Genomic DNA, 72,089 nt, shown 5'->3' on the forward strand with positions numbered 1-72,089 from the left:
ACTTCTGTTTACATAACATCACTCTAAAATATGTGTGGCTGGAAAAAAAGATACATGTAAGATATGTAACCAACAAAGGTATTGTGTTGGATCTCTAAATCCATTCTACAAAACAATATGAAAAAAATATGGGAAGAAGAGACAAAAAATATGAAGAGTCTTTTTTTTTTTCTCAGAAGAGGAAACAATAAATGAGAATAAAAATATATACAAAGTTTACTCTCTTTGGTAATGAAATATATGGAAATTAAAACCATAAAGAGACCTCATTTTACACATGTTTTAAATTTATTCAACATTTATTCACTGAGTATTCATTAAATACAAAGCATTGTATTAAAACTCCAGGGGCTTTAAAGTTGGAGAATACAAAGCAGGTTAACTGCCATCGCCAAGTTTACAAAATGGTAGAGGAGAAATAATTTCTATGGAGATAGGTTAAGAAAATAGTATCCCAGTTTGAGGGAACAATAAGCTATTAAGAAAATAAAATGACATATGGAAAAGAGATGCACTACTTAAATAATTTACAGAAAACTAACAGTATGTGCAAACATTCCCCAACTAAAAATGCAAATCTAACTAAAATATTTCTTATTTTTTGGTTGTTTGAAACAGCATTAATTGTTCCCTCTATATACAGTAGTGAACTAGTGTTTATCATCTAAAAATTAGTGCTACATATGTGTGTGCTTCTCTCAATACATGTTAAAAATTTTAAGAACAGCAATACTGCTTTTTCATTTTGGACAGACAGAATTCATCACTGTATCTGTCCCATGACAAATTTTGGTTACATGAATAAAATGTAAAAAACTGTTTATTCAATGTGACAGAAGTTGAAACCCAGGCAAAAAAATCTCTACTGTCTTTGGTAGACAATGACAAAATCAGTAAAGTTGGAGTGAGATGATCAAAACCATATATATATATATATATTTTTATACAGCAGGTTCTTATTAGTCATCAGTTTTATACACATCAGTGTATACATGTCAATCCCAATCGCTCAATTCATCACACCACCACCCCCACCACCCCGCCGCTTTCCCCCCATGGTGTCCATATGTTTGTTCTCTACATCTGTGTCTCAATTTCTGCCCTGCAAACTGGTTCGTCTGTACCATTTTTCTAGGTTCCACATATATGTGTTAATATACGATATTTGTTTTTCTCTTTCTGACTTACTTCACTCTGTATGACAGTCTGTAGATGCATCCACGTCTCCACAAATGACCCAATTTCATTCCTTTTTATGGCTGAGTAATATTCCATTGTATATATGTACCACAACTTCTTTATCCATTCGTCTGTCGATGGGCATTTAGGTTGCTTCCATGACCTGGCTATTGTAGATAGTGCTGCAATGAATATTGGGGTGCATGCGTCTTTTTGAATTATGGTTTTCTCTGGGTATATGCCCACTAGTGGGATTGCTGGATCATATGGTAACTCTATTTTTAGTTTTTTAAGGAACCTCCATACTGTTCTCCATAGTGGCTGTATCAATTTACATTCCCACCAACAGTGCAAGATGGTTCCCTTTTCTCCACACTCTCTCCAGCATTTGTTGCTTGTAGATTTTCTGATGATGCCCATTCTAACTGGTGTGAGGTGATACCTCATTGTAGTTTTGATTTGCATTTCTCTAATAATTAGTGATGTTGAGCAGCTTTTCATGTGCTTCTTGGCCATCTGTATGTCTTCTTTGGAGAAATGTCTATTTAAGTCTTCTACCCATTTTTGGATTGGGTTGTTTGTTTTTTTAATATTGAGCTGCATAAGCTGTTTATATATTTTGGAGATTAATCGTTTGTCCGTTGCTTTGTTTGCAAATATTTTCTCCCATTCTGAGGGTTGTCTTTTCATATTGTTTATGGTTTTCTTTGCTGTGCAAAAGCTTTTAAGTTTCATTAGGTCCCATTTGTTTATTTTTGTTTATTTCCATTACTCTAGGAGGTGGATCAAAAAAGATCTTGCTGTGATTTATGTCAAAGAGTGATCTTCCTATGTTTTCCTCTAAGAGTTTTATAGTGTCCGGTCTTATGTTTAGGTCTCTAATCCATTTTGAGTTTATTTTTGTGAATGGTGTTAGGGAGTGTTCTAATTTCATTCTTTTACATGTAGCTGTTCAGTTTTCCCAGCACCACTTATTGAAGAGACTGTCTTTTCTTCATTGTATATCCTTGCCTCCTTTTTCATAGATTAGTTGACCATAGGTGCGTGGGTTTATCTCTGGACTTTCTATCTTGTTCCATTGATCTATGTTTCTGTTTTTGTGCCAGTACCATATTGTCTTCATTATTGTAGCTTTATAGTATAGTCTGAAGTCAGGGAGTCTGATTCCTCCAGCTCCGTTTTTTTCCCTCAAGATTGCTTTGGCTATTTAGGGTCTTTTGTGTCTCCATACAAATTTTAAGATTTTTTGTTCTAGTTCTGTAAAAAATGCCATTGGTAATTTGATAGGGATTGCACTGAATCTGTAGATTGCTTTGGGTAGTATAGTCATTTTCACAATATTGATTCTTCCAATCCAAGAACATGGGATATCTCTCCATCTGTTTGTGTCATCTTTGATTTCTTTCAACTGTGTCTTATAGTTTTCTGCATACAGGTCTTTTGTCTCTGTAGGCAGGTTTATTCCTAGGTATTTGATTCTATTTGTTGCAATGGCAAATGGGAGTGTTTCCTTAATTTCTCTTTCAGATGTTTCATCATTAGTGTATAGGAATGCAAGAGATTTCTGTGCATTAATTTTGTATCCTGCAACTTTGCCAAATTCATTGATTAGCTCTAGTAGTTTTCTGGTGGCATCTTTCGGATTCTCTATGTATAGTATCATGTCATCTGCAAACCGTGACAGTTTTACTTCTTCTTTTCAAATTTGTGTTCCTTTTATTTCTTTTTCTTCTCTGATTGCCGTGGCTAGGACTTCCAAAACTATGTTGAATAATAGTGGTGAGAGTGGACAACCTTGTCTTGTTTCTGATCTTAGAGGAAATGTTTTCAGTTTTTCACCATTGAGAATGATGTTTGCTATGGGTTTGTCGTATATGGCCTTTATTATGTTGAGATAGGTTCCCTCTATGCCCACTTTCTGGAGAGGTTTTATCACAAATCGGTGTTGAATTTTGTCAAAAGCTTTTTCTGCATCTACTGAGATGATCATATGGTTTTTCTTCTTCAATTTGTTAATATGATGTATCACATTGATTTGCGTATATTGAAGAATCCTTGCATCCTTGGGATAAATCCCACTTGATCATGGTGTATGATCCTTTTAATGTGTTGTTGGATTCTGTTTGCTAGTATTTTGTTGAGGATTTTTGCATCTATATTCATCAGTGATATTGGTCTGTAATTTTCTTTTTTTGTAGTACCTTTGTCTGCTTTTGGTATCAGGGTGATGGTGGCCTCATCGAATGAGTTTGGGAGTGTTCCTTCCTCTGCAATTTTTTGGAAGAGTTTGAGAAGGATGGGTGTTAGCTCTTCTCTAAATGTTTGGTACAATTCACCTGTGAAGCCATCTGGTCCTGGACTTTTGTTTGTTGGAAGATTTTTAATCACAGTGTCAACTTCATTACTTGTGATTGGTCTGTTTATATTTTCCATTTCTTCCTGGTTCAGTCTTGGAAGGTTATACCTTTCTAAGAATTTATCCATTTCTTCCTGGTTGTCCATTTTATTGGTATAGAGTTGCCTGTAGTAGTCTCTTAGAATGCTTTGTATTTCTGCAGTGTCTGTTGTAACTTCTCCTTTTTCATTTCTAATTTTATTGATTTGAGTCCTCTCCCTCTTTTTCTTGATGAGTCTGGCTGATGGTTTATCAATTTTGTTTATCTTCTCAAAGAACCAGCTTTTAGTTTTATTGATCTTTGCTATTGTTCTCTTTGTTTTTATATCATTTATTTCTGTTATGATGTTTATGATTTATTTCCTTCTGCTAACTTTGTGTTTTGTTTGTTCTTCTTTCTCTAGTTCCTTTAGGTGTAAGGTTAGATTGTTTACTTGAGATTTTTCTTGTTTCCTGAGGTAGGCTTGTATAGCTATAAACTTCCCTCCTAGAACTGCTTTTGCTGCATCCCATATGTTCTGGGTTGTCTTGTTTTCATTGTCATTTGTCTCTAGGTATTTTTTGATTTCCTCCTTGATTTCTGTAGTGATCTCTTGGTTATTTAGTAACGTATTGTTTAACCTCCATGTGTTTGTGTTTTTTACGTTTTTTTCCCTGTAATTGATTTCTAATCTCATAGCGTTGTGGTCAGAAAAGATGCTTGATATGATTTCAATTTTCTTAAATTTACTGAGGTTTAATTTGTAACCCAAGATGTGATCTATCCTGGAGAATGTTCCGTGCACACTTGAGAAGAAAATGTAATCTGCTGTTGTTGGATGGAATGGCCTATAAATATCAATTAAATCTATCTCGTCTATTGTGTCATTTAAAGCTTGTGTTTCCTTATTTATTTTCATTTTTGATGATCTGTCCATTGGTGTAAATGAGGTGTTAAAGTCCCCCACCATTATTGTGTTACTGTTGATTTCCTCTTAGAGCTGTTAGCAGTTGCCTTATGTATTGAGGTGCCCCTATGTTGGGTGCATATATATTTATAATTGTTATATCTTCTTCTTGGATTGATCCCCTGATCATTATGTAGTGTCCTTTCTTGTCTCTTGTAACATTCTTTATTTTAAAGTGTATTTATTTGATATGACTATAGCTACTCGAGCTTTCTTTTGATTTCCATTTGCATGGAATATCTTTTTCCATCCCCTCACTTTCAGTCTGAATGTGTCCCTAGATCTGAAGTGGGTCTCTTGTAGACAGCATATATATGGGTCTTGTTTTTGTATCCATTCAGCGAGCCTGTGTCTTTTGGTGGGAGCATTTAATCCATTCACGTTTAAGGTAATTATCAATATGTACGTTCCTATGACCATGTTCTTAATTGTTTTTGGTTTGTTTTTGTAGGTCCTTTTCTTCTCTTGTGTTTCCCACTTAGAGAAGTTTCTTTAGCATTTGTTGTAGAGCTGGTTTTGTAGTGCTGAATTCTCTTAGCTCTTGCTTGTCTGTAAAGCTTTTGATTTCTCCATTGCATCTGAATGAGATCCTTGCCAGGGAGAGTAATCTTGGTTGTAGGTTCTTCCCTTTCATCACTTTATGTATATCATGCCACTCCCTTCTGGCTTGTAGAGTTTCTGCTGAGAAATCGCTGTTAACCTTATGGGAGTCCCTTGTATGTTATTTTTCGTTTTTCCCTTGCTGTTTTCAATAATTTTTCTTTGTCTTTAATTTTTGCCAATTTGATTACTATGTGTCTTGGCATGTTTCTCCTTGGGTTTATCCTGTATAGGACTCTCTGTGCTTCCTGGACTTGGGTGGCTATTTCCTTTCCCATATTAGGGAAGTTTTCAACTATAATCTCTTCAAATGTTTTCTCTGGTGTTTTCTCTCTCTCTTCTCCCTCTGGGACCCCTATAATGCGAATGTTGTTGCATTTAATGTTGTCCCAGAGGTCTCTTAGGCTGTCTTCATTTCTTTTCATTCTTTTTTCTTTAGTCTGTTCTGCAGCAGTGAATTCCACCATTCTGTCTTCCAGGTCACTTATCCGTTCTTCTGCCTAAGTTATTCTGCTATTGATTCCTTCTAGTGTAGTTTTCATTTCAGTTATTGTATTGTTGATCTCTGTTTGTTTGTTCTTTAATTCTTCTAGGTCTTTGTTAAACATTTCTTGCATCTTCTTGATCTTTGCCTCCATTCTTTTTCCGAGGTCCTGGATCATCTTCACTATCATTATTCTGAATTCTTTTTCTGGAAGGTTGCCTATCTCCACTTCATTTAGTTTTTTTTCTGGGGTTTTATCTTGTTCCTTCATCTGGTATATAGCCCTCTGCCTTTTCATCTTGCCTATCTTTCTGTGAATGTGGTTTTTGTTCCACAGGCTGCAAGATTGTAGTTTTCTTGCTTCTCCTGTCTGCCCTCTGGTGGTTGAGGCTATCTAAGAGGCTTGATGGGGCCTCTGGAGGTGGGTAGAGTTGACTGTTGCTGTGGTGGTCAGAGCTCAGTAAAACTTTAATCCACTTGACTGTTGATGAGTGGGGCTGGGTTCCCTCCCTGTTGGTTGTTTTGCCTGAGGCAACCCAACACTGGAGCCTACCTGGGCTCTTTGGTGGGGCTAATGACAGACTCTGGGAGGGCTCACACCAAAGAGTACTTCCCAGAACTTCTGCTGCCAGTGTCCTTGTCCCCACGGTGAAACAAAGCCACTTTCTGCCTCTGCAGGAGACCTTCCAACACTAGCAGGTAGGTCTGGTTCAGTCTCCCCCAGGGTCACTGCTCCTTGCCCTGGGTCCTGATGCGCATACTCTTTTGTGTGTGCCCTCCAAGAGTGGGGTCTCTGTTTCCCCCAGTCCTGTCTAACTCCTGCAATCAATTCCCACTAGGCTTCAAAGTCTGATTCTCTATGAATTCCTCCTCCCGTTTCCGGACCCCCAGGTTGGGAAGCCTGATGTGGGGCTCTGAACCCTCACTCCAGTGGGTGGACTTCTGTGGTATAAGTGTTCGCCGGTCTGTGAGTCACCCACCCAGTAGTTATGGGATTTGATTTTACTCTGATTGCGCCCCTCCTACTGTCTCATTGTGGCTTCTCCTTTGTCTTTGGATGTGGGGTATCTTTTTTGGTGGGTTCCAGTGTCTTCCTGTCGATGGTTGTCCAGCAGCTAGTTGTGATTCTGGTGTTCTCGCAAGAGAGAGTGAGAGCATGTCCTTCTACTCTGCCATCTTGGTTCCTCCAGCTCTATATATAGTTTTTATACCACTCTTTTAAATTATTTATATTAGTTTCTTAGTTGATTCACTTAGATCTTCCAAATTTAAAAATAATATCATTTGATAATTTAGATTATTTTATTTGTTCCTCACACATTTTTATGGTTCTAATTTATTTCTTGTATCTAATTATTTTCACAATTACTTCTAAAATGCTTATTTTACTTATGTATATATATGAACTGAGATTATTTTATGGTTAAAGAAGTATAAATCTACTATATAGCCTTTTAAAACTAAAAAATAAAAATGGATATTAAACATATTTAAGATGTTTAATTGTCTTCTAAGCACTGATAGGAACTTTCATGTAATATTTTTCCTTATATTTATTGGTAGACTGGCATATTAAGTGATTTACCAATTTTGAACCATCCTTACTTTCCTAGAATAAATATAACTTTGATTTTGTTACTTTTTAATGTGTTTCTAGCTTCTTTAGTTAATGTTTCATTAATAATTATCTTATTGATAATTGAAAGTGAATTAATGAATTTTAAATTATATGGTCATTAATTTTTTGATAAAATTTCATCATAAAGTTTTTGTGCCCTGGTACATTTTTTTTTTTTTTTTGAGGAAGGGTGAACTGATTGTGCTTCTTTATTTCTGACTTCTATGGGAATTCGGTATGTTTTCATTTGTGTTTTTTTAAGGCAGTTTTGATCGATGTTATTTTTTTTCCTAGAAATCCACCTATCATCAAAATTGTTAAATGTCCTCTTATGACAAAATAAAGTGGATAATTCATCTTTTGATGAGTTGTTTTAAAGAATCAAAATGTGAATTTATTTATTACTTCTATAGGTTTGTTGTATGTTTTAAATCTTTTTTCTCTTTGCTATCTTAATCCCTTCATTCTTCTTTCCTTAAGTTTATTTTAAATATTACTATGGAGAATTCTGAGGCTACATGGATCTCCCACTCCTGTTTTGAAAGATTTTCATCTCTTTGTCTTTTTTTCTTTAACTCCTAAGATTTGTTCTATTCTGTTGTTTTGCTTTCTCCTTGAAGATTCCATGTATGTGCATATATGTGGGTTATTATTTTCCTGTCTTCTATATCCATAAGCTTCTCTTTGATTCAATTAATCTTCTTTTTACCCATGTTTTTAGGATATCGGTATCTTGGGACACCTTACTTTGTTTCCTGTGACATCTGTTTTTACTTATTTTCCTATTAATGTCATATTTATTTGTGGGAAATATTTCTACCACCTACTTTTATTCTGAGAAAAAAATACACTATTTTATCTCCTTGTGTTTGCCGTTTGTTCTGAGGGGTTGCTTTCCTGTTTTTTTTTTTTTTTTAATGTTATCATTTAACTATATTCGATTGCAATTTGTAAAATTTGTATTTATTTTATTGCACCATTTATTCTCAAATAATTTATATCACTTACTTCTTATTTTATTTTTCTTTTTTCATTTGCTTGTATTATCTTTGCATAGATTCTGTGTTGGTTCATTTTAAATAATAAGCACCAAGTAACTGGGATTTAGTAAACCATGCTACTTGGGGTAATTTGGTGGTAGTGAAGTATCAGGGTCATGTTTCACGCTGGAATATTTCTTGGGGTACAGTTATGTGTTTTGGTTCTTACTGGGCTTCTCCCCATCCAAAGAAAAAAAGACTTGTTGGGTATTTCACAGTGGAAAGATTTTTTTCTCTGATGCTACAGAAGCACAGTGAATCTGGAAGTATTTTTTTTGGTGAGATTCTTTATTTATACTCACCCCCTCTGCCTTTTGGAAACCAACCAGATCCATGGTGACACAAGGAACTACTATTCAGGCAGCAGCCAACATGGATATAAAGTTTGTTCCACACCTTGAGAAATGTAAATTTTGCTACACAAAACCATTAAGTCTTTTGGATGCTGAGTTATCTTTCCAACTTCTCTTTGTTCTACTTTTCCTGCACAGACACTGTTGCTGTTATATCTTTGCAGCTTTTAGAAGCCTTACCATCATTTTGTCCCATCAATTTGTAAATATTTCACTGTTTTCTAGTTTCCAGTGTTGTTGATGAGATACATACCTGAATCTTTTCTTTCGCAATCAAATTGTATTGGAATTGTGAGCAATTTCTCTCTCTCTCTCTCTCTCTCTCTCTCTCTCTGTGTCTCACTCTCTTGCTCTGTCTGTCTCTTTCTTTCTCTCTGTCTTTCAAGATTGGATTTGAACAGATTAGTCATCTAACAGTTTTTTCTTAATTGCTGTATAAAAGTTTGACTATTCTCTCTACATAAATTCTTACTTTTTTCATATGTCACTCTTCATTCTGTTTAGTGAGACTTAAAATTCATCTTTAGTATTATTAAATATTGCCTCTGCTTCTTTCTCTTTATTTACATTTGTCTAGTGTATCTTTATTCAACTTCTATTTATAAGCTTACTTTATCCTTTTCTTCAGAGTTTTCTTTTAATAGTATAGAGCTAGTTTTCAATTTTTTACTGAAAGTCTGTTCATTAGAGAATATAGTCTATTTATTATACTGCAATGATTGTTATATTTAACTTTTCCATTTTATTTTACTCTTTATTGTCTTGATTCTTTCCTTTCTCTTTTCCCATATCACCTAATCCCTCACGAAGAATACCTTTGTCCTCATTGTTTCCCTATGTTCATTCTAATAGGTTGTAACTTTTACTTTTACTTGCCCCTTCTCTAGCCATTTAAGTTTCTCATTTTATTATAATAATTTTTGAATTTTAGTTTCAGAACACACTAAATTTCCTCGAATTATGGCTCTTCTATATCAAGAATCCTTATTAAGCTATTTTTTTTACATATGCCATTTCACTTTTTCACTACTTATTTAGATTTCAAACATTTTACCAAATTACTAATATTTTATATATTCCAAGTGATTTTATAATTACCTAGATTTATTTATATTTTTTTACGAAGTCCATGATCACATTAATTTTTTCTCTTTTCCTATTTTCCCATAATTAGTTTCTTCTGGTATATTTATTTTTTGGTTAAACTCTTAGATATTGCTCTTAGAGAGAGTGCAGGTTGATACTGTCTCTCCTTCCTTACATATCTGAAAACATTTACATTTCCACTATATAATAGTTGAATGATATCCTGACTAGGTATAGAATTATTGGGAATTAACATTCTTTCCCAATAATTTTATAAGTGCTATTACTTATGCTGTATCTGTTTAAAGTTGTTGATTCCTATTATTTAAAAGATGATTCTTCTCCTATCTGGCAACTTGTCAGAATCCCTGTTTATATTTTCAAGATTTACTTAGGGCTATATCATTTTATAATCTTCCATGTCATAAATTTGATAAAACTTTCAATCAGAAAACTTCAATATTTCATTATTACTTATTTAATTATTTCCTAATTTTTCTCTGTTCTGTTTTCCCCCTCCTGGTAACTTTATGCCAATTCAGTGGTACTTTGAATTCTGCTCTTCTTTTCTGATCCATTTGATATTACTTATTTTTAGAGTCATAAAATAACTCCATGGTAATATTTAAAAGTTGTTTTTAGTGGGAGAGACAAGGCAGAGTATATTTACTCCATCTATCCCAGATCAGGAAATTCCATAGTGTTTGAAATGCCAAAGGGGGGGGGGGGAAAGCTAGTTTAAACAGTAGAGTAATCAAAGATTAAAAAAGAATTGGTAGACTTAAAGATATACCTAAAAATTACTCCCTATATAACAGAGATACACATGGAGATGAAAAATACAAAAGGCATGTTCAGAATCAAGGAGAATAAAATGAAGTACAATGTATATTAAATGAGAATTCCAGAATTAATGGTAAAGAGAATGAGGGAGAGCAAATATTCAAAAAGATAATAGCTGTGAAATTTATAAAACAAATAAAAATCATTCTAGAATGAATAAATATTATTGATAAACATAACTTCTGTTTACATAACATCACTCTAAAATATGTGTGGCTGGAAAAAAAGATACATGTAAGATATGTAACCAACAAAGGTATTGTGTTGGATCTCTAAATCCATTCTACAAAACAATATGAAAAAAATATGGGAAGAAGAGACAAAAAATATGAAGAGTCTTTTTTTTTTTCTCAGAAGAGGAAACAATAAATGAGAATAAAAATATATACAAAGTTTACTCTCTTTGGTAATGAAATATATGGAAATTAAAACCATAAAGAGACCTCATTTTACACATGTTTTAAATTTATTCAACATTTATTCACTGAGTATTCATTAAATACAAAGCATTGTATTAAAACTCCAGGGGCTTTAAAGTTGGAGAATACAAAGCAGGTTAACTGCCATCGCCAAGTTTACAAAATGGTAGAGGAGAAATAATTTCTATGGAGATAGGTTAAGAAAATAGTATCCCAGTTTGAGGGAACAATAAGCTATTAAGAAAATAAAATGACATATGGAAAAGAGATGCACTACTTAAATAATTTACAGAAAACTAACAGTATGTGCAAACATTCCCCAACTAAAAATGCAAATCTAACTAAAATATTTCTTATTTTTTGGTTGTTTGAAACAGCATTAATTGTTCCCTCTATATACAGTAGTGAACTAGTGTTTATCATCTAAAAATTAGTGCTACATATGTGTGTGCTTCTCTCAATACATGTTAAAAATTTTAAGAACAGCAATACTGCTTTTTCATTTTGGACAGACAGAATTCATCACTGTATCTGTCCCATGACAAATTTTGGTTACATGAATAAAATGTAAAAAACTGTTTATTCAATGTGACAGAAGTTGAAACCCAGGCAAAAAAATCTCTACTGTCTTTGGTAGACAATGACAAAATCAGTAAAGTTGGAGTGAGATGATCAAAACCATATATATATATATATATTTTTATACAGCAGGTTCTTATTAGTCATCAGTTTTATACACATCAGTGTATACATGTCAATCCCAATCGCTCAATTCATCACACCACCACCCCCACCACCCCGCCGCTTTCCCCCCATGGTGTCCATATGTTTGTTCTCTACATCTGTGTCTCAATTTCTGCCCTGCAAACTGGTTCGTCTGTACCATTTTTCTAGGTTCCACATATATGTGTTAATATACGATATTTGTTTTTCTCTTTCTGACTTACTTCACTCTGTATGACAGTCTGTAGATGCATCCACGTCTCCACAAATGACCCAATTTCATTCCTTTTTATGGCTGAGTAATATTCCATTGTATATATGTACCACAACTTCTTTATCCATTCGTCTGTCGATGGGCATTTAGGTTGCTTCCATGACCTGGCTATTGTAGATAGTGCTGCAATGAATATTGGGGTGCATGCGTCTTTTTGAATTATGGTTTTCTCTGGGTATATGCCCACTAGTGGGATTGCTGGATCATATGGTAACTCTATTTTTAGTTTTTTAAGGAACCTCCATACTGTTCTCCATAGTGGCTGTATCAATTTACATTCCCACCAACAGTGCAAGATGGTTCCCTTTTCTCCACACTCTCTCCAGCATTTGTTGCTTGTAGATTTTCTGATGATGCCCATTCTAACTGGTGTGAGGTGATACCTCATTGTAGTTTTGATTTGCATTTCTCTAATAATTAGTGATGTTGAGCAGCTTTTCATGTGCTTCTTGGCCATCTGTATGTCTTCTTTGGAGAAATGTCTATTTAAGTCTTCTACCCATTTTTGGATTGGGTTGTTTGTTTTTTTAATATTGAGCTGCATAAGCTGTTTATATATTTTGGAGATTAATCGTTTGTCCGTTGCTTTGTTTGCAAATATTTTCTCCCATTCTGAGGGTTGTCTTTTCATATTGTTTATGGTTTTCTTTGCTGTGCAAAAGCTTTTAAGTTTCATTAGGTCCCATTTGTTTATTTTTGTTTATTTCCATTACTCTAGGAGGTGGATCAAAAAAGATCTTGCTGTGATTTATGTCAAAGAGTGATCTTCCTATGTTTTCCTCTAAGAGTTTTATAGTGTCCGGTCTTATGTTTAGGTCTCTAATCCATTTTGAGTTTATTTTTGTGAATGGTGTTAGGGAGTGTTCTAATTTCATTCTTTTACATGTAGCTGTTCAGTTTTCCCAGCACCACTTATTGAAGAGACTGTCTTTTCTTCATTGTATATCCTTGCCTCCTTTTTCATAGATTAGTTGACCATAGGTGCGTGGGTTTATCTCTGGACTTTCTATCTTGTTCCATTGATCTATGTTTCTGTTTTTGTGCCAGTACCATATTGTCTTCATTATTGTAGCTTTATAGTATAGTCTGAAGTCAGGGAGTCTGATTCCTCCAGCTCCGTTTTTTTCCCTCAAGATTGCTTTGGCTATTTAGGGTCTTTTGTGTCTCCATACAAATTTTAAGATTTTTTGTTCTAGTTCTGTAAAAAATGCCATTGGTAATTTGATAGGGATTGCACTGAATCTGTAGATTGCTTTGGGTAGTATAGTCATTTTCACAATATTGATTCTTCCAATCCAAGAACATGGGATATCTCTCCATCTGTTTGTGTCATCTTTGATTTCTTTCAACTGTGTCTTATAGTTTTCTGCATACAGGTCTTTTGTCTCTGTAGGCAGGTTTATTCCTAGGTATTTGATTCTATTTGTTGCAATGGCAAATGGGAGTGTTTCCTTAATTTCTCTTTCAGATGTTTCATCATTAGTGTATAGGAATGCAAGAGATTTCTGTGCATTAATTTTGTATCCTGCAACTTTGCCAAATTCATTGATTAGCTCTAGTAGTTTTCTGGTGGCATCTTTCGGATTCTCTATGTATAGTATCATGTCATCTGCAAACCGTGACAGTTTTACTTCTTCTTTTCAAATTTGTGTTCCTTTTATTTCTTTTTCTTCTCTGATTGCCGTGGCTAGGACTTCCAAAACTATGTTGAATAATAGTGGTGAGAGTGGACAACCTTGTCTTGTTTCTGATCTTAGAGGAAATGTTTTCAGTTTTTCACCATTGAGAATGATGTTTGCTATGGGTTTGTCGTATATGGCCTTTATTATGTTGAGATAGGTTCCCTCTATGCCCACTTTCTGGAGAGGTTTTATCACAAATCGGTGTTGAATTTTGTCAAAAGCTTTTTCTGCATCTACTGAGATGATCATATGGTTTTTCTTCTTCAATTTGTTAATATGATGTATCACATTGATTTGCGTATATTGAAGAATCCTTGCATCCTTGGGATAAATCCCACTTGATCATGGTGTATGATCCTTTTAATGTGTTGTTGGATTCTGTTTGCTAGTATTTTGTTGAGGATTTTTGCATCTATATTCATCAGTGATATTGGTCTGTAATTTTCTTTTTTTGTAGTACCTTTGTCTGCTTTTGGTATCAGGGTGATGGTGGCCTCATCGAATGAGTTTGGGAGTGTTCCTTCCTCTGCAATTTTTTGGAAGAGTTTGAGAAGGATGGGTGTTAGCTCTTCTCTAAATGTTTGGTACAATTCACCTGTGAAGCCATCTGGTCCTGGACTTTTGTTTGTTGGAAGATTTTTAATCACAGTGTCAACTTCATTACTTGTGATTGGTCTGTTTATATTTTCCATTTCTTCCTGGTTCAGTCTTGGAAGGTTATACCTTTCTAAGAATTTATCCATTTCTTCCTGGTTGTCCATTTTATTGGTATAGAGTTGCCTGTAGTAGTCTCTTAGAATGCTTTGTATTTCTGCAGTGTCTGTTGTAACTTCTCCTTTTTCATTTCTAATTTTATTGATTTGAGTCCTCTCCCTCTTTTTCTTGATGAGTCTGGCTGATGGTTTATCAATTTTGTTTATCTTCTCAAAGAACCAGCTTTTAGTTTTATTGATCTTTGCTATTGTTCTCTTTGTTTTTATATCATTTATTTCTGTTATGATGTTTATGATTTATTTCCTTCTGCTAACTTTGTGTTTTGTTTGTTCTTCTTTCTCTAGTTCCTTTAGGTGTAAGGTTAGATTGTTTACTTGAGATTTTTCTTGTTTCCTGAGGTAGGCTTGTATAGCTATAAACTTCCCTCCTAGAACTGCTTTTGCTGCATCCCATATGTTCTGGGTTGTCTTGTTTTCATTGTCATTTGTCTCTAGGTATTTTTTGATTTCCTCCTTGATTTCTGTAGTGATCTCTTGGTTATTTAGTAACGTATTGTTTAACCTCCATGTGTTTGTGTTTTTTACGTTTTTTTCCCTGTAATTGATTTCTAATCTCATAGCGTTGTGGTCAGAAAAGATGCTTGATATGATTTCAATTTTCTTAAATTTACTGAGGTTTAATTTGTAACCCAAGATGTGATCTATCCTGGAGAATGTTCCGTGCACACTTGAGAAGAAAATGTAATCTGCTGTTGTTGGATGGAATGGCCTATAAATATCAATTAAATCTATCTCGTCTATTGTGTCATTTAAAGCTTGTGTTTCCTTATTTATTTTCATTTTTGATGATCTGTCCATTGGTGTAAATGAGGTGTTAAAGTCCCCCACCATTATTGTGTTACTGTTGATTTCCTCTTAGAGCTGTTAGCAGTTGCCTTATGTATTGAGGTGCCCCTATGTTGGGTGCATATATATTTATAATTGTTATATCTTCTTCTTGGATTGATCCCCTGATCATTATGTAGTGTCCTTTCTTGTCTCTTGTAACATTCTTTATTTTAAAGTGTATTTATTTGATATGACTATAGCTACTCGAGCTTTCTTTTGATTTCCATTTGCATGGAATATCTTTTTCCATCCCCTCACTTTCAGTCTGAATGTGTCCCTAGATCTGAAGTGGGTCTCTTGTAGACAGCATATATATGGGTCTTGTTTTTGTATCCATTCAGCGAGCCTGTGTCTTTTGGTGGGAGCATTTAATCCATTCACGTTTAAGGTAATTATCAATATGTACGTTCCTATGACCATGTTCTTAATTGTTTTTGGTTTGTTTTTGTAGGTCCTTTTCTTCTCTTGTGTTTCCCACTTAGAGAAGTTTCTTTAGCATTTGTTGTAGAGCTGGTTTTGTAGTGCTGAATTCTCTTAGCTCTTGCTTGTCTGTAAAGCTTTTGATTTCTCCATTGCATCTGAATGAGATCCTTGCCAGGGAGAGTAATCTTGGTTGTAGGTTCTTCCCTTTCATCACTTTATGTATATCATGCCACTCCCTTCTGGCTTGTAGAGTTTCTGCTGAGAAATCGCTGTTAACCTTATGGGAGTCCCTTGTATGTTATTTTTCGTTTTTCCCTTGCTGTTTTCAATAATTTTTCTTTGTCTTTAATTTTTGCCAATTTGATTACTATGTGTCTTGGCATGTTTCTCCTTGGGTTTATCCTGTATAGGACTCTCTGTGCTTCCTGGACTTGGGTGGCTATTTCCTTTCCCATATTAGGGAAGTTTTCAACTATAATCTCTTCAAATGTTTTCTCTGGTGTTTTCTCTCTCTCTTCTCCCTCTGGGACCCCTATAATGCGAATGTTGTTGCATTTAATGTTGTCCCAGAGGTCTCTTAGGCTGTCTTCATTTCTTTTCATTCTTTTTTCTTTAGTCTGTTCTGCAGCAGTGAATTCCACCATTCTGTCTTCCAGGTCACTTATCCGTTCTTCTGCCTAAGTTATTCTGCTATTGATTCCTTCTAGTGTAGTTTTCATTTCAGTTATTGTATTGTTGATCTCTGTTTGTTTGTTCTTTAATTCTTCTAGGTCTTTGTTAAACATTTCTTGCATCTTCTTGATCTTTGCCTCCATTCTTTTTCCGAGGTCCTGGATCATCTTCACTATCATTATTCTGAATTCTTTTTCTGGAAGGTTGCCTATCTCCACTTCAGTTTTTTTTCTGGGGTTTTATCTTGTTCCTTCATCTGGTATATAGCCCTCTGCCTTTTCATCTTGCCTATCTTTCTGTGAATGTGGTTTTTGTTCCACAGGCTGCAAGATTGTAGTTTTCTTGCTTCTGCTGTCTGCCCTCTCCAAAACCATATTTTAAGAAGATTAATTTACCTGCCCTGTACTTGATATACTGGGGAAGGGAAAAGACTGAGTTACAAGGCAATTAGAGTCCATTGTGAGAGAATCAGCGTGTGAACAAAGGTAGCAGCAGATGAGTAAAAATGATGGGACCATTCAGCAGGCAAATTGAATATTAAATGAACAGGATTTAATAGCCCATAAGGAGGATACTGATGGCTAGGAGAAAACAAAGGAGGAAAGGATAAAGGATATTTGTTCAGAATGAAACTTCTCTATAGTGTGTTGAGCAGACCATTCCAACTGCATGTTAGAAGATGAAATTAATCTAGTAAACCAGTTAAAGAGAAGCAAACACCATCTTAATTGAGTTGTGTGCCAATGATATCTAGGGCAGCTCAGAATTTAAAAAGTAAAAAGAAAATGTTGATTGTCCATGAAATATGCAAATTATTCTGTGTGGAAATTATTTCTGGGAGAAGATGAATATTGTAAAGGATTATATTAACAAAAGAGTAAATAGAATTGGAAAACAGGAGTAGCAGATGTTATCTTTTGTTTCCTACTTGTCAGAGCCAACAAGTCCTGCATTCTCAACATTATGAGTTAAATTGCTGTTGCCCACCCTCCACTAGGCCTCAGGTGTTTGAGCTTAATCTCAATACTTGATAGGAAACCTTCAAACAAAAAGTGATACTGTACTCTGGTAACACTGCTATCGAAGTTTTAAAAATATAAGCCAGTATTATCAATTTCTTCATATATGATTGGTCAGTATGAATCAGGATGTTTGTATTATGCTTTAAACCTTAAAGAATTTTAAAGTTCTTTACCTTCATTGTCGATCTGTCTACACATACATAACCTATGCTCCACTCTTTTCTATATCAGACATATAAATATATATTGAAATTAGACTGAGTTATTCGTGAACACTCACAACTATATTCAAGAATCAGAAATTAATTTTCAAATGCTATTTTAAATTTTCTAACATGGATAATACTTGCTTTATACATAGGTAGGAACCGATATGACGTCATTTTGGAAATCTAAATCTACTCTCCAGCTTGGATACAGTTTCTATTTAAAGAGCTCCTTTTTTTATGTTTACTTTTATATTGCAGATGTGTCCTATTTCAAACTAAAATTGAACAAACTATGTTGGTGAATTATCATGCTGTAAGATGAAATCACCTGTATATGTTTAACAATTTTAATTCGTAATGTATTTCCATAGATTTTACCAGAAAAAAATGATTTAAAGTCAGAAGAACTAATTTTTGTTAAAATATTATTTGATTTAACATCTTTGCCATTCAGTTTCTCTCTTGCTAATGTACGAGAGTGAGGTTTGCTTATCACTACTTCAAAAGGAGAGCTAGTTGATGATTGGTACTTTTAAGAGGACTTCTCATTCTTTGGAAGATTCACCAGTGTAGTACTTCTAGGATCATAAAAATTGATTAGTACTTAAATATTTTTGTTTTTGATAGCTTGGATATAAAATTATCTCTTTAGTCTTACTCTATATTTATAATCACCACTGAGATGAAAGTTGATTTCTCCATCAGCCGGCTCTGGTCTCAGTTATTCCTGACCACATCTATTCTTGTCACTTTTTGAATCACACTTTTCCCCTCACCAGAATTAATATTTTCCTCTTTTAAATACCAAAACTTTCTTCTTTTAAATAACACCACAATGATATTATTGAACCAAGTACATAGCAATGAATTTTTTTCTAGACACTCCAAAAATAATTGCATTTTTTTCTGTTATCTGGCATGATGAGACAATCAGATTCTCTAGGGAATTAAGTATTCCTATTAATAGCTTTATCATAATCATAATCTATATATGAAATATCAGTTTCCAACAAATAAAAAAAATTATAAAAAAGTTCTAACACTAAACACACACACAATTCATATATATGTTTTCATAATTCATAAATTACTCCAAAACCTTGCAATACCTTGAGGTCATCAATTGTAACTTTATTAACTATTTTATAGTAAAAAACTTTCATCTTTCATCTTTTTTCCTTTCTGTCAATCACATACAATTGTTTTATTATAATTTTTAGTAGGAAATATAATCTGCAAGTTATTTTAGATGTTATATGGCATAGAAAAGTTGACTTTACTTGCTCCCTCTCCCAAGAAAATATAAGTTAATCTTTTGGTCACTCAAATATTTCATTCTTATTTCCACAATCCCCATGTTGTATTCTAATAGCAGGAATAGATCAGTTTTTTAACCCATATACCTTTCTAACCTGTGTATAAGAATAACTAATAATATAAAATTTTCAGAAATGTGCTTTGTTCCAACTAAAACAAATTGGATAAAATGTATCTTCCAATAATTTTTATCAGACAGAAAATAAGCAGAAACCAAACGTGTCATCCAACATACATAAACGTCATTTATGTTAATGATCATGGTGAAACATATATGTGAATATTCTTATTTCATGGTTATTTTGTGTGATTGGGGCCAAAAAAAAAAATAATTTGTATCATTGAAACTTTTGAGTATTACTTTAAAAATCAAAGAAAAACATGTATTTAAAATACATGAAAATTACTTTTATTGCAATCTTATATTTGGAGTAACCTACAATCAAAAAATTGGATCATGAGGGAGCTTCAAGATGGCAGAAGAGTAAGACATGGAGATCACCTTCCTCTCCACAAATACATCAGAAATACATCTACATGTGGAACAGCTCCTACAGAACACCTACTGAACGCTGGCAGAAGACCTCAGACCTCTCAAAAGGCAAGAAACTCCCCACACACTTGGGTAGGGCAAAAGAAAAAAGAAAAAACAGAGACAAAAGAATAGGGATGGAACCTGCACCTGTGGGAGGGAGCTATGAAGGAGGAAAGGTTTCCACACACTAGGAAGCCCCTTCGTGGGCGGAGACTGCGGGTGGCAGAGGGGGGAGCTTCAGAGCCACGGAGGAGAGTGCAGCAACAGGGGTGTGGAGGGCGAAGCAGAGAGATTCCCGCACAGAGGATCGCTGCTGAGCAGCACTCACCAGCCCAAGAGGCTTGTCTGCTCACCCTCTGGGACCAGTGTGGACTGGGAGCTGAGGCTCCGGCTTCGTTGGTCGGATCCCAGGGAGAGGACTGGGGTTGGCTGCATAAACACAGCCTGAAGGGGGCTAGTGTGCCACAGCTAGCTGAGAGGGAGTCCGGGAAAAAGTCTGGAACTGCTGAAGAGGCAAGAGACTTTTTCTTGCCCCTTTGCTTCCTGGTGTGCGAGGAGAGGGGATTAACAGTGCGGCTTAAAGGAGCTCCAGAGACGGGCGTGAGCCACGGCTATCAGCGCGGACCCCAGAGATGGGCATGGGACGCTAAGGCTGCTGCTACAGCCACCAAGAAGCCTGTGTGCAAGCACAGGTCACTATCCACACCTCCCCTCCCAGGAACCTGTGCAGCCCGCCACTGCCAGGGTCCCGTGATCCAGGGACAACTTCCCCAGGAGAACACATGGCATGTCTCAGGCTGTTGCAACGTCATGCTGGCCTCTGCTGCCGCAGGCTCACCCCACATCCGTACCCCTCCCTCCCCACAGCCTGAGTGAGCTAGAGCCCCCGAATCAGCTGCTCCTTTAACCCCGTCCTGTCTGAGCGAAGAACAGACGCCCTCAGGCAACCTACACACAGAGGCGGGTCCAAATCCAAAGCTGAACCCTGAGAGCTGTGAAAACAAAGAAGAGAAAGGGAAATTTCTCCCAGCAGCCTCAGGAGCAGCGGATTAAATATCCACAATCAACTTGATGTACCCTGCATCTGCGGAATACCTGAATAGACAACGAATGATCCCAACTTGAGGAGGTGGACTTTGGGAGCAAAGATATATATATTTATTTCCCTTTTTCTCTTTTTGTGAGTGTGTATGTGTATGCTTTGTGTATCTGTGTGTGATTTTTGTCTGTATAGATTTGCTTTCACCATTTGTCCTAGGGTTCTGTCTGTCCTTTTTTTTTTTTTACTTTTCTAAATTTTTTTCTTAATAATTATTTTTTATTTTAATAAATTCATTTTATTTTATTTTACTTTATTTTATCTTCTTTCTTTCTTTCTTTCTTTCTTTCTTTCTTTCTTTCTTTCTTTCTTTCTTTCTTTCTTTCTTTCTTTCTTTCTATTTTTTCTTCCTTTTATTCTGATCCGTGTGGACGAAAGGCTCTTGGTGCTCCAGCCAGGCATCAGGGCTGTGCCTCTGAGGTGGGAGAGCCAAGTTCAGGACACTGATCCACAAGAGACCTCCCAGCTCCATGTAATATCAAATGGCAAAAATCTCCCAGAGATCTCCATCTCAACGCCAACACCCAGCTTCACTCAATGACCAGCAAGCTACAGTGCTGGACACCCTTTGCCAGACAACTAGCATGACAGGAACACAACCCCATCCATTAGCAGAGAGGCTGCCTAAAATCATAGTAAGTCCACAGACACACCAAAACACACCACCAGACGTGGACCTGCCCACCAGAAAGGAAAGATCCAGCCTCAACCACCAGAACACAGGCACTAGTTGCCTCCACCAGGAAGCCTACACAACCCACTGAACCAACCTTAGCCACTGGGGACAGACACTAAAAACAACAGGAACTATGAACCTGCAGCCTGTGAAAAGGAGACCCCAAACAAAGTAAGTTAAGCAAAATGAGAAGACAGAGAAACACACAGCAGATGAAAGAGCAAGGCAAAAACCCACCAGACCTAACAAATAAAGAGGAAATAGGCAGTCTACCCAAAAAAGAATTCAGAATAATGATAGTAAAGAGGATCCAAAATCTTGGAAATAGAATAGAGAAAATACAAGAAGTAATTAATAAGGACCTAGAAGAATGAAAGAGGAAACAAACAGTGATGAACAACACAATAAATGAAATTAAAAATTCTCTAGAAGGGATCAGTAGCAGAATAACTGAGGCAGAAGAAAGGATAAGTGACCTGGAAGATAAAATAGTGGAAATAACTACTGCAGAGCAGAATAAAGAAAAAAGAATGAAAAGAATTGAGGACAGTCTCAGGGACACTGGGACAACATTAAACGCACCAACATTCGAATTATAGGGGTCCGAGAAGAAGAATTGAAAAAGAAAGGGACTGAGAAAATATTTGAGGAGATTATAGTTGAAAACTTCCCTAATATGGGAAAGGAAATAGTTAATCAAGTCCAGGAAGATCAGAGAGTCCCATACAGGATAAATCCAAGGAGAAACACAGGAAGACACATATTAATCAAACTATCAAAAATTAAATACAAAGAAAAAATATTACAAGCAGCAAGGGAAAAACAACGAGTAACACACCAGGGAATCCCCATAAGATTAACAGCTTATCTTTCAGCAGAAACTCTGCAAGCCAGAAGGGAGTGACAGGACATATTTAAAGTGATGAAGGAGAAAAACCTACAACCAAGATTACTCTACCCAGCAAGGATCTCATTCAGATTCGATGGAGAAATTAAAACCTTTACAGACAAGCAAAACCTAAGAGAAATCAGCACCACCAAACCACCTTTACAGCAAATGCTAAAGGAACTTCTCTAGGCAGGAAACACAAGAGAAGGAAAAGACCTACAATAACAAACCCAAAACAATTAAGAAAATGGTAATAGGAACATACATATTGATAATTACCTTAAATGTAAATGGATTAAATGCTCCAACCAAAAGACATAGACTGGCTGAAAGGGTACAAAAACAAGACCCATATATATGCTGTCTACAAGAAACCCACTTCAGACCTAGGGACACATACAGACTGAAAGTGAGGGGATGGAAAAAGGTATTCCATGCAAGTGGAAATCAAAAGAAAGCTGGAGTAGCAATTCTCATATCAGATAAAATAGGCTTTAAAATAAACACTATTACAAGAGACAAAGAAGGACACTACATAATGATAAAGGGATCGATCCAAAAAGAAGATATAACAATTGTAAATATTTATGCATCTAAAATAGGAGCACCTCAATAAATAAGGCAAATACTAACAGCCATAAAAGGGGAAATCAACAGTAAAACAATCATAGTAGGGTAATTTAACACCCCACTCTCAACAATGGACAGATCATCCAAAATGAAAATAAGTAAGGAAACACAAGCTTTAAATGATACATTAAACAAGATGGACTTAATTGATATTTATAAGACATTCCATCCAAAAACAGCAGAATACACATTCTTCTCAAGTGCTCATGGAACATTCTCCAGGACAGATAATATCTTAGGTCACAAATCAAGCCTTGATAAATTTAAGAAAATTGAAATCGTATCAAGTATCTTTTCTGTCCACAATGCTATGAGACTAGATATCAATTACAGGAAGAAATCTGTGAAAAATACAAACACATGGAGGCTAAACAATTACTACTTAATAACCAACAGATCACTGAAGAAATGAAAGAGGAAATCAAAAAATACCTAGAAACAAATGACAATGAAAACACGACGACCCAAAACCTATGTGATGCAGCAAAAGCAGTTCTAAGAGGGAAGTTTATAGCAATACAATCCAACCTTAAGAAACAAGAAACATCTCAAATAAACAACCTAACCTTATGCCTAAAGCAATTAGAGAAAGAAGAAGAAAAACCCCCAAAGTTAGCAGAAGGAATGAAATCATAAAGATCAGATCAGAAATAAATGAAAAAGAAATGAAGGAAACGATAGCAAAGATCAATAAAACTAAAAGCTGGTTCTTTGAGAAGATAAACAAAATTGATAAACCATTAGCCAGACTCATCAAGATAAAAAGGGAGAAGACTCAAACTAATAGAATTAGAAATGAAAAAGGAGAAGTAACAACTGACAATGCAGAAATACATAGGATCATGAGAGATTACTACAGGCAACTCTATGCCAATAAAATGGACAACCTGGAAGAAATGGACAAATTCTTAGAAATGCACAACCTGCCGAGACTGAACCAGGAAGAAATAGAAAATATGAACAGACCAATCACAAGCACTGAAATTGAAACTATGATTAAAAATCTTCCAACAAACAAAAGCCCAGGACCAGATGGCTTCACAGGCAAATTCTATCAAACATTTAGAGAAGAGCTAACACCTATCCTTCTCAAACTCTTCCAAAATATAGCAGAGGGAGGATCACTCTGAAACTCATTCTACGAGGCCACCATCACCCTGATACCAAAACCAGACAAAGATGTCACAAAGAAAGAAGACTACAGGCCAGTATCCCTGATGAACCCAGAGGCAAAACTCCTCAACAAAATACGAGGAAACAGAATCCAACAGCACATTAAAAGGATCATACACCATGATCTAGTGGGGTTTATCCCAGGAATGCAAGGATTCTTCAATATACACAAATCAATGTGATACACCATATTAACAAATTGAAGAAGAAAAACCATATGATCATCTCAATAGATGCAGAGAAAGCTTTCATCAAAATTCAACACCCATTTATGATAAAAACCCTCCAGAAACTAGGCACAGAGGGACCTTACCTCAACATAATAAAAGCCATATATGACAAACCCACAGCCAACATTGTCCTCAATGGTGAAAAACAGAAACCATTTCCACTAAGATCAGGAACAAGACAAGGTTGCTCACTCTCACCACTATTATTCAACATAGTTTTGGAATTTTTAGCCACAGCAATCAGAGAAGAAAAAGAAATAAAAGGAATCCAAATCAGAAAAGAAGAAGTAAAGCTGTCACTGTTTGCAGATGACATGATACTATACATAAAGAATCCTAAATATGCTACCAGAAAACTACTAGAGCCAATCAATGAATTTTGTAAAGTAGCAGGATACAAAATTAATGCACAGAAATCTCTAGCATTCCTATACACTAATGATGAAAAATCTGAAAGTGAAATTAAGAAAACACTCCCATTTACCATTGCAACAAAAAGAATAAAATACCTAGGAATAAACCTACCTAAGGAGACAAAAGACCTGTATGCAGAAAACTATAAGGCACTCATGAAAGAAATTAAAGATGATACAAATAGATGGAGAAATATACCATGTTCTTGGATTGGAAGAATCAACATTGTGAAAATAACTCTACTACCCAAAGGAATCTACAGATTCAGTGCAATCCCTATCAAACTACTACTGGCATTTTTCACAGAACTAGAGCAAAAAATTTCACAATCTGTATGGAAACACAAAAGACCCCGAATAGCCAAAGCAATCTTGAGAAAGAAAAACGGAGCTGGAGGAATCAGGCTTCCTGACTTCAGAGTATACTACAAAGCTACAGTAATCAAGACAGTATGGTACTGGCACAAAAACAGAAATATAGATCAATGGAACAGGATAGAAAGCCCAGAGATAAACCCACGCACATATGGTTACCTTATCTTTGATAAAGGAGGCAAGAATATACAGTGGAAAAAAGACAGCCTCTTCAATAAGTGGTGCTGGGAAAACTGGACAGGTACATGTAAACATATGAAATTAGAACACTCCCTAACACCATACACAAAAATAAACTCAAAATGGATTAAAGACCTAAATGTAAGGCCAAACGCTATCAAACCCTTGGAAGAAAACATAGCAGAACACTCTATGACATAAATCACAGCAAGATCCTTTTTGACCCACCTCCTAGAGAATGGAAATAAAAACAAAAATAAATAAATGGGACCTAATGAAACTTAAAAGCTTTTGTATAACAAAGGAAACCATAAACAAGATGAAAAGACAACCCTCAGAATGGGAGAAAATATTTGCAAATGAAGCAACTGACAAAGGTTTAATCTCTAAAATTTATAAGCAGCTCATGTAGCTCAATATCAAAAAAACAAACAACCCAATCCAAAAATGGGCAGAAGACCTAAATAGACATTTCTCCGAAGAAGATGTACAGATTGCCAAGAAACACATGAAAGAATGCTCAACATCATTAATTATTAGAGAAATGCAAATCAAAACTACAATGAATTATCATCTCACACCAGTCAGAATGGCCGTCATCAAAAAATCTACAAACAATAAATGCTGGAGAGGGCATGGAGGAAAGGGAACCCTCTTGCACTGTTGGTAGGAATGTAAATTGATACAGCCACTATGGAGAACAGTATGGAGGTTCCTTAAAAAACTAAAAATAGTACTACCATACGACCCAGCAATCCCACTACTGAGTATCCCCGAGAAAACCATAATTCAAAAAGAGTCATGTACCAAAATGTTCATTGCAGCTCTATTTACAATAGCCAGGACATGGTATCAACCTAAGTGTCCATCAACAGATGAATAGATAAAGAAGATGTGGCACATATATACAATGGAATATTACTCAGCCATAAAAAGAAACAAAATTGAATTATTTGTAGTGAGGTGGATAGACCTACAGTCTGTCATACAGAGTGAAGTAAGTCAGAAAGATAAAAACAAAACCGTATGCTAACATATATATATGGAATCTAAGAAAAAAAAAATGGTCATGAAGAACGTAGGGGCAAGATGGAAATAAAGAAACATACCTCCTAGAGAATGGACTTGAGGATATGGGGCGGGGGAAAGGTAAGCTGTGACAAAGTGAGAGAGTGGCATGGACATATATACATTACCAAACGTAAAATAGATAGCTAGTGGGAAGCAGCCACATAGCACAGGGAGATCAGCTCGGTGCTTTGTGACCACCTAGAGGTGTGGGATAGGGAGGGTGGGAGGGGGGGACATGCAAGAGGGAAGAGATATGGTAACATGTATATGTATAACTGATTCACTTTGTTATATAGCAGAAACTAACACACCATTGTAAAGCAATTATACTCCAATAAAGATTTAAAAAAAAAAAAATTGGATCATGATCACAACTAAAGACCACAAAAGAAATAAATTGTGGTCATTCCCAGTATAATGGTCTTTGGTCTTTCTACTTATGAAATATTTACCAAATTTTTAAAGAATTTTGACTGCATTAGAACTTGGAATGAGCTAAGGCTTAAGTACCATGTTTAATACCCACTCATCATTCTGTAAATTACATAAAATATCTTAGGGCATTTTAAATAACAATTAAACTGTTCATACATCATTTGACAATTGTCTATTAGTGGTTTAACATTCTCAGTGTTCGTAGTGATTCAGTGTGATCAGGGACCACTGCTGAAGAGAAAGGTGGAAGGACCAAGTGCGGAAGGCCTGAAAACCATGGTATAATTAGCTTGATTAGTTTCTCTACACGTTTAGAGGGTTTTTTAAAATTAAATATACATTGATGAATTTTTATGAATCAGAAAAACAACATTTTTATACTAGCCATTACTTATTATTATTTTTATATATGAAAGGATTTTTATGAGGCATGATTTTAAAAATTAAAAATATTTTTTTAATTAAAGTAATGTGAGGCCTATTTGCTTTGTCAGTAAACCCATAATTTCATTTGCAATTTTCTTTTTACAATGGCATAATGTTCTATGTAATTCCATTTTTTTACATTATTACATATAGCTTATAATACAAGATTATTTAAGTTTCCCATATTCTCTGTAATATGTTTTTAGGCAAATTAATGTTTTTATTATACAGTTATCCTTGAACTACATCGGTTTGAACTATGTGGATCCACTTAAATGCAGATTTTTTCAATAGTAAATACTGCAGTACTACGCGATACGTGGTTTGTTGAATCCACAATGCAGCCAGAGGGCTTTCTGTAAGTTATATGTGGATTTTTGACAGCATAGAATCAGTGCTCCTAACCCCTGCATTGTTCAAGGTTCAAATGTAGTGATATATTTATTATAACAATATGTTTTAAAATAAATATAGAAAAACAAATTTCTTGATAATTATAATGGCATAAATTTAAATGTTGATTTACCTACCTTTTTATCCTTAGGTTTTACTCTATTAGTTCAAGTAACACACTCACACAAACATATGCAGACACATACACATATACAGACACATACATCATATATATCTTTTATGTATTTTTGCATGCACACAACATAAATACATTCTATATTATAAATATATATAGTATGTGCAAACACACATGCATTTACTATTACTCCTCATGATATAAAATATATGTTCTCTCTATGTCAAAAGATTAAAATTGTATAAACAGTAACAGAACAATAAATTTTTCTCTTGGCTACTGAAGAATGAAGAAGGTGAATCATGACATTAGTTTGACATTCTTCCTTTCTTTTTTGTAAATATAACCTTAATAGAAAGATCAGAAGCTTACAAGATTATTTCCAAAAGTAGAAGCAATAACAAAATTTTTCCCATGTAAATAGCATTTTCTGGGAGTCCTGGAATTGTCACAAATTCACTGTGTGAATTAAGGTATTTATAAAATCTGGACTTTAGATTCTTTATTGGTATTATCAAAGCATTGAAAAAGAGTAGTGGCATTCAATATGTTTTTAAACTTCAGCATACTGTAGTAAATACATTTAAGAATAAAGACTAGGTGACACAGACCAACACTCTTTTAGAGGACATTTAGAAAAAAAATATGTGAAATATTAGAAATTCCCTGCCTGAAAGAACTGGCAAACTATCCAGATAGCAAATAAATACTGGTCCAAATTGAGAACTGGACAGAAATCCAAAGTTTTTATTAATTTGGGTTGGGGCCATTTTTGCCTTTGGAGAATTGCTGATCTCAAGGACATGGATTAAAATTGTGCAATGATTTTGACAGCCTTGATGGTCTAGTGGGACATAAATTAAAATCCAGGAAATGCCATAGTGAACTCTCATCACTTTGTAATGTAATCCTAAAAACCCACATCCTAGAAATAAGGGGGAATTAAAAAAAAATTGACCAGAGTTCCTCCGTAAGTCATCAGTGACCCATGACATTTTAACCCTTGACAAGGAGATTGCCTTGTAAGTATCTTTGAGCATCTGTCAGAAGCAAATGGGAATCTTCTCTAGAGGAGTAAAACATTATTCCAGACCTCAAATTATGTCTATAATTTCTTAAAATACAGTATCTGTCCTACAATCAATGGATCCAGATACTGGAATTACCAGACAATTGACAAAAATAGCTATGCTTTCTTTATTCAGTGACTTAAAAATTTAAATATTTCAATTGAAAATTGGAATCCATAAAAATGTAATAGCAACTTTGCAAAAGTACTAAATAGAAACTTTTTAGATTAATATATATTATATTAACTAAAATTAAGATAGTGAGTGTGATTATCAGTAAATGGAATACAGATATAAACTAAATTTAAATGGGCAAAGAATAATTAAAAATTAATTATATGTTTTAATATCAAGATAGAGTTCTCAGTAACTCATGGTAAAAGATAAAAGCACAATTGGAATTTGAAATAATTTAAAACTGAGAGTTAATGAAAATATAAAATCTAAACACTTGTGGTATGAAGGTAAACAGAGCATAGAGAGATACTTATAGCCTTAAATACATGTATTAGAAAAATTAAAAGCATAAAATCAATGAGTTATTCACATATATATAAATAAATAAATATATAAACATAGAAAACAAGTAATACAATTAATCATCTAATAAAAGAATTAAGCTACCTGTGGGTCCTTAAGAAGAATAAATGAGACTGATAGCACAATATAATTGATATCAGGATTTAAAGGGACTAATCACTCTAGATCCTGGATATATTAACAGTGTAGTAAAAGAATACTTGAATAAAACTAATGACAATATCTTTGAAAATTTAAAAGAAATGAACAAATTCCTAGAGAAACTTACAACTACAACTTATCCAAACTTACACAATGGTACGTAGATAATCTAAACATTTTTATTCAATCTTTTATGAATATTTTTAAACATATAGAAAAGTAAAAAGAATTTTATAGTGGACTCTCATATACCCACAACCTAGATTCTATTATTAATATTTTGCTATACTTGTTTTATCATATAACTATGTAAATATTCCTCTATCTAGCCATCAAACTATCTTATTTTTGATGCATTTGAAAATAAATTTTAGACATCAGTATAATTTCCCCTAATTAGCATGTATGCTATTAACTAGAATTCAATTTTTATGTACAGTTTTCTGTTGAGGTAAAACTTACATATAATGAATTCTAAAAATCTTAAATGAACATTCAGTGAGTTTTGACAAATGTATAAACCTGTGTAACCTTAACCCTACCAAAGTATAAATCATTACCTAACAGCCCCTTCTAGTCAACCCTTGCTCCCTCTCAAGATAACCACTCTTAGGGTTTTTTGTTCGTTTGTTTAAAATATTTTTAATTGAAATATAATTGACTTACAATAATGTATTAGTTTCAAGTGTCCAACACATTTATTTGATATTTTTATACATTATAAAATGATCATGATAAGTCTTTCATCTTTCACCCTATAAACTTATTGCTGTATTATTGACTATATTCCCAATGTTGCATTATAGCCCCATGACTTATTTGTTTTATTTTTTTGTTAAATTTTTATTGGAGTATAGTTGCTTTACAATGTTGTGTTAGTTTCTACTATACAGCAAAGTGATCAGCTATAACATATACATATAGCCCCTCTTTTATAACTGAAAGTTTGTACCTCTTAATCCCCTTCACCTATTTCACTCATCCCAGTGAAATCTTGCTACTTGTGACAACATGTATAGACCTCAAGGGTTTTATGCTAAGTGAAATAAATCAGACAGAATAAGACAAATACCATATGATTTCACTTATATGTGGAATCAAAAAAACAAAACAAATAAACAAATGTAACAAAACAGAAACAGACATAGATAGCTACTCTTGATTTTCTACCATAATTTAATTTTTCCTGTTCTAGAAATTCATATAAATGGAATCACAGAGCATGTGCTTTTTAATCTAAGCCTAACTTTCACTTGTACAATGATTTTGAGATTCATGCATGCTGTAGTGTATAAGTAGTTTATTCCTTTTTGTTGCTGAGTAGTATTTCTTTGCATGCATATACTGCAGTTTGTTTATTCTTCTATTGATGGATACCTCAGCTATTTTCAGTTTTTGACCATGTTGAATAAAGTTGATATAAGCATCCTTAAGAAATTATTTCTAAAATGTATTGTATTCAGAAATGAAAAGGACAAAACACAGTTAAGACATATTTGAAAAGGAACCGAGTTTGAGGATTTGTTTTATAGGGTTTTAAGACTGAGGACAGACGAATAGACCAAAGAAAGACAATAGAAAGCTGGAAACAGTCACACGTGCGCGCACACACACACACACACACACACACGAGAACTTAATTTATGACAAAGGTGGCACTGTTAATAATCATAAAAAATTAAAACTTTCCTATTATTAGCAGTAGAGTATAACTTGTGCCACCTGCATTTATACTCAGAGTAAAATTATTAATGTTAGCCTTAGTGATCAATCTTCAGTTGTACGTTTTTACATGAAGTTCATAGTGGAACATTTTGGTGTGAAAAGTTCACTTTTTCTTCAAGGTAGGCAGTATATAAAGAATCATTTATTTTAAATAGAGTCTCCCTAGAGCTCTCTGACTACAAGACCAGACTCCAATCAAGAGTCTATTAGAGTCAAATACCTGTGAAATAGAGAACAGTGTTACCTATCCTTTATAGATCATGTCCTTCTTTGCTCAATTAAGACTTCCTTTCAAATAGGTGTTAGGAAAACCATTAAAAAAAAAATGCCACAGTATTTGCATTTAAAAAGAGGAGAAAACACACGCTGAAGAACTAGTAATTGTTACATTATAAGGGTGATATAAGCATGTAGTTTTTCCGACTAAAACTCTCTAGGAGAAACAAGGAGGTTTGCATATGTGAACAAATTACCAACTCTTGTTTTGACGCAATGGGACATATTATTGTACACTCATATTATTTTTAGTTCAATTGCATTTGGTTAAACTTAATTCTGATTTCCAATTCATAAGGATTGAAAAGAAAAATATATCCATGTGATATAGTGAATGTTGAAGGAAATATCAATTATTTTACCTTGAAAATCAGGCTTCCTAGAAAAACTTGCTTTTTTGATGGTAAAAAGAAAAAAAAAAACTGGATCAGAAGGTTAAAAACTACAGATTGTGCCTAGAAAGTGTAAGAGAGATGACAGAAGTATTTACATGTGGCCATAACATGGGACATGAAACTTACATTTGGTTTATTTTCCCCACTTCCACCATCCACTTCCTGTGTAGAAACATCTGAGTATTTTCTATATCAGATGTTATATCAGGACACTATTTCAGAACAGTGAAGTTAAGGGGAGCCCCTGCACAAGTGTCAGTCATGGTCTCCTAATCTCTTCCTAGGTGGAAAGAGGCAAAGCCCATCATTTTGCTTTTCTATGGAAAGAATTAAATGAAAGCCTTCAAGAGAGCTATAGAAGAGTTGGAAAAGAAGGTAGAAAGGAGACTGTTGAGGAATATTAGATCAATCTACAAAAATGGGAATGCTCCCAAAGATCACTTCTGGAAAATGAAAATGTGATGCTGATACTATGAGATTGGCCACTTCCCACTGGAATTTGTTAACTGGAAAAATCTGCTGATAGATCCAGAACTTTTTTTTTCTGTGGGGGAGGAGGATTATGATGAGGACGTGGTTTCCTATTAGTTTGAGTAAATAGATATGGAAGTTAAATGGGTTCATGAAGATACTAGTCTTCCACTAAAAAGGCTGCCTGACAAGATCTCCTAAGCCTCTCTCACATGTAGTCACATTACAGAGGAATCACTGGATGTCCTTTATGATGAGTGAGAGTGGGACAACCTAAGCTCCTGGACATCACCCAGTCTTACCTGAGATATGATGGGAACACTAGTAGAGAAAGCCAGCTAAGAACTGCAAGACCAGGTGTGCTCTCCTATCACCATTGTGTGTGCTGGCAATCTGTCCCTATGTCTCTCCCTGTTTCCCTTAGGTGATGGACCAGGAAGAGGGAGGACAGAAGAGCAGAAGAGCTCTTCAAAAGTGGTGAACACTCAGCAAGGGAGCTTCTAATCATGACTGCAATGTTAGTTCTTGAATCTGATTACATAACTTGTCCAAAAAATACTGAGATTTAGACTAGAAAAAAAAAAAAAATGCTTAAGTTAAAATTAACTATCTCACTGTCATTGCCGAAAGGAATGAGTATCTTTAAAGGAAATTTATTTGTGTAATAAAAATTTTAATATTTGTGTACATCTGGCTTGTAGTTACCAATTTGTATAAAAATAACATATAGTAAGGTGAGAAAACTTAAGTGTTACTCCTGCTTTGGGCTCCTTAAGACACATTTCAGTTGCTCTGGCTTCATCCATCTAGTAACCTATCAATCTAAATTCTCTGTGACAGTGAGCATTTCTATTTCTTCCAATTAGGTAAGTGAATCTTTAACTAGGAGGTTAGGTGTAAGAAATAAACCAGGATCAATACATGGATGTGGGGCTGCTGTGGAAGCAGCAGTGCTTCCATTATATTATAGAATGCTTATAGTATGATATGAAGAAGTCTGGAGAAAAATTCATTATGTAAGAGCAGATGATGAGACAAAATATAGCAAGCATGAGAGAAAATAGTGTCAAGTGTGAAGAAGTAGAGGAAAAGAGAGAGATAATAAATAAGATGTTTCATGATTAATGAAGGACTTTGAAGCAGACAGGGTCCACACACTATAACTTTTATACTATTAGCATCACCATGCTTCACTGTGGATATTCTTTAAAAAAATGATAATAACTGTAATCCATGATAAATAGTAAAATAGTGATATTCACCATGAGACAATCATCACCTACTTCAGAAAAGTTTTTCAAAACTCAGCCTTCTTGTAGGCTATTGAAGGGTAAAATATTATAACTCCCTTGAGTAGCAAGCACAATAACATGATTTACCTCTGCTAAGAATAGAAAATCTATACCCATGTCTATTGGCAAAGGTATTCCACAAATGTCAGCATGATGCCTTGTTTTTTAACTTTATCAATAATATCAATAGTACTCTATTTGATTTCAGTCACTCTGAGAAATCCAAATACACACTGTATTCTCCAGGCCCTCAGGCCCTGAAAAGAAGACATCAGCTCTAAAAAAGGAAGAAACAGAAAGGTCCAAAGGGGCTTTAGGAGGGCTTATAACCAAGATGAGAATAAATAAATAAACGTGTGTGTTTTGGATATGTGTTAAATTTCACCAAAATCGTATTATGGTATAATCATTTTAATACAAAAGGCTTTCAAGTCCTAATGTTTTCATTATACTAAATACATGTTTTTATGATTCATAGCTAGTTAGAATATCAAGTATATTCTGATATATCCTGTAGCTATCATACCTGAGTTACTTTATGTAGTCACAGCCACCTCTTTCCACCCTGAGTATGGAAAATAGTATGGGTTCGTAGATGAACATACAATATGTTTTCCAAATTTTTAGTGTGATGTTAATAGATAGTCCATGACAGAACAGCCTATAATTGATAAGTTTAAGAAATGTTGGTTTGAAAATTTCAATAACTTTATGTATTTCAGGATTTCTCAGAAAATTTACTATCTTAATGAGAATGGTAACAAAATATTAATGGAAAATAATCATCTAAGAGGGTAGTTGGGATGATCAGGAAATAAGATGCTTGAACAGGTAGAAACTGGTGCTTAATAGGAATTTAAAAGTGTTGTAGCACAAGGTGAGGCTGGAGAAATACATAGAAATCCAACTATGTGGGCTTTGTAGGATATGTTAAAGTTTTGTTATTCTAAGAGAAATGTAAAGGCTTGAAAAGATTTCCAACAGAGAAGTAAATAAACTGGGTGCAGCACTGTAGAATGGATTTAGGTGTGGAAGAAAGAAAAGGAGGAAAGTACAAGTCAAGAGATGGTACCAGTATTTGAGATGAGGTAAAAGATCTTTTGACTAGAGTGTGCAGAGACACAAATATGTCCAAAGAAATTTTATTAATTGATCTATATATCTGTTAAAAAATTATTTATTACTGACTGTGAAAATAGAGCTGTTCTAGTCAGGAGCTATACCAGTGAACAAGACAGATAAGAACCCTGCTTTCTTAGAGGTGATATTCTACTGGCTCCAGAAGGACAAAAACACAAGTAAACAAACAAATTGAATAAGTAATATAGTTTAACATGATAATAATGACTCTGCAGAAAAAAATCAAATACAAGACTATTTGGAAAAAAATCAATTAGAATACATAGAACTGAACATAAAATTGTTGAAAATAAAACCAAAATGGACAAAAGAGTATTGAGAATAATATATAGAGAGAAAAAGAAATTTTAAAAAAATACATGGAAGAGAAGTTGAGAGAAAAGGAGGAAATTTATGATGACAAATGTCAGAAAACTGATCACCTTTTGTTGGGTATTGATTATAAGTGACATAGTGATGCCTTCTGGAATACTGGAAGTGTTCTATTTCATGGATGTATACAAAAATGCTTGTATCAAGCAACATTCTTAGAATTTGCTTAATTTACTGTGTATTAGCTATACCTAAAAAAGTAAAAACCAAACAAAAAAGAGAATAAAAAGAAAAGTTGAACAGTATGTCTAATTAGAGTTTTATATGCAGAGCAGGAAGTGAATAGATGAGAAGCAAAGAGAAAATAACTGGAAATTTTCCAATGATGGCTTTGTTTAACATTTTTTTTGAAAATAATAGAATCATGAAGAAAGAAGAGACTCTATAGGATTAACTTTACTGGGCAAGAAGGTAGTTTGAATTTTGCTTATGTTAGCTAATTATTTTAAGGATCTCTTCAATACCTCTGTAGCTCCATACTGAATGTTCATGTTATATAGTGTGAGTGATAATCTGTAACATATGAGCCTCATGCTACATTTAGCATATTAGATGTTAAAGAGTGAAAATTATTCTAGTCATTAATTTAAAGTAAAGATCTAAAAAAGAGGCAACAGAAGTCTTACTAGAAAGTATTTTAGGATTTGGAATGTAAAGGGAATGAACACTCCTAACTCCTAACAGCTCTAATACTACTTTTAAAGTAATTGGTGCCATTTAAAATAATCAGAATCATGATTCTTCTTTATATTTTTATAGGACCATGTGAGAGGTATAAGAACATCTTCTTTAACTTGTAGATTAAAGATGCTAATTGAATATATGCTTATTAAAACAAAAAAAGTCTTAATAAGCTTCCAGAATTAGACTTTCAACCCTTACCCATTATTTCCTTTTATTCATCCTTCATTTTCATGCCTCCATAGTTTTCCTGTGATATCCAGTTGTATATTCAACAGTGACTATTGGAAAAGTCATCTCATCTTTAAACAAAGTACAGCATATAATACTATACTACTCCTATATATAATGCACAGCATTTTGCACAATTTGCATCACAAAGATGCCTATAACTGCTCCTTAACAACTTGATTATCTCTTTACTTATGAGTAAAAATATTACTGAAAACTCTTTCACAGGTTAGGTTCTCCAGGAGATGCTGAAGTAGAATTTCAGATGCAAGATGTATATTAAGAAAGTGCACCAGTGAAGGGCAAGAAGGGGAATAAAAAGAGGTTAAGTCATGATGTAAGATCTATGTAGTTTTACCAACTCAGCAGAGAACACTGAAATGAGTAACACTCATCAGAATGTCTTACATTAGGTAGAAATGGCTGAGATTTTTATACCCCTATCTCACCAAAGACCAGAGCTCAAAGTTGTCAGGGTGGGAAGCACAAAGCTTCCAAGTGAGTATTGGGGATATTTGTAAGTGGAGCTATTCTGATTTGCACTTTTTATTAACAGACCCATATATTCTTCCTTTGGAGGACACAGTACAGCAAAACGTCTCCCAGTTTTATGAATGCTACATGCTGGAGGATGGCAAAACATCCTCATAGACCTGGCACTTCGGTTATGTCTACACTGGGACATGATAGCGTTCTAACAGGGAAAGCTTCTGGGTGATGGTGTATGAGATACAATAAGTGGTCCCACACCCCACCTATTAAATGGGTCTCCTGGTCTGACATGATCTTATGTGAGATTCCATGTTGAGAGAGCAAACACTTCCACAGGCTCTCATATTATAGTGCTGACTGGGCTCTGCAATCAGAGAAGGTCAACACATGGATGGAATATGTGACAATCTCTATGAGAATAAACAGCTGTCACTCCAGGAGGAAGAGTCCAAATGTAGGCAATTTAAACAATGTAACTGTTGGTCTCTTTAAGGAATTGTGCCATAACAGAGACTCAGCACTGTTCGTTATTGCTGGCAGGTTGGTATCAGTAGTAGATGGTTCAGTTTTGAAAAATATGGATTCATGGTATCAGACATGGTAGCCTCCATCTCTATCACAGTGGCCACTTCATTCATGTATCCATTATAATGGACTGGGTTGCCCAGTGACAGAGCAGCTTTTATTAATGGCCTAAATCATTTCACCTTTTCTATGAAGGATGCTTCCTAGTGGGCATTAGAAGGATAATGCAATCTATTCACTTTTTGTACCCACTCATATATGTCCATACTCATGATTTCATACCAGTCTTTCTTGTCTCCCAATCCTTAGGAGAATTTTCCTTTGCTAATTCTCTTTATGGTCACCCCTAAGTGGAATGCAACTTATGTCTATTTCAGTTAGTACTCACATTTGTAAACTAAGCTTGTTTTTCTTCTTACTTCAACTGATCATGTGAGATTCTTCCATAAAACCATAGGCTGATACTGAGGGACGATGCTGGTGCAAAAGTGGTTGATGCCATAAAGCTTATGACTGCTGGTCCAGCTTATGCTTGTTTATGCCTTTACTGCTTTATCTTTCCATAGATTATTGCTGGGACATGGCTTGGTAGGTCTGTTAAGATCCAGCTCATGATGGCAGCTCCAGCCAACCGGTCATTTAGTGTCCCATGGTCAAGTCTTCTATACCTTTTGGGGTCTAGAGGCATGCCAAGAGTTGTTTCCCAAAAAGCACATAATTCTGTGGTGGAGAATTTATGGCCTTCCTTTCAGAAACTCAGGACCTATGTCATCATGCTTCTAATACTCTTGCCACAAAGTCTCCATGGAATCTTTACCCCTACTGATACCACCAACTTCATAAGATCTGCCAGACGACATGGCCACAGTGGCAGGAATGCTTGCACCACACCTTGGAGCTATTCCAGAGCCCTTTCCTTCTTTAGGTCCTACCTGAAACTTGAAATTTTTTTTTTTTCCTTATTTTATTTATTTATTTTTTAACATCTTTATTGGAGTATAATTGCTTTACAATGGTGTGTTAGTTTCTATTTTATAACAAATTTAATCAGTTATACATATACATATGTCCCCATATCTCTTCCCTCTTGCATCTCCCTCCCTCCCACTCTCCCTATCCCACCCCTCTAGGTGGTCACAAAGCACCGAGCTGATCTCCCTGTGCTATGTGGCTGCTTCCCACTAGCTATCTATTTTACGTTTGGTAGTGTATATATGTCCATGCCACTCTCTCACTTTGTCCCAGTTTACCCTTCCCCCTCCCCATATCCTCAAGTCCATTCTCTAGTAGGTCTCCATCTTTCTTCCCGTCTTGCCCCTAGGTTCTTCATGACCATTTTTTTTTTTTTTTTAGATTCCGTATATATGTGTTAGCATACAGTTTTTGTTTTTTTCTTTCTGACTTATTTCACTCTGTATGACAGTCTCTAAGTCCATCCACCTCACTACAAATAACCCAGTTTCGTTTCTTTTTATGGCTAAGTAATATTCCATTGTATATATGTGCCACATCTTCTTTATCCATTCATCTGTCAATGGACATTTAGGTTGCTTCCATGTCCTGGCTATTGTAAATAGAGCTGCAATGAACGTTTTGGTACATGACTCTTTTTGAATTATGGTTTTCTCAGGGATACTCAGTACTGGGATTGCTGGGTCGTATGGTAGTACTATTTTTAGTTTTTTAAGGAACCTCCATACTGTTCTCCATAGTGGCTGTATCAATTTACATTCCCACCAACAGTGCAAGAGGATTCCCTTTTCTCCACACCCTCTCCAGAATTTATTGTTTGTAGATTTTTTGATGATGGCCATTCTGACCGGTGTGAGATGACATCTCATTGTAGTTTTGATTTGCATTTCTCTAATGATTAATGATGTTGAGCATTCTTTCATGTGTCTGTTGGCAATCTGTATATCTTCTTTGGAGAAATGTCTATTTAGGTCTTCTGCCCATTTTTGGATTGGGTTGTTGGTTTTTTAGATATTGAGCTGCATGAGCTGCTTGTAAATTTTGGAGATTAATCCTTTGTCAGTTGCTTCATTTGCAAATATTTTCTCCCATTCTCAGGGTTGCCTTTTCATCTTGTTTATGGTTTCCTTTGCTGTGCAAAAGCTTTTAAGTTTCATTAGGTCCCATTTGTTTATTTTTGTTTTTATTTCCATTTCTCTAGGAGGTGGGTCAAAAAGGATCTTGCTGTGATTTATGTCATAGAGTGTTCTGCCTATGTGAAACTGGAAGTCTTTTGATTACCTGGTAAATATCCAGAGCATATTCCTAAGTATGAACTTTGCTATCTCTATTACCAGAAGAGGTCCATCAGAAATTGTGCTTCCCTCTTTGTGATAGGAAGTACAAGGTGCAATAATTTGTCTTTTGTTTTGGAGATTATGGCTTGGCATGCCACTAGACCCTTACAGATTTTATGAATATGACAGGTCCTTGAGTATTCACAAGATTAATTTCCTGGTCTCCGGAGTGCATGTGTCTTACCAAGATCTCAAGTCTGTCCAATTCATGCTCGGCCTACCCAACCAATACAGTGTTATCAGTATAAGATCAATTTGATATTCTGCAAGATACTGAGACAGTCCAGGTCACTTTGTACTATATTATGACAGAGGGCAGGACAGAAAATTAACACAGCCTTGGGAAGAAAATGAAAAATGTTTACTGTCATCTGCTTCACATGAGTGCTACAGTATCTAATTCTCCTTTCTTGTAATGATAGAAAAGAGTTCAGTTGCCAAATCTATGGCTAATACGATGTGTCTGAGGAGTCTTAATATGCTCTAGCAAAAATACCACATATAGCATGTTGGCTGTAGTCAGGGATACAACTTTGTTGAGCTTGAAATAGTCTATAATCATTCTCCAGGGTCCATCTTGCTTTTGCAGGGATCACACTGGTGAATTAAATGAAGAATTGACAGATATCACCACTCCTGAATCCTTTGGCTCTCTAAGGGTAGCATTAGTTTTTGCCAAAGTCTTTGGCCAGGATGAGATGGTTTTATTTATTTACTATCTTGGCTGGTTGTGTATGATTTCAAAGACTTCTGCTTGACTTTACTCATTATGATAGCCTGTGCCCTACAGACTAAGAACTCAATATAGGAACTGTGCCAATTATATACTTGGGGATCAGGGAAATGACTACCAGTTGTCTCTGTAAAATGAGGGTATATACTGCCAGTCAGACTGTGGTCAGGACTACCTTTATTGTTCCAGCCCTATGTACTCCCACTCCAAAGGTACCATGATAATGCCAAGTTTCTGGTTATGAATGTCCTCTCAGATACAGTATCCATCAGTCTGCACAATGTCTGAGTATTCTTCTTTGCTCAGTGCACAGTCAGTGCCTGTGTAAATGACCATAGATAATTTTGGGGGAATTACTGGAAGATCCATTATCTTGTACACTTGCCATATTGTTGTAGGATCTTTCCTCCTGAGTACCTAGCCACATCTTCAGTTGATGGATTCCATTTGACAGTAGTCAACTGGCTCAGTTGTAGAAACCAGACAAGGAATCATAACTTTTTACTGGGAATACAGCCTCAGCTATCCAGTCATTCATTCTTGATTTTTTCCTGCTAAGTATTATCCTTATCAGCTGTCCATTTATTTTGCCTCAAGGGACACTATATTTTATTAGACATCTCCATAACGCTCTGTAGGTCAGAACTTTTTGGTGGCCACTTAGACCTTGCAGGTTGTTGCAATAATTGTGACCCCTCCTCTGGACTTCTGGAAGTTAAATACCTCTATTGTTTCTGGCACCATCCCCATGCTTCCTTTAAGCTACATTCTATAACAGTCTCTAATATCAATTGTTTTGGGTGTTTTAAAACTGAAGAGTTTCCTGGGATGAAGGAAAAAAAAGAGGTATACTTTGAAGCATGCCTCATTACCCAAAGTTTTTCATCCCATTCTTTAGTGTTTGCCATGGCAATTCTGGCATTTCAATTCACTCAGTGAAATTTAGCATCACTTTTTCCATGTATCTAGGAGGTACCCTAGTAATGAATTAGCACCATTTCTTGGGGTCTTTACCATGACGTTAAATATTTTCTCTTGGGAGAGTGCCCCCAAGTCAATAAAATATTTTCTATCCAGTTTTATGGTTGGCATTCTCATCCTTTGCCTTCTCACTAGAGGAGATAAGCTTCCTTGTGTGTAAAGAGGACCCTGGCTTTTATTCCTGGCTTTTAGTTGCCTGTCACACACCCTCTGTTCTTCATTGTCTTTTAATAGAGCACCAGGGGTGCTTAGCAATAGTCATTCAATCCCTTATCCTTATAGCCACTATATCGTCAATACATTTTTAATGTCTAATATCACGTGGGCTAGTGTAGTCTATTCCACAAGAATAGCTTTACAATTCATCACTGGTGAAAGTTTTAACAATTGGACTGCCACACTGTGCCAGTGGTTGCCTGTGCTTCATCTATCACCAGTCATAGGGTTCTTACTGCCAACCAGGTGGTGAATCATCCAACTCTAAAACCTCATCTTATCATCTGCTTTCTTGGACTGCTCCCAGTGTAAATATTGCAAGTTGCATTCTCTGGCAGCAGATACTAAGATGGAATTTAAAGTGTAAGATGGTTATTGGGGATCAACACCCATCGAAGGAAGAGGAAAGAAACATTATTGGGCAGAGGAAGAAGTTAAGCTTCAGTTCTGCCCCCCCCCCACCTCCAATTCTTGATCCATCTGACTAGGAGGCCATTAGATTGTCCTACATCAAACCAAGGTGTCTGGACCCTTATATCACTCTTCTCAGTCACAAGATGCGGGCTGCTCTGGGTGATGAAATCTCTGCAGCTGAGGTAGTCCCAGGAGGATCTCATAGCTGAAGAGTATGTGCTTATTGCTCTCCTCAACTGTATAGCTAGTCCTTTCTTGAAAGGAGATCCAGAGGTGCAGCTCTGTGTCTAATACAACCTCATTCTCTGATGTCATGCTATCAGGGAACACACATCTAAAAAATCATTTTTTTGCCCTATTGTTACTTGTACCTATATTCTGAATAAGAATAGTTATAGGAGTTAAATGCATCTGATCATTTTAATAGTGACTGTGATTATACATAAAACTGACACTCTCATCATAGAAAAATTAATGATATACATAAACTATATGTAAAGGAAAGGTATTGAATGAAAGCTTGGTCCTACGTGTACTGGATCATAATAAAAGCATAGGTGATTTAGGATAGAGTTCAGCTGCCTATATTGAATACCTGACAAAAAAGGCAAACTGTGGTAAAAATGGGAATTTAGGTTTGTGTGTCTCATGTTACAAGTAGTTGGAAGGTAGGTATTACAGGTCTGGAATAGCTGCTCAAAGTCCCAGCCTCCTTTTATCTTTCTTCTTCACTCTTCTTAGCCTGTGTCTTTTATCCCCATGGTTATAAAATGGTACCTATGCTACAGCCGTGAGATTCTGTATCCAACACAAAGGGAAAAGGGTAAATGGTAAGGATGGTTGATGACTCTTTTATCAGGAGAAAAAAAAATAGCCTTCCCAGAAGCCTTACTCAGGAGATTTATGCTTAGATCTTGCTGTTTAGAATCATGTCACATGGCCACCACTACCTGCAAGGATACCTGTAGGTGTAGTTTTCTACCTGAGCACATTGGTACCCAAAACTATGCCAAGATTCTTTTGTTAAAGAAGAGCAGTATGCAACCTGCAGTGTTTGCCCCAGGGCATGTCTAAATATTTAAATGGCTAACCACTGACTCTTAATACTATTAATATTGTGGAAACACACTTCACAGAGAAATTTAGTATTTTTAGCATTATTTATACACACTACATTCAGCTTCTTTTATTTATAGATTGAGCCCAGTTTTAACAAATCATTTTGCCCTGAAACTATCTTACAGGTAGTTAATAAAATAAAAGCACATATACCTGATGTAGTCCTTCCAAATTTAAAGGCATTCTTCCAAGATAAACAAAGAAAGGAAATGAACTTTTTTGCAGTTATCTATCAGAAAAGCATGTTAACTTTTTAGTCCGGATGCTGTTGAAATGTGCTTTAAAATCTCCCCTTCCTTTCAGCATGTATCAATAATAAATGAATTATTTTTAAGAAAGAAAAAAGGTATGACAAGACCACATGCCAAAATAATTTAAACATCCTAATGGATTAGCAATAAAATAGAAACTCAACAAGGTAGGGCTAATGCCTGAGTCTTGAGGGAGAAAAGAGTGGCCAGGAGGTCATTTTCTGTGACATAATTGGGAACTAAAATGTTCCACTTGAGATTATAGTGACCAAAGTCTATTTTACCATGTGGAACTGGGAACTAGAGCCTATATCTTCTGTGCATGTAAAATGGATGAAAAATTACTGAGAGCAATCATTGCTTGGGGCTGCAATTCCTATCTAGCTGTCTTCTTAGGGTGTCAAGAAGCAGGCAGAGTCTCGAAGCCAGAAGTTTAGTCAAATTGACTGCTAACTTTGCTGTCATCTGTAATATCCCCAATAGGACTATGGGGTCGGGGCCCTGAGCCTTTATGTTTCCACACTGGGGAATCCCACAGCTAACATGGAGGTGACAAGAAAACCACTAGACAGATAGATGAGTGCCAGAGTTTCTCCAGAACCCCAGCCCCTCTTACAGTCATTCTCTAAGTTGCTTGGAACCTTCCCTGTCTACCTTTGTCCCTCTTAGTGGTTTGAATCCTGTTTTGAAAAATACTGATCTTAGAAACTCTAATAACCTAATCAAAGCAATTTACTTTCTTAGAAATACTTTGTTTCTTTAAAAAGATTTTAATGTTAATGTGTCACTTCTGCCACTATTTTAAAAATATATGTAGCGTTAGACTATTCCTTCTACTAGCTATATCATTTATCAAATTAATATCACCTAAGTATGTTAAAAATAGATGGCTTTCTTACTTACCACTGAGAGGCATGACTGATTCAATGTGAGAAAAGAAAGCAATAAACTAGGCAGGATTTCAACACCATCTGAGCTAGCAGAGGCAATAAATGTGCTGTAGAAAGCAAAATGTCTGATTAGTCTGAGACAGAGACTAATCTTTGACAGAAATGAAACTCTCCAAACATTATCTTCTTAAGGATCCAGACTGGAAGTTCTAGAGTCATCTTTCTCTGACTTTCCTAAAAACTCTACTTATGCTGAAAAAAAAAATCACTTTCTGTGAAGGAAAACTACATGATTTCCTAATCCAAATACCACCATTTTCCAACTAGGCCTTACTTATTTAGCCCTGTACTTTTTTGTATTTCCAATAAATCTGAGTTAATATTGATACTTCCTCTAATTTGCAATCCTATGAAACAAATAATGCCAAAAGTTTAATGAATTATTTTTGGTCAGACAAACAAATGCCCCTGTGATTTTGGGAGAAGAGAACAAACAAAGTTCACTTTTACTCTGGCTGCCAAAATGGACTAGTTAAAAGCAGAAATTATTTGCTTCGTCTTCATAGCTTATGCAGTCATAACAGAGTAAGAGATAAGGCTATAATCTACTTATTTTATTTTTGTATACATAAGCAAAGATTTAAGTTTTTCCTAAGAGAATTGAGAATTGTAGATAATCATGTGTGCATGTGGACACACACGCACTAAATGTTAAGCATTTAACCATTTTTGGTGGATCCAATATCCCAATCCTGTTCTTTTCAGGGACAGAGATAGTGATTGTGAAACACTTCACCAGATACCAGGTTTAGATTTGATCTGAGATTAAATAGATTTTACCGTCACTTATCTGACAGAATTGCAACGTGTTCCATTGACAATTTGGTATAGAAAATTTGGGTTACAATAAAGGCTGTAATAAACTTTTCATTTTATTCTTGGTAGGTGCAGCACTAGAGTCTGTAAAGTTTACTTCTGGCATTCTCCTTTCCCCTTATCAATTTCTCTCTCTTTTTTCTCTGAGACTACTTGCCCTTTGCCTACACTACGCCAGACTCTTCTATCAGTCCCCCCAACTCATGCAAATTATATTTTATTGCTTTCTAAAAGAGGTCATAAACTGTTGGCTCCAAGCTTTGTACAGCCCTTAGATGTTTTGCCTGGTGCTTGCACTATAGAAACACACACACACACATATCAGCAGCCAATACCAATACTTAAATCTAGATTTACAGCTTTTCTTAGAAGCAATTAGCAACTTTGGGTCTGTTAACTCTGCCTTTCCACATGACAGCGATTGTTGAGCACCGACTAGAAGCTGCCCCTCTAGAAAGGTCACGTGGCCCCCAGTTCACAGAGGCTCCTCTCGCCTCTTTTGCATTATACTTGAATTTAGGCTGTTTCTCTAATTTACATTAACAGCACAGCCCCTGTGGACCTTGTGACCCTGTGACCCCTATTATATAACTTTCTCTCTCAACTGTCAACTAAGCCCAATTAACATGTTTATTGATAAGACACTTATCTCCCACTGGTACATATTAATAAGAAATACTTGAAAGCCTACAGCACTTCAACCTTTCAAAATCTTTATAAAAAAGAAAAGTGGTTAAAAGGAACATCTGTTTATAGAAGTTGTTATTTCCAGACAAATTCTTTCCTAAAACTTCTTAATCATGGGATGACAATCCTCGTTTCACCATTTGGCCACATAATACTCTTACCCCACCTTTTTGAAATGTTATGTCTATATCTGTAAGTATAAAAGAATTGGATGCAAAGATCTCCTTTCCCTACATGATTACCTCATTTCCATCATGATTCCTTCTATCTATCCCTTACTCTCTCTTCATTTTAAAACTAAGATTTATTTATTTTTTTTCCTTTGGGAGGATATGTTCTAGCTTCACTCTTAGAGCTTTCTGTATTCCCCAGTTTTTCATGCATACCTGTGTTATAGCTATTATCACATTGAGTTATAATACTTTGGTTCCCATGTAATGGGGATGAATTTTACTCTGTGATGTGCAGCAGTAAAAAGCATTTCATTTATTTGTTTATTTAAATTTGGTCTTTAAGCCAGATCATCTGTTCCAGGGCTGCAACTTTCTGTCCACAGGGATCTACAGCTCTAGGCTTGTTAAAGAACTTCCTTGTTAAAGAACTTCCTCCTCCTTAAAGCTAGGAAAGATTCCTATGAGATCCAACACACTCAAGGACAATTCCCCTCATTCTCATTGAGAGAGGCTCCACTGGTCTCTGTCAAGCTTGGACAGGGGTGTCTTAGTTGAATCCAGAAGCTTGATGCCTAAAATTCATTCCCTCTTAGCAATTCAGTCAGCCTTGATTGCCTGATAGCTTGTATGGCCCACTTCCCAGCAATTACTGAAACCATCTAGCCCCCATCTCTCCCCTCAAGAAAATCACTTAAAATTTTTTTTCTTCAAATTGACATACTTCCATCACTTCTAAACTTCAGCATGTTCGCCTTCTAGGACCTTTGAATTCCATCTGCTTTATGAATCTGGGTAGAGGTTAAATTTTAGATGCCTTCCAAATTTTCCTTTGTTCCTTAAACATAAAGTTTGCTAACAACCTCCTCGTTGGGGGAGGAGAAAAAAAACAAAACCAAAAACTTTAACAACCTTATTAGAATGGAGGTGTTGCAAGCAGAGCAGAATTCTAAGATGGCTCCATGATTCCTTCTCCTTGGTGTGGACACTTGTATAATTCTCTCCACTTGAGTGTCAGAGGGCCTGAGCTAATCAGGTGAAACATTCTAAAAGAAGGTCTATAAGTCAGGGAAAAGGAAGATCAGAGAAATTTAAAGCTGTATTAAATGCTCTTCTGCTGACCTTAAATGAGCAACTTGTCACATCATGGAGAGGGCTGTGTGGCAGGCAACTGTGGGCTGTCTCTGGGATCTGAGAGTGACTCTCAGCTGACAAGTATCAATAAAACAGGAACTTTCATCCTAAAGCTTCAAAGAATTAATTTCTAAAAACAGTCTGTGAGCTTAGAAGGGGACCCTGAGCTCCAGATGAGAACATGGCTTGTTTGACACTGATTTTAGTTTTGTGAAATTCTGACCAGAAAACCTAGCTACACGGCATCCAGACATCCAACCTACAAAAATTGTGAGACAGTAGATGGGTAATTTTTAAACCACTGATTGTGGTAATTTGATATGCATTATATAAAACTATCATAGAGATTTCTTACAAGAGCTGGAAAACAAAGACAATATCTCAAAGAGTTACCCTATAGTATCCATGAGCCTTTCTTATTTAATTGTAATTTCTCTGAGGGTAGAGATTTTGTCTTGTTGTCTTTGTATTCTCAGTATTAGCCTTATATCTGCATGATAATAGGACATAAGTCTTTGGTTGGATAAATTTATGGATAAGTTAGCAAACATTATTTTAACAACTTTAATTACTAAAGAGAGAAAGAAATTTTGGGGGATGATTTGAGGAAATAGCAGGATTGAGTATAATACTTTTACCATAGTGTGTATTTTAGCCAACGTATAAGTTTAAGCAAAAGAGATTGAGATTGTATGTATTAAAGAACAAGTAAGGTAAATTATCATGCACTTAATATGACTCTGCCATCACATAATGAGATGTGGACAGTATATTAATTGCCATTTTTGTTTTAGAAAGAACATGTGAGGGCATGAGAAGACCTATTTCTTAGAAACATTTATATATAACACATATAATAAAGCCACTTTAAGCTTTAACAGTATGAAGGAGCACACACAGATGCACACACACATAAAATGAATTAACTGAAAACTAGTGCCCCTGAAAATCCTACATTTGAAATAAGGTATGTATGAACACAGAAGGCACAGGAAGCATTGTAATCTAATGTTATACAGCAACAAAATCTAATACAATTTGAGACTTCATATGTAGAGCAATCATAACAGGGAGTAGGAAGGTAATAGTTCCTCTTTACTAAATTCTAGTAAAAGCATTGGGGATACATTACACATTCAATCCTGGGGATCTCTGGACTGGAAAAAAAGAAATTCATCAGCTAGAATTGGTGAGAGAAGAGGTACCGAAGGTTGGGTGTTAGAAGGATTGAGGCATTTTGGGAAAATAAGAAAATAATTTATAACATCAAATTGACCCAAATCACCTGGAGTAGGTGAAATTTTCTTGTTACATGGAGAGTGTAGTCACAGAGGACACTGAAGAAATTACTACAGCAGTACTTCCCAAAGGTTACCTTGAAAACAATTTCTCTAGGAATCTGAATGGATTCGGAAAATCAATTCAGCCTTAAAATTTTTCTCCCCAATGATCTTTCCTATCACTTCTCACTCCTCATTTTTTATTTAAAATTTTTGTACTGTCCAGGGCTTTATCCTTTCTTTTTGTTAGAAACTGTAAGTTAGTTCATATAGTGATTTATTCAAGTTTTGTTCTTCTTCTTCTTATTACGCTTATTATTATTATTATTAACAATGGAAAGATTGACAGTGTTTTAAATTTTAGGAAAGTTAAAGATGCATACATTCTTAATTAGCAGATGAATTTGCTAATCCGATTACACAACTAAAATATAAACTATTTGTGATGACATATTGCATTTGTACATATTTAATTGTGCTTTAGGGAAAACTAGACTATAAAAATACATTACAAAATGGCGGGATGCAGTTCCTTAATACTTAAGTATTTCCGTATCCTTAAACAAATGCATTAAGCCATTAGCTTCATTTTCACAGCTACAGCTCTCTGACTGCAGTGTTTGTACTGTACTTAAATTTCTTTCTTCTCTTTCTTAAATCTTAAAAAAAAGTTATTAGCATAACACATACATTGAATGGGTCGTTATCAGGGTATTTTGTAAAATGCTTAAAAATACTTAAAAATTTTCAATTATTTCCCTCATGCTGTTTGCATTTAACACTTGGAGCACTTGTTTTATTTTTGCACGCTTAATGAGTTCTTGATCATGTCCTTTCTGAAAGAAGTAAGCCTGCTCAACAGGGACTTGCCCTAGTGAGGATCTTTGATATTTCTGTGAGATGGATTTTCTTGCATTCCAACCTACTGATAGAGAGTGTGTGCTGCATGTCTCTCCCCTATAAGGCTCCCTCCTCCTCCTCCCCATTTCTTTTACAGCTTACTCTTTGAAAGAAGAAGTCATTCAAAAATGTTACCTCCTTCCTTGGGCCTTTAGAGCTAGGAGTTGTTTCCATTGTGCTTCTAGTGACTGATGTGAGAGAAGTATAAGAAACTGAATCGCAGTCTTTCAAGAGCAGAAGGGTTTGCCTGTCACAAGAGGGCTAAACGGTAACCCTCAAGTCCTCTTACTGAGCAATTGTGTTTCTGCTCAATAAGTAGGTAAAGGCTTTTTAAACTGCATTTTCTTTGTAATAACTTATTTTCTTTTAAGTCAGTTCATTTTTATCAAAAAGACTTCAACCATATATCTTAAGGTTGTTACCCAATATATAATTATGTTATTTATACCAGTTGTAAAATTGATAAATACAGGAGTTTGCAATTGGGATGAGTGAAGACAGTCAGTATTAATGAATCACCTCTCAGTAAATTCTTGTAATTGATTTCACAGGGGTGTTTCAATCAATTGGAGGCACACATATAGAAATGCTTTACTTTTTCTCATAGCTGCTAATAGCTATACAAAGTCAAATTCCCTCTGCTGGTAGGAAACAAGTGCCCTTGATAAAATTTCAGTTTGATTCCCTTTTTGAAAGGTAACTTAGATCTGGAATTTAGTGCAATCAATTTGATTTCAATCTAATTTTGATCTTTTAAATAATCCCTCTTACTCCAGCATAGCTCTGGACTGAAGGTATGCAGTTGTTCATTCTCTTTCGATTCCTTGCATTTTCCCAGAGTTTTCCCCTGTCTACTGGTGAGAGGAGGGGGAAAAGTAAAAGAAGATTTCTTATACCAGCACCCTTTGTGAGTAGGTTATCTTCCATGTCAGTAATAAATGCTATTTACTTTGTGAGTAATTACAAAGCTATGAAGGCAGGGTTGCTGAATTCTGGTATTGGTCCCAGTGGTGACATAGTTTATGGCTCAGTCCATGGCTGGATGTGGTGTCGGGAGGTCTTAGCAGGTCTTGCCTGTGAGCATTTCCCTAGGCCTTGGCGGTTCTTTTAGAGATATGACTGCATTATCTGACTGTTTTCCACATGGTGACATCACACCACATTACTCAGAGAGGCTCAATCCCTACAGATTCCATAGTCCCTGATCTCAACCATCTTCCAAGTTTCTAACTCAGAGCACAGCCAGCAAATGTAGAATCCATTTTCCTTACCTCTTCAAGACAAGAGAATCAGAACTGATATTTTTCCTCTCTCTGCCTCCTTACAGCACACAGTCTTTTGTCTACAGTGTCCTTTTCCTATACTAGGACAGATCAACCCATGCTGCACATAAACATACATCCAACAGGAGTGAGATGTTGATCCTAGCTTTTGAAAAACAACCACGAATTTCAGAAGTTTTTCTTACAGGTCTACTTCCTTGGGTTTGGAAGGGAGTACCTGTGGAGTACCATCTCCAATTTCTTTAGGGAAGTGAGAAAATTGGGTAAACTTCTTTCACAGACATTATACTTTCCCCAAAGTCAACCCTCCACCTTAGGAATCTTTGCTAAGTGGCACAACCCTCTCAAGAGATCTACTAAACCTGCCCAAATTGAGCAGTTTCCTAAACAGGAGCTTTAGATGTACAGCAAGATTTCTGAATCATTCATGAGTTGGTGTGCATTCACAAATATCTAGCCTAAAGCATTTATAACCCTACATAATTATATTATCATTTAAAAATTATATTATTATAATTAATAATTAGCAGGAACAATCAGGTAATATAGGTCAGGCGTAGGCAACATATAGTTCTTGTATTTTCAAAAGGAACATGAGATAATTCTGGGAACAATATGCCTTTACACCTTGATTTTTTATTTTCCTTTCCACTTTTTTTTTGTGCTTCATCTCTTGCTTTCTTCATTCAATACACTCTCTTTTAACTCTTTTATTCTGTTTTTGTTTTCTGAGCCTTCATAGTCCTGCTTTTTCTTCCTGCCATTCAATATTGCTCTGCAAAGATGGATTCAGGTCAGATGTTTATGTCTTTTTCAAAATCACCTTCCTTAATGATATTGAAAGATTTTGTGGAACAATATGATTTAAAAATCATTACAGAGCCTAAGAAAGTGAGCACTAATTCTAAGGCCAACTGTAATGTAAGATTTTTATACATGTTTCTATGCTGCTAATAATGTGAGCATTTTTCAACCCAATGATATTATCAAGACTAGTTCTCCTGATATCTGGGCTGCATGACGTAGCAGTCAGAGGGAAAAGTCACATGGAGTAATAAAAATGTACATCAGCCCTCAACTTCAGTGCAATAGAAAACTCCCGTCATCTTGCTATTTTCTAGAAGTGCACAGTGATATTAGAGTTATGAAACCCTTTATTAGAACCTCAGTCTTGAGAAATTCTTCTTAAAGCTATGGCAGTCTGTGTGGCTTTTTGTAAACAACTTAATTTTAGGAAATTTGGCAGAATGTTTAATTACCAGAAAGAGATCATGTTATTAATCAAATTTGGAATTGCTACCATTAACAAATAAATGATTGTAGGCAAATTGAGGATTTAATTACTTCTCTCAGACACAACATTCTGTTTGCTTTCTCTTTTGAAATTGTCCCCAAATGAAGATTGTGCAATAACATCTTGAAGGAAGTACTGATAAACCTCATTTAATTTGTTTCCATCCCTTTTAAGATTCTACTCCTATTAAAAAGGAATGGCTTGTTGATAAGAAAGCAGTTCAGTATTATGACAGATTCAATCTCCCCAAACGACTGACTTTCCGCTTGGCACCAGTGAAAGATTATTGCCTTAGATGATATTTATTTTGCTGGCTCTCATATAGTTTATACTCCGTAGTTGAGTCAAAATGTTAAAAGAACAAAATGGTTGGAGAACTCTGAGAAATCTTATTAATTTTGTAATGGTGTTGAAAGCTTACCAAAGGTGTTTGTTTCCTAAAGCTACTGCTTTGAGCAAATCAGAGGGGATTTCTTTTTAACTGCTGAAAAGAGACAGGGCTTTCTCTGGTTTGCTGTCTATAAAATGACAAGTGTGGAGTCTCTGAATGTCTTGTGGAAGCTTGTCTGACTATGTCAGTTGTGGTTTTTGAGATACACACACATATGTATACACACATATGTATATATATATGTATATACATATGAATATACAACAGTGCAAATATGAATGAACAGGAAGTATAAATAAACCAATTGAGGGAAATTGTGTTTATGACTGTGATGAACACATACCTATCCTTAGCTATCATTAAAAGTTACAGAAATTCCACAAAATTGTTGTTTATGAAAAAAATTTATGTATTTTAAGAGTAGATATAGGGGGCAATAGCAAGTGAATTCCAACTGGTAAAGGAGTAGCAATATTAATAAAGAATACATATTGTCTTGAATACCTGTAATTAATGCATAATGAAAACTTCCTTATTTCATTTATTTTGTGTTTTCACGCCTTACTTCCAGTCCCACCTCTTCGGTCAAAGGGACTGGCTGTTGTCATCAGGCCCTGGGTACTAAGAATAAGTTAAAGTAATGGAAATCCATGGACTTTCTCAGATCTATCAATAGTTTTTTGTATATATTTTATTTCTGTTTAGAATTGACCCTTGTGAAAATAAGATGATAAAGGTAGTTTTATTTGGTTCACTCCTTTGTTTTCCTCTTAATGCCTCAAGGCTTTCACTGCTCCAAGTTTTCTCAGTTTATTCATCCTGTCCACAAATATTTATTGAGTGTTTCTTATGAGCCAGACACTCAGCTAAGTGCTAGTATACTTTTAATTTAAAAAAAAATTTTTTTTTAAGTAAAAATTCTTGCCTTTTCTGGGGGAAGGAGGTTGGACCCCATATTTAATCAATTCCTACCTATAACTTTTACATCCACTTAAGATGAAGGGATTAGTTTGCTGCTAATTTCTAATAAAATAATTTATTATTATAATGATTTTAATATAATATCTTTATATCTTTTGATGAAAGTTTGCTAGAGATACAGTATTCTTTAATTTCTAAAGTAAGTGCTACATGGTATGTATGCATTTATGTGTACATAGCTTTAAGTATTAAATAGAATCCATATCATCTTAAAAGTATTAATTTTGGGGGGTCCAGAAGTTTAAAAAATTGCTTCCATTAATTATTTTAAAAAATTTTAAACAGAGACTTCAAATATAAGTATTTCTATTCCAGAAACCTATAGCTTTCTTTTTTTCTTTCCCCAAAAAGTAAATACAAGGCAATGTTCCCTGTAGAATTTTTTTCTGGGATTCTCTAACTTCAGGAGGCTTTTGGAATTCCATTTGCATTTATCCATCAATTGTAGTCTCCTCTGTTCTTCTATTTGTGCATCTTTCTCATAGTTAGAATCAACAAAACCATACAATAAAAATATGTTATTCTCATTTTACTAAACTTTTGGTGGAAAATAAGGTGATATATTTAACTACCAAATAAATTATGACGTGTAATATACAATATTTATTTAAATTAGTCTCTTCGTCACATTGTTTATAGTGTACTTTCCTTTTAAATATAGAACTTTACAATCTCTTATGTAGTTTCTCAATAACCAAGTGTCAATATTCCAGTATTTCAGATGTACTTTTCCTTTTATTTTATGCGGGAATTATTTTTCAGGGAACTATCTGATTCTCTGATTACTGAAAAAACTAATAATTTGAAGCAAAGCTCCAACTTTAAAATGTTAAATGTAAACAAAGAAGGAAATAAAATATAGAAGGAAATAAACAAGAAAAGTAAACAATATAAAAATAAAGAAGGACAATAATAGCTTGAAGAATGGCCCTACCATTTTCCAAGTGCCTCAGTCATGATTATGCTATTTCACAGAAGCACCATACGGAAGAGAGGCAGACAATCTCTACTGCCGATCCACACCTTATTCCAATGATAGGTAGGGTGGAATTAGGATATGGTTTAGGAATAAATAACAAAGTTTCACGTTTGACCAGAATTCCAAATGAAGGCTTGCTGTCATGGGTTCCTCTAATGCCCACGGAATGTAGAGAATAAACATTTAGGATTTAATTTATGAAAGAAGAATTTGAACACATTATAAAACAGGCTCTGAGTAACAGTGTTTGTTTGAAATCAGGGAAACAGCACACAAAGCAAACCATGATAAGCAGACCATGACATTTAAAAAAAAAATTTCTAAAATTATATTAGCAATTTTGATTTGACAAGAAATCTGCATAAGGTGAGTAATTTGAAAATGATGTGAGCGACTTCCCTGGTGGTGCAGTGGTTAAGAATCCATCTGCCAATGCAGGGGACATGGGTTTGAGCCCTGGTCCAGAAAGATACCACAAGCCGAGCACCACAATTACTGAGCCTGTGCTCTAGAGCCCACGAGCCACAACTACTGAGCCCATGCACCACAACTACTGAAGTCCACGTGCCTAGAGCCCATGCTCCACAACAAGAGAAGCCACCACAGTGAGAAGTCCATGCACCACAACAAAGAGTAGCCCCCACTCGCCACAACTAGAGAAAGCCCACATGCAACAATGAAGACCCAATGCAGCCAAAATAATAATAAAGATTTTTGAAGGAAAATAATGTGGTTAAAATTATGGCAAACTCATTAGTTTAGAAATCTTTGAGATTATTTCCCTATTCTTTTTGGGAATTATGGAAATAATAATAAGGATGTTTGCTTTATACACAAGACATGAGAGAACTTCTGACTCAGCCCACTCTGTTTTGTCAACAGTCTAGAACAGGAGTCACAGACGGGCATGAAATAAAAATAAAAGAGAAGAGGGAAGAAGAGTAGTAAGAGAGGCACTAAGAATACCCGTAGGCGGGGAGAGTTACAAAAAAATCTAAGAGTATGATTCCTTGCAGTCTCTGTAACAGCTACCTGGGAAGTGACAGCAGAAGAGTAAAATACTTTATAAAAATAGATAATAATACACAATAATAACTATGTATAAAGGAATAAATAATGAATACATCCATTATGTATAAAGGATGCATGTCCAACGCTCTAAATAACTTACCTTGTGAATTGTTTATTAGGTTAATTATTCAACAAATATTAAATGAATGCTTACTATGGACCACACCTTATTCTAGGCACTTCAAAAAGGACAGGGAGCAAAATAAACCAGAATATGTGTTTTTATGGACCTCACATTCTAGAGGGAGGACTGACGAGGAACAAGTTAGTTAAGGAGAATATATAGTAATTTATATAGCATATAGAAGTAATATCTGTAGTAGAAATTTATATAGAGTTACTATATACAGCAAATATATAGTAATATAGATGGTGAGAGGTGTTAAGTAGAAACATAAAGTAGGGAAAAGGAATGGGGATCCAAATTTAGTATGGTGTTTCCAGAAGGTATCACTAAGAAGGTGCATTTTGAATAAAGACCTGGGGGCAGTGAGGGACTAGCTATATAAGATATGGGAAAATAGTATTCTGGGTGGATGGATAGCAAGCAAATGGGCTGTGAGTAATGGGGCATGTTTGAGGAAGAATAGTGGGCAATTTTGTTAAAGGTGTGTGGAGGAGGAAGACTTAGGATGGGACATGAACTCTTAGAAGTGACAAGTCAAATAATGTAGTCCTCCTAGGTCAAAGGATTCTGACTTTTACTCTGTGTGAAGAGAAAAGCATATGAGGAACATGATATGATTTATATTTTAAACATAAATTGTTGAAAACTTTTGATGTTAATTGTGGTGTGTTGATTGTTGTGATGTTTTCGTGGGTGTATACACATGTCAAACCTTACCCAGTTGAACCCTTTAAATGTATGCAGTTTTTTTAAATGTAAATTATGCTTCAATAAAAGCTGGTAAAAATTCCACCTGGCTTCAGTGTTGAGAATAGAGTGTCCCAGGGGCAAGGCAAATTCAGAGAGACCTATTTTGGGCTCATTCAATAATAGAATTGTGAGATCACAGTGCCTTGGACCAAGATGATAGCAGTAAGGATACTGAGAAGTGAGCATGTGCTGAATATATATTTTTTAAATTGATGTATAGTTAATACAATATTATATAAGTTACAGGTATACAATATAGTGATTCACAATTTTTAAAGGTTCTATTCCACTTATATTTATTATAAAATATTAGCTATATTCCCTGCATTGTACAATATAACCTTGTAGCTTATTTTATACATAATAGTTTTCATCTCTTAATCCCCTAACACTTTATTGCCCCTCCTTTTTCCATCTCCCAGCTGGTAACCACTAATTTGTCCTCTATATCTGTGAGTCTGTTCCTTTTTTGTTATATTCACTAGTTTGCTGTATTTTTTAGATTCCACATATAAGTGATATTATATAATATTTGTCTTTTTCTGTCTGACTTATTTCACTTAGCATAATGTCCTCCAGGCCTATCCATGTTGCTGCAAATGACAGAATTTCATTCTTTTTTTATGGCTAAGTATTCCATTGTGTGTGTGTGTGTGTGTGTGTATCACTTCTTCTTTATCCAGTCATCTGATGGACACTTAGGTTGCTTCCATATCTTGGTAATTGTAAATAATGCTGCTATGAACATTGGGGTGCATGTGGCTTTTGAATTAGTGTTTTTGTTTTTTTCAGATATATACCCAGGAGTGGAATTGCTGAGTCATAAGGCAGTTCTAATTTTAGTTTTTTGTGACATCTCCTTACTGTTTTCCACAGTGGCTGCACCAATTTACATACCCACCAACAGTGTTCAAGGGTTCACTTTTCTCCACATCCTCACCAATATTTGTTTTTTGTTTTCTTTTTTATGACAGCCATTCTGACAGGCCTGAGGTGATATCTCATTGTGGTTTTGATTTACAATTCTCTGATGATTAGCAACATCGAACATCTTTTCATATGCCTATTGGCCATCTACATTTCCTCTTTCGAATAATGTCTATTTAGGTCTTCTGCCCATTTTTTAAATCAGGATTTTTTTTTTTTATATATATTAAGGTGTATGAGCTGTTTGTATATTTTTGAAATTAATCCTTTGTTGGTAACCTCTTTTGCAAATATTTTCTCCCAGTCTGAAGGTTGTCTTTTCGTCTTATTTATGGTTTCCTTTGCTGTGCAAAAACTCTTAAGTTTAATTAGGTCCCATTTGTTTATTTTATTTTTTTTATTTCTATTACTCTGAGAGATGGATACAAAAAAAATATTGCTGCAATTTATTTCAAAGAGTGTTCTACCTATGCTTTCCTTTAGGAGTTTTATACTATCCAGTCTTACATTTAAGTTTTTAATTTATTTTGAGTTTACTTTTTTATAAGGTGTTAGAGACTGTTCTAATTTTATTCTTTTGCATGTAGTTGTCCAGTTTTCCCAGCACCACTTATTGAAGAGACTGTCTTTTCTCCATTGTGTATTCTTGGCTCCTTTGTCATAGATTAATTGACCATAAGTGCCTGAGTTTATTTCTGGGCTTTCTATTCTTTTCCATTGATCTATGTGTCTGGTTTTTTTGCCTTAACTATACTGTTTTGATGACCATAGTTTTGTAGTATAGTCTAAATTCAGTAAGTGTGATTCCTACAGCTCTGTTCTTCTTTGTTTTGGCTATTAAGGGTCTTTTGTGTCTCCATACAAATTTTAACATTATTTGTTCTAGTTTTGTGAAAAATGCTATCAGTATTTTGATAGGGATTACATTGAATCTGTAGATTGCCTTGGTTAGTTTGGTCATTTTAACAATATTAATTCTTCCAATCCAAGAACATGGTATATCTTTCCATCTGTTTGTGTTATCTTCAACTTCTTTCATCAGTGTCTTATAGTTTTCTGAGTACAGGATCTTAGGCAGGTTTATTCCTAAGTAGCTTATTCTTTTTGATGTGATGATAAATGGGATTGATTCCTTAATTTCTCTTTCTGATATTTCATTGTTAGGGTACAGAAATGCAGTATATTTCCATATATTAATAATGTTGTGATTGCCTGGCATTAAGACCTACATGAAATCCATGATAATGGATATAAGTGCATATAAACAAAGGCAAGTCAGCACAGTATCATCACTTTTCACTATAGCCATGTTCAGATGTGTGAACACACTTATGGGATAGAAGTACAGTTAGATTTAACTAGGACTGTGGTTTAGTCAAAATGAAAGTAATACAGGGATCAGAGATCTAAGTTCCATTTCTCTGGCTTCAAAGCCCTTTTGCCTAATATTTCTACTAGATTCTTCCCATAGCAACCATATAGATTCCAAGGAGAGAAGCAAAATGATGTTCTAAAATCTTAGAAGATGTAAAAATATCTAGATGCCAGAAATTCAAAAATTAATTATAACCAGGTTTTCACTGTTTGGTTAGGTTCATGGCATTGCATAGGTAAATATTTTACAAGTCCCTTTCAGTATGGTTATACAGAAGTAGATAAATTTTTTTTTTTAAATTTTATTTATTTATTTATTTATGTTTGGCTGTGTTGGGTCTTCGTTTCTGTGCGAGGGCTTTCTCTAGTTGCGGCGAGCGGGGGCCACTCTTCATCGCGGTGCGCGGGCCTCTCTGTCGCGGCCTCTCTTGTTGCGGAGCACAGGCTCCAGACGCGCAGGCTCAGTAGCTGTGGCTCACGGGCCCAGTTGCTCCACGGCATGTGGGATCTTCCCAGACCAGGGCTCGAACCCGTGTCCCCTGCATTGGCAGGCAGATTCTCAACCACTGTGCCACCAGGGAAGCCCGATAAATATTTTAAAGGGACTCTCATCTACCAAATTTTTCAGCATATGAGAAAACATTTTAACAATGTTTTCTTCAGAAATACTGTCAAAATTGTGTTAATAGTAGAAAAAAGATCACTTGTTATAAATTTGATATATTCTGAAAAAGACTGTTCTTAAGGTTACTATTGGTCACATATATGACAAACAGAATGCCCAGTGAAAAATCATTAAGATATTTTAGGTTCAATTTTACAAATTCTGTTTGTTTCAAATAAATTATAGTGTTTGATATAGCTGTTGCTTGTGTGCCTAAAATTGATCCAAAATATTCAAATTTTAGTTGATGTGAAAACAAAAATGTATTTTTACCTCAAACGTTAGAAGTCAGCCTGAAACTTATTATAAAAAATGAAAATTTAGCAGTTAAATTTGACTACTCACATTGTTACACTCTTATATTCCAGATGCTGTTTTCAGTTCTCACTTGAAGTGCACAAAACTGTGAAATAGAAGATAAAATTATTCCCATTTTACAGATTAAAGGATAGAAAGTTTTAATAACAAAGTCATACACATGGTAGAAATTCATGTGCAAATGTCATCTATCTACATAATTATGCCTTACTTTGTACAAAATATTGCAAATGTCATTTGAGAAATCAGAGTGTAGTCACTGGGAATTTTGACATTTGCTATTTAGAGGAATATTCTACTTTAATCCAGTGGAAAACTATTTAATTTAGGAAAGTCCAGATCATGGTCCAACAGAGAGGGTGAGGGAAAAAAGAGGAACATTTCTGTAGAGTTCCTTTATAACATTGACATTTTAAACATTAATGAAAAAATATTCCCTTGAAAGCCAAAGTTCTTAAAAGGACCTCTGTGAACACCCCCACCCCCCTTACCTCACTGCTTTTTCTGTTCACATGAATCCAGAATGATCTGTTTTTCCTTAGACATGAAAGGCAGATTTATTCTCAGGACCTTTGGACTTGATATTCTATCTGCTTTTCTTTACATGATTTTTCCTCATTTTCTTCAACCTTTACTTAAATGTTACCTTCTCAATGCTTCCCAACTTGATCACCTGAATTTTAAGTCACAAAATTCCCCCTGTGGTACTATTGTTCCCTTTGACCATACTCTGTTTTTTCCCACAGCGCATTTAGTACCTACTAACATAATATACAAACTACTTATTTATTATATTTATTAGTGTTATTTTTTGTCTGCTATGTAACCTACTCCCAAGATTTTAAACTACATGAAAGCAAGGAATTTTTTCCTGTTTTTATTACTCATGCATGCCAAATGCCAAAAATAGTCTCTAGCATATAGCGAGTGTTCAATAAATATTTATTGAATATACAGCAGAACAGTGGCCATGTGACAGTCTGGAAACTTGAAGTGGTTTGAACTGGTAGAATATTTGAGCTTGAGTATCAGGATTGGAGAGAGATCATTCTTAAATGCTGCAAAGGCCATTCTGACTCCATATGTCAAATATAAGGAATACATTTATCTTACATAAATAAGAGAAAAATCCAGTTTCACGTTAAACTATGAAAAATATATGTCAAATGACAAATATTAATAGCAAGTGTTACTCAGAGATGTGAAACTGCCACATGAAAATATAATAACCTCAGTTTATGTGGCAATGGTCAGAGAGAAATATTTAAAATTTGAATTCCTTTCCCTATAAGAAAGAATACCCTAATGATAATTAAATGTCTGGCCTCCTACAGAAGTGTTAAAAAAAATAGAAAATTTTTCTCCTTGGAGTCCTTGCAAAGAGCTAAGTAAATTCATGTTAAAATAAGTCTATTATATCCCTGCAGGACTCAAGTTAATTGTAATAACAAGCTCTATATGATTCTATAATAGAAAAAAATCCTTGGCTCCCTGTTAGGCAAAAAGACACATAGACAAAGAAAGCTCCTCTTCATACAGATTCTCTGTCTCTGTCACTGTCTCTGTCTCCTTTCTCTTGCACTTTTTCTAGTGTAAATTAGAAATAAAGTTTAAATCACTTAGAAGATTATTTTTTATACCCAAGAAGCCAAGCAGGAGTATAATCTATTCTGAAATTCATGAGAAAATCCTTTAAAATGTCAGACAACAGTTAAAACATTCTATGATTAAGGCATATTTTAATTTTCTTAATGTCAAAACTCTCCTGTGGGAGAAGCTTATGCACACTCATTTGATATTCACATGAGCTGATATTAAAATGGAACCACACTCTTAAAAGTATCAATATCAGGGATTGAGAATATTTTTAAAAAGCCTAACCTTCAGAAAAGACAGTGCAGAATAAGATGAATCAGAAATGAAATCATTTTGAAACAATATATTTATTCATTTAAAAATAAAACAATATATTTTTAAGAAGAGCTGGGCGAGGGTAGATAAAATTTTTCTCATGGATACTACTCATTGAGCACATTTGCATTCAATAATAGCGACAGACCTGGGACAGATATAAATGAGGGTTGGATAAGATGATCTTAAGTCTAAGATGCTTCTAGCCTTTTAAATAAAGCATGGAGGACAATGAAAGAGTTGAGCGACTGCTTCCCGAACATAGATAGTGGCCAAATCATTGACAGCATTCAATATTCTATAAATATTTCTTAAGAACATCCATAAGAATGTGCCACATTCTAAACAGTAGAGGAGTTCTTCCTTCATTAAGCATAGGTTTGACGAGTGCATTTTTTGTGGGGTCACTGTGCTATGACTGAATACAGAAGGAAAGAACCTGCCCTCAGGGGGTTGCAATGTAGTGAAAAAGACAATAAAAATATAAATCAAAATTTAATGTCATGTAGCAAGCAGTGCTATGAAGGAAAAACAAAAGAAGAGTATGGGGGTAAAATATGACAAGGAGTCAGTCAGGAGAGTTCTCTCAGAAGAAGAGACATTGGAGCAGTGAGAGCAGTGACCCAAAAAGTTGGAGACATAGCAGGTAAATATACAGAGAAGAGCATTTGTGGAAGAGGGCATAGCGAGGTCAACAACATTGAGCTGGAGAGATGCTTTGCCTATTTGTGGAAAAGTAGAAGCCCAGTGTGACTGGAGCAGAGGGAAAAAGGAGGAGAGTGGTAGGTGCGAGGTCAGTCCAAGAGACATATTTCCATGTCAGGAGGAACATTGTAAGCCACTGGCAAGGGTTTTAGATATTATACTACTTGTAAATAAGAAAAAAAAAAAAGCTGTTGGAAGGCTTTGAGTAGGGCAATACAGGAGTTATGTAACCTGAGTCACACTTCAAAAAGCTGCAAGGAGTGCACACTCTTCTATAGTTTATATTCTAATAGATTTGACTATGAAGAAATGCATTTTACTTTGGGTTTGGTAATAGCAGCAACCAGCAGCAAGCTGTATATTATCTCCTATTCTACCACAGACTTGCCAGGTGCCAAATCTTGCTATATGAAATATAAGAGGTCATAGTTGGTCAGGGAAATCTCAGTGTCTTTTGCAAATTCTGTTTTTACTCAGGAGAAGCTTTTGACCATGGCCTGCTTAAGGAGGGCAAAAGAAACCCAAAGACAATACATTCTGCTTGAAAAGTAGTGAAAAAGAGAATAGTGAAGATCCTACATATTGGAAAATTATCAACATAATTATCAGAATGTTCAAAGGGAGCATATAAAAATATAACAAGGAGATAAAAAGCAAAGAAAAAAATCTGTCTCAGGAAACTGTAGCAACACACTCATTTTAGTGTATGAATAACAATTTTTAGAATCCCTTAACTCACTTCATAGGCTAATAGGAAATAGACTTTAGTTATACATAAAATTGACATTCAGGTAATTTTTATCTACCTATGAGAATGCACAGAAAGACTAGAATTTCTGGATTATTTTGTAGACCAACAGGAGATATTTAACTGCTATAGACCCTAAACTGAAAAACACAATTCAAGTCCAAGAAATTCGGAATAATATCTTGACATTTGAATGGATATATTACTTTAATGTTTTGCGACTACCATAAAAAATTAGGTAATGAGGATATTATTAATACTTAAATGCAGCTTCAGATGAAAACACTTTTTTTCGTGTAAAATTAAAGACAGTGATTTTGTTGAATCTTCAATTAATGTATGTGACATTTATTTATTGTTTTACTTGCAATCATTTGCCTTCTGTGTTAAAATCTTGATTGTCCCTTAAAATAACAAAAAAAAGTTGAACTGAAAATAAATATGCTTAATCAGATCTTGGATCATACATATTCAAAATCATGTTATGTTTATTTGTCTGATGTTATTCGGATACACAAGTACTATTTTTTTTGTTTCTTAAAATGCAAAATAAACTCAGAACTTGAACAAAAGTTTAGTCACAAGTATTCCTATTTTGTTAAATGTAGCCCTTAACTTTTCCATAGCCTAGTTTTTTTGTTACTAATTTTACTGCATTAGAAAAACATTTAACATATTTGAGAAGGATACTGTTAGAAAGATTTTTCTAACTGTATATTCATCTCATATATGTGGTTATATGGTGAATCATAATTTATATAGCCAATTGTTAGACATCAAACTAAGCATTATGTATTATATTTGCTCTTTAATTTGCAGCAGTCCCCCCTTATCTGCAGTTTTGTTTTCCACAGCTTCAGTTGCCAATGGTCAACCAAGGTCTGATAATATTAAATGAAAAATTCCAGAAATAATTCAAAAGTTTTAAATTGCTGGTTGTTCCGAGCAGCTCTTATCTTTGCATATATTTTCCTTCCAGAGTTGTCTTCTTTTTTTGCTTCTGCTTCTGTATTATATCCATTCTACAACTTTAAGTATTTTCTATGCATTATTGACTTTTAAAAAAAAATAACTTTATTTATTTATTTTTGGCTACGTTGGGTCTTCGTTGCTGTGCGCAGGCTTTCTCTAGTTGCGGCGAGTGGGGGCTACTCTTCCTTGTGGGACACGGGCTTCTCATTGTGGTGGCCTCTCTTGTTGTGGAGCATGGGCTCTAGGCACGCGGGCTTCAGTAGTTGTGGCACATGGGCTCAGTAGCTGTGGCTTGCGGGCTCCAGAGCACAGGCTCAGTAGTAGTGTCACACGGGCTTAGTTGCTCCACGGCATGTGAGATTTTCCCGGACTGGGGCTCAAACCCGTGTCCCCTGCATTGGTAGGCAGATTCTTAACCACTGCACCACCTGGGAAGCTCCATTATTGACTTTCAAATTTTTAATTTCAGCCTGTTTGCTCCTCTAAGCTCCAGACTTTTTTTTTTTTTTTTTTTTTTTTTTTGGTAAGAGGCAGATTTATTTAGAGAGAAACACACTCCACAGAGTGTAGGCCATCTCAGAAGGTGAGAAGGGCACCAGGGTATGGGGTTGTCAGTTTTTATAGAGGCGGGTAGGAGTATTCTAGCTATTTTGGGGAAGGGGCAGTAAGCTCCAGACTTTTGGCCATACTACTTGCTTGTTATATCCACTTAGATATTTCATAGGCATGTCACATTTACTAAGTCAGAATATTTGACTTCACCCAACTACCCAAAATGTTTCTTATCTAGTCTTCCTTCTCTCAGGGCTCAAGATGGAAACTTAGAAGTCTTTTTTGATGCTTCTATATCCTTCATCTTAGCCAAAATATCAGCAGGTTCTGTTGGCTATTTGCCAGTATATCTTGAACCTATGTGTGCTTTATATTTTTACTATCACCAATTTTATCCATGACCATCATCCATCATCTCCATCACCATGATATACCTCTAACTGATTCAGTTCTCATTCATGTTCTTGCCTCCCTATTAAAGGAAACCAGAATATGTCACCCCAAAATATACCTCTTTGACATAAAAACCATTTTGAGCTGAAGGCAACTAAGCAACAATAAACACAGAAAAAGCTTCCCCTTTTCTGCTTGAAGGCAGGAAATTAACTCTTTTATTGGCCCAGATGCTTGTCAGGCCAGAGAAGGCATCAAAGGAATCTGCAAGGAAACAAACCTTGCTAAACTAACCCTTATCTTCCTAGTTAAGTAAGATAAGGACCAACTAGCCCTAGTTAGACTACCCACAGTCCAAACTGCTGTGTCTTGTCAATTCTTCACAAGTCTATTATTTCTTTGTCTAAAAAGTGTAAAAGCTTCCTGATCTGATCACTTCTTTGGGTCATCATTCTCTTATGAAGGCTCCCATGTACATGTAATACTTTAATAAAATTTGTATGCTTTTCTCCTGTTAATCTGCCTTTGTCAGTTTAATTTTCAGATCCAGCTGAGGACCCTAAGAAGGTTGAGGAAAACTTTTTTTTCTCTCCCACACTGTAAATTATTTTCTCTATAGTAGTGAGAATGTTCTTTTAACTGTTAACACTGCATATTTAAGGTGTACAGTTTGGTGTTCTGACGTGGAATCATCCACAAAACCATCACCAAAATCAAGATAACAAACATATCCATTTTTAAGAGTTCCATTTGTAAGTTCTTTTTCCTGTTCTGCCCCTCTCCCCTTCTTGCTCTACCCGTAGTCAGCTACTGATCTATTTTCTGTCTCTAAGGATCATAAATTGAATCATAAGTAGAATAATACACAGAGTTAGTATATACTCTGACTTCTTTCACACAACATAATTATTTTAAGAATTCTCCATGTTGATGCATAGATCAATAGTTAAGGATTTTTAAAGGAACATTGTATCACTTTTCTGTTGAAAGACTTTCATTATTTTCTTGTTTGAAGTGGATATTTTCTGTGTTTCCAATTTTTTTTTGAACACATGCTGTCTATAGAGTTTCCCATAAGTTGTATTTTTTTTCCTATTGCTGCTGTAACACATTAACACAAATGTAGTGGCTAAAAGCACATTTTTTCTCTTGCTGTTTTAGAGGTCAGAGATCTAAAATGGATCCGCAGGGCTGCATTCCTACTGGGGGCTCTAGGAGGGAATCTATTTCCTTTCCTTTTCTAGTTTCTGCAATATCCCTGTATGCTTTGACTTACAGCTCCTTCCTCCATTTTCAAAGGGAGCAATATAGCATCTTCTCTCCTTTCTGAATTCTCCTCCCATTCTTATCTTTCTCTCTCCTTCTCTCTCTTTCTGACTCACAACTATAAAAATCCCTTTTTTTCCCCATGTAACCTAACCTAACATATCCACAGATCCAGGAATTAGAATATGGATATCTTTGTAGGCCATTATTCAGTCTAATACATGAGTCCTTTAACATTAAGGTAAAATTAAAATGCATTTGTCCAGGTTTCCTTATGGCTAGAGTATAGGCATTTATTCTAAGTTCCACCAATTAGAATCATTCATGCAAAATTACAATTTGAAAAGAAGAGCATGAGGAGGAAGTGGGGGTACATTTATCTTTTGTCACATATGGTGGGACAGGTTTCTAAATGCCCAAGGGTAGCAGTGGTGTAACTTCTAGACCTCAGTCCTGAAGAACCTAAGTGGGCACTTCCTCGTCTATAGAAATAGAACTGCTGGTGTCGAAAGGTGGCAGTGGTAAACTTTTTGTTAAAGTAAATCCATATGTTGTAATTTGGCATTTTTTTCCTATAGTGTTCTTTGTTCTACACAGTTATCCTATAAGTTATCTAGAAACTTATAATTTACTATTTCTCTGAGTAAGTTACTAAGAAATTAGTATTGTAATATAGACTTTTTTTTTGACTAAAACCTCTTCCTGATATGGAAGTTCATAGTTAAAGTGGTTTTCTAAGGAAAGATCCTAAAGAAAATAAGAATATGGAATTGATTATTAGTTCTGTTTAGGTCCAAGGGCAGTGAGATGTTGGCTACAATGAAAGAATTGGACTTTTGTCAGCCCACAGAATGAAGTGGTGCATCAGTTAATTAAAGTATTTCCAAGTTTATCTGGAAAGAAGTGTCCATTGAATGAAAAGTTTTGGGAGCAGAATGATCAGTATGAGGAATATTAAGACATGGAGTTGTCTGTATAACTTAAAGATTGAGAATTATGACCTCAAAATCCAAAATCTTAGCCAAAGGACCTGTCAGAGAATAGAGAATTTCTATGATTAGTGTAAAAGAATCTCAACTAAAATTGAGAAGATGAGATGGTCAAAAGTCAACCTGAAAATGTTCTATGTTTTATTTTTTAATTAGAAGATGATTTGAATTCACACACTCACCAAATCTTGTATATGAAAGAGAAGACGTTAGTAGGAAAAGAGTGGGGCTTTCTGTTTTGTAATGGGAATATGGGAGTGTACAGTTCATTCAGAGGACCCTAAGCCCCTAAATTTCCTTGGTTCTCCTCTGCCAGCAAAAGCAGTGCCTCTTCCCTTGGTCATGATGCTGATTCTCCATTGTCTAATGACCCTGTCATGACATCCCATGTTATAGTTATTCTGCTTGGAAAGCCACTCCTCACTTCTTACCCCAATGCCTTTATTGACCTCATAACTAGAGATGATTGTCTACATGACCCAGGAGGCCAATTACCAGGTCAAATCTTGGAGGAAAAAGGCTTACACATAGAAAGAATGATGAGATTTTACAACAATCAGAAAATATGCACCTATGAATGGATTCTGAAGACCAGAGAAAAATTAATAATTTAATTTTAATTCCAGCTAAATTTATCCATTTATGTACATTTACCAGACATTCTAGAGCCAATGTTTAAACTCAAGCAACTGCAACTCTCAGTTTTTCTTTCTTGTTCTTTCTTTTCCTCAGCTCAGTATGTTGAATTAAGCATAGACTCTTTGGTGACCTATGAAAAACAAAATTGTTATTATCAGACACTTTGTGACATAATGTAGATGAAGGAATGCTAAGATCTAAGGAGCCAGGAATGTTGAATGGATTTATTTTATGCAACCTGTCCAACCACTCACTAATCCAAACTATTCTGAGTGGAGGCTCAGATGATCTTTTATCAAGGTTTGAGAAAGATTTCATTGGGGTAAGGGCTAGCATCTCTGAAAATACCATAATCCTTTTTTTCAGTAGGCTAAGAAAGCTGATGTGAGACTTTGTCACTGAAATTGGCTCTAAGTGTGGCAGGAACCACACTGCCACACTGATAAAACAAAGCAATCTTTACGTGGTTCTATAGTAGTTAGCAAGGCAGCAGTGTTAATAGACACATACAATTTTTTCTACCATTTCTGTCTGAAATTTTAACATCACTAACTCTATGTTGAACATCATAAGAAGTATTAAAACAATGCTTCAGAAAAGAGTATATGTACTCTCTGCCCTTATATTGTCTATATTCTAAGACAAGAAATTCGAAGACATTGTAATTAACCAAATCTATTGTATTAAAAATAATTACTATACTTCATAATAATGTGCACATTTCTTTGCTCTAACATTGATCTGTGCATTCTTAGTAGAACACTATCACAGTACTGTGAACATAATTTTCATCAAATTGTGACATATATCACACACTAATAATCTGTGCTTGTACTTAAACAATATTTACTATCACTTTTGGGAGGGATTGTAAAGAGAAAAATATAGATTTAAGAAAAGATTTTTAAGACACAGCCACCAAGTATAAAGTTGAAAAGGGTAATAATAAAAGACAGGTATTTTGTGGCTTGAAAATAACAAGAACATGCTTGAAACTAGTTTATTGGGGAAATAATACCAGGAGAAAAGAGTAGGGGACCATAAGAATGAAGGGTGCAAGTAGGGAAAACCAAAGATACGTGAAAGAGCTGGTCACTGCTGGGGTCAATGGGTTCATTCCCGTTCAGACCTTCCAAAGAGACTTGGCATAAACTTAAAAACTGTCCACACAAGAAACAGATGTTGTATCTATAAATCTCTATCCCTTTTACTCAGGGGATGCTTATGGGTGTTAATTCCCTTATACTATCAGGTTTGCTTATGCAGAAGGGCTGAGCTGGTTTCCCTAGGTACTCAGGAGGGCCACTTTCCAAGAAAGATGTTGGTCTCTGCTCTTGTCTCAATTTAGACTTCCCAACATGTGAATTCCCACTATTGTATGCTTCAGGGTGGCGGTCTGGGAGCAAGGGGCATTGATTTCTGTCTTTGCTTCAGTCTCAGGAATGCTCTTAAAATTATGCAATATTCATTCAGCTGATTTTTCTTGAGTGAAAAATTAATCTAGATGCCATTAGGGTAAAATATACTTAGAAATGCATTTCAGTATGAATATAAAACTGGTAATTAGAGAACCTTGCATATAAAAAAGAAAACTCTTCACCTGAAATAACCCACTGCCTGCTGTTCATTTGCATATCCTCACTTTAGCAGTTAGATTCAGGCAGTCAGAATATGTTAATAGCTGCACCCATTTCATATCCTAATACAGGAAATCCAAAAGCTCAATGATAGGCATATATGTGCTTTACAGAGAATTTCTGAAATTACTTGGCAAAGGAAAAATATTTCTTGCAGCTCTGCACAAGTTCTCAGAAAGCCCTTTCAGACACTCTAGAGAGCGGTCCATCAGCACCAGTTTTAAACTGCAGAAATGGCATATTTCTACCACAGGCACGATGTAATCTGAATTTTAATCACCTCCTTTTCTTACCATGTCTAATCCTTCTCTATCTGTTCTCAAACAGCCAATCAATTTAGCTCTACCTTATAAAGAAATCTGTTACATAAGTTCTGTTCTGATATAGGAGAGAAATTCTGTGGCAGCTAATGAAATGTTCTTGGTTCAAATTAGGAAGTAGAAATTTAAAACTTAGTTAAGTAACCTCATATGACTCTCTGTTATGATACTAAATCTCTGTTTAATCTCATACTTCAGAGGGCCTAAGCATTACTCAAGGCATTGTTCAAAATGAAGGTCTCTAATACCTACACCTGGAAATGTAAATTTAATCAGTCCAGATGTGGTCTGTGTTTCAATGTTTTTAACAATCACACAGGTGATTCTTATACCATTTCAAGAAATTTTACTTTAGAATGTTTGACAAAAAACACATGAATTGTACAGTATATGTCAATGGTATACAGGAGTTATTAACACATACCTATATAATAAAATCTAAATCAAATATTTTCATATATTTCAATGACTACCTTCTCCCTAGTTCCCAAATATATATATTTTTGGCTATATATATATATATAGCCAACATGAGAACATAATAACTGCAGTAGTAAATTGGAACACTACATCCCAGTACAATGCAAGAAAGTGTTAGCAGAAGCTGCCAAATGCTTAACACCTGCCTGGTTATTTGGGGTAGTATATCATGAAGTCAATGTAAGAAATTTCTCAATGGAACAGAGGGGAATAATGTCAATTAGTTAAGATCAGCTTTATAGACCACTCGGGGATAATTATCCTAAAGTGTGAAAACTTAGTATATGTTTTCATATTATATAATATTTTAAATATAATTAATCCCAACTCTGTTTTGTGTTTCATGTTTTATTTGCTTATTAATTTCTGCATTTGCCGTTCCTCGACCTAGAAAGTACTCAGTCAGTGTTAGTCATTGAATGGATACTTGCTCATAAGTATATTTTTGGAAACTACAATATTTACCTGATGTACTCAGACCAAATGGTATCTCTCTTTACTTCCTTTTTTGTATGTCATAACCATTTGTATTAGAATCCAATTTTGATGGGGCCGGTGGCAGCGTTTCAAACTGAAGAGCCCTGCTCTGTGAGATAGTTTTAACACCTCGTTTCTTGAGGGATATTTTGGAAAACTTCCCAGTTCTACCTTGAAAACAGGTGGGACTGGGAAAATATGCGTCTGTCAACAGGGCTCTATTACTAGTTCAGTTTCTGTCAAGTAGTCCACTGGCACATTTACTTTCCCTTCTTCGCTATTCAAGATCCAAGCATCAGGCTGTTGCCTGATGAACTGCTCCCTGTCAGTGTAAGCAGCTGTCTGGACAGAACACAGGTATCTCAGCCGCCTACTCTGTGGAGAAGCACACTGCAACATTCCTTGTAAGAGGAATAATTAGTAGAGATCACTTGAAAGGATCATAAGCTTCCCATTGTGTCCAAATCCCTAGTGTAAGGTCAAGTTCACTTTTTTAAAGAGTGCTTCACCTTTGTCAGATTGAATTTGGTTTGATGATTGGAAACATAAACCTGGCACATAATGACCAGTATGCCAAATATACAGAAATCACTATTAGACTGAGCAGTTTGATTCAGAGGGTTAAATGGGCTACATTTTACTCATTGGCCTTTCACCATGAGTTCAATGAAACACTCATGTGATAGGAAACTTCCCAAATTAAGGACATTTCATTCTTTAGTATTTCAGTGTATTAATATAAGTTAAATAAAAACACATTTGTTATTATTTTCATCATATTCATTTATAAAAAATAAAATAAAAATATATTTCACATTGATAGCCTAAAAATAATTAGAAGTACCACTTCAGAGACTGTTTTATAGTTTTTTGTAAGTATTTTTATTGTTTGATCTACTCTTTTTGCTCCTTGTTTCCTATTCATTAGATATTTATTTTATTGTATACATTGCATGAAGATGAAAACTAAATTAAGAATTAAAACAAATTTTAAGTATGGACTTCTTACCGATTTTGCTTTCTTGAAAAGGCAGTATTTAACAGGTAACAAAGGATTCACTTTTGAGAAAGCTCATTCAAAAAAACACATTTTTTTTTTGAGATCTAATCAGTTTCCAAATATACACTGACAAATTTAGTAAAGTATTATAAAAATGGAAGCAATAACATTGCATGTTTCCAAAAGTGATTTATAAAATTCTTCACTTTTGTCACAGTGAAACTATTCTGTTTTTTTCTTTTGATTTATACATTATGTAACTTAAAGAAACTATAATAATGTTGATTTGCTATAAGTTCTACCTGTTAAAGTTTTCAATAACTTCTAGACAAATGGTCAAATCTTACAAAATTATTTTTCAGCTTCAATTCAAATTAATTGAAAGAATTGCCCTGAAATATTCCAACATAATAAGCTGGAATAAAGTAGAAAAGGAAATATAATTTTTAAAAGAACACATCTATTTAAATTGATATTAAGAAATAATATCATTTTACCAGTCAACACTTTCATAATGCAGAGATATAAAAGAAGCTTCTTATCTGTAAGGAGGCAGATGATCCTGAATTAATTTTTGTATGTCACTGGGAAATTGGTCTTTAGGTGAAATAAAATTTATCATACATGGTATAAGGCAGAAGTATTACAAAGAACCCCTGTGTTATTTATTGGGCTCATAAGAAAAGAGCTGGAAAAGGCAGGGATCACTCTCTTAATTAAGTATTCTTGTTGATCAGTTATTTTTATCCTGTCAAAGATGTCAGTGTACTCAATTTTTAATAAATTATATTTAAGTAAAAATTAAAGAATTCAGAAAATAAGTAAAAGGTTTAGGAAAATTAACATCTATTGAATAAAATATCACATAAAATATTAGAACTACTCAAATTAGAAACTATTCTACAACTAATTCTAATATGCTCAGCACTGTCTTAGAAACAACATAGTATCCCCTACTCAATAATTTATAATCTAGCTGAAG

The sequence above is a fragment of the Eubalaena glacialis genome, chromosome 6 (assembly GCF_028564815.1).
Source record: "Eubalaena glacialis isolate mEubGla1 chromosome 6, mEubGla1.1.hap2.+ XY, whole genome shotgun sequence".
NCBI lineage: Eukaryota > Metazoa > Chordata > Mammalia > Artiodactyla > Balaenidae > Eubalaena > Eubalaena glacialis.